This window comes from Pyrgilauda ruficollis, unplaced genomic scaffold (assembly GCF_017590135.1).
Source record: "Pyrgilauda ruficollis isolate IOZ18807 unplaced genomic scaffold, ASM1759013v1 scaffold52, whole genome shotgun sequence".
Taxonomy (NCBI): Eukaryota; Metazoa; Chordata; class Aves; order Passeriformes; family Passeridae; genus Pyrgilauda; species Pyrgilauda ruficollis.
In genome coordinates this window covers 3,064,444-3,133,470 of record NW_024526822.1, presented here as the reverse complement: position 1 = coordinate 3,133,470, position 69,027 = coordinate 3,064,444, and the positions used below count along the sequence as shown (strand labels likewise).

At 56.4% G+C, this 69,027-nt stretch overlaps 1 protein-coding gene across 1 annotated transcript; it reads left to right on the top strand.

The window, feature by feature from the left end:
- Nucleotides 1–8,803: 8,803 nt before the first annotated feature.
- Nucleotides 8,804–48,282, top strand: IGSF9B (immunoglobulin superfamily member 9B). Its single transcript, XM_041480584.1, has 20 exons — nt 8,804–8,867; nt 16,503–16,700; nt 17,959–18,105; nt 19,543–19,694; nt 20,795–20,912; nt 21,699–21,840; nt 21,970–22,115; nt 24,418–24,560; nt 25,343–25,483; nt 26,698–26,814; nt 28,634–28,784; nt 29,327–29,438; nt 32,329–32,504; nt 33,104–33,330; nt 34,147–34,231; nt 35,517–35,678; nt 36,400–36,445; nt 37,768–39,399; nt 47,530–47,651; nt 48,059–48,282. The coding sequence occupies exons 1-20, from the start codon at nt 8,804–8,806 to the stop codon at nt 48,280–48,282; spliced, it is 4,305 nt and encodes a 1,434-aa protein (XP_041336518.1).
- The last annotated feature ends 20,745 nt before the right edge of the window (nt 48,283–69,027 follow it).

Sequence of the window (69,027 nt, the reverse complement as noted above, 5' to 3'; positions counted from 1 at the left end):
GTGTTTTCTAAACGTGCTTTCCTTCTCCGCTGGAGCAGCCCCTCCAGCCCCAGAGAGCAATTTTTCCCAAATTGGGCAGGGGTTGGGTGCTGGGAGGTGCCTGCACGGGAGGGAACCCATTGCACTACCCAGGGAGGGAGTGATGGGGGATCCTGGTGGGAGCTGGGTCTTGCTAGGGTTGGGCAAAAATGGGAGAAATTCCCCTGCAGCCCAAGGGAATGGCACCAGAGCCCTGAGCCGAGCTGCAATGCAAATTTCCCTGCTCTGCCTTGGCCTTCCAGCCTGCAGCTCGCTGGCAAATCCCACCCACACGGCTGGAGCCTGCTGCCTTCTCCAGCCTTGCCTTCGCAGGGGGCTGCGGTGAAACAGAATTTCTCCTCTTCCCCAGCAAGAACGATGAACCATCTGGATTTCAAAGCAGCTGCTTTAATTGGAAGCTGCTCCTTGCAGTGGGAAAGGAGGGGGCTCGTGCCTGACAGACACCCCCAGCTTTGTCCTCCCGTGCTGTCCATGGCCATGCTGGGAACCACATCCCAGCCAGGCCCTGGGGGACGTCTGCACACAGCTGGGCTTGGGAGCATCCTGGGGGTAGTTCCCAGAGTTGGGTGGGTGGAAGGGAAGGGAGAGGAGGATGTAAACTTGGGGAAAGGTCAGGCATGCTATAAATAAGTGGCATCCAGGGAAAGAAATGTCAGTGTGAGGCAGCAGCAACACACCAGTGCCCGAGATGGGAGGGAAATGTTGTTGTCTGGGGGATCAAATCCATGGAAATCAGGGCTGCGGTGACAGGGGAGGGGGCTCTTCCTGAATCTGGTGGGTCAAAGAGTGGCTGTCATGCTGCCCAGATTGTTATTGGGAGTGCTGATGCAGCCAGGTGGGATTGGGGCACACACCAGTCACAATTCTCCCAGGCTCTCAGCACTTGGAAAGTTGTCCTGCTGCTGTCTGACAGGGAAAACAGGCTAGGGCTGTGAGGCTTTCCAGCTGCTCTGCTCCCAGCACCATCTTCAGTGAAGGCAGAGAAATGGGGGAGAGTTTCCATGGTCCTGCTGCCTGAGCTCTGTCAGGAGGATGTTGCAGGAGTGGGCGAGCGCCCTGGAGGCGGGGATTTATGGGATGGGGAGCACCAGCAAAGGAGGGTGCAGTGCTACCCCTGCCCACAGCCTCTTCAGGGCATTCCCTGGAGCTCTGCCGGCCTTCCAGGGGAGCCAGGCGTGTTCCTGGGGACTGATTGCACATTTGTCCCCGAAGTGGTCTGACTCGCTGCCGAGTCATCTTCCCGCAGCCCTGTGAATGCCGGGCTGATTGCTGCCTGGCAGGGAGGGAGCCTGGGGAGGGGGAAGCTGACTGGGAGCCAAGCCCAGCTGCGGGAAGCGCTGCCGACAGCCGCTGCCCCGGGCCGGGCTGGCTCGCCGGGCTGCTTCCAGCGGCAGCTCAGCTCCAGCCAGCTCGTCTCGCTGCTTTGTGCCCCTCCCGGTGGAAGGGATGGTTTGGGGAGCTGTGTGTCACGGTGAGGCAGGACCCCCACGTCCCCAAGAGAGCCCTTGGGGGCTGTCACCTCTCCCTGTGTCCCCTGGGAGTGCCGTGGCAGTAAAGGGTGACCTGAGGGTCCCCGGACCCGCAGGCTGGTGCCACTGTGTGATTTCTGCATGGGGATTCCCTCCCCATGGCTGGCTGCAGTGTCCCCTGCTCATTGCACTTCACTCCTGTCTCTCCTGATCCGGGGAGGGTTTGGGGACGTTGTGGTGATGTCCTGAGCTTGGGGGCACAGGGTGCTGAGCTGGGAGCTCCAAAGTCACCTGTCCTGGGCGCACTGTCTCCTTCAGCCCTTCATTGTGGCACCTGGGCTGTGCCTGGAGGGGACACACGGGAGGGCCAGAGCCCCTTTTCACTGTGCCTGGCCTCCTGAGCAGGGCAGACAGCTTGGAGGGCTGTGGCCTCGGGCAATCCTGTTACAGGTTGTCAGGCTGTTGTTCCAGGGAGTTGGGGATTTGCCCACCTGCTGCGGGGCAGGGAGCAGCAGGAGGGGTCTGGGGCTGGAGGGACACGGGGTGGGGTTCACTGAGAGGTTGGACTCTGCTTCCCCCATGCAGGATGTACCCCGGTTTGGAGTGTACCTGGTGTGGCTATGGGAAAAGCCATCCAGGAAAGGGTGGTCTCTGGCTGTTGGGTCCTCAGGGGCCACCCTGAGCCCCCCACCCAAGATGATCACTTTGAGGGAGGAGAAAAACAGGAACTGGTTCAGCCTGGGCAGGGAGGTGCGAGGCTGCAGACCCTGCAGCCATCATCTTCTCCCTTGAACAAAGGCGGCTCTGAGGCTCCCCTGCCTCCTGGCTCTGCACAAGAGATCCCTTCTCTCCGGCAGCAAAAGCCTTTTCTAAGCCCGCCCCCCCCCCTCCCTGGGAGGCTGCAAGGCTCTTCCCTGCCCTCGGCCAGCCCAGCCTGGCACCTGCCTGCCTGTGCCCTTCCTGGGGTGCTGTGGGGTCCGGCCGTGGAGGGGACCCCGACAGGCTTGTCCCCTCCTGCAGCAGGGCCAGCACCTGGTGGTGGGATTTTGGGGGGCAAGGCTTGGATTGCAGATGCTCCCACATCCTGGGGACCCTGCCTGGCACCAACAAGGCTCCTGGGGGAGCATGGGGTGACGACCACCCCCCCAGTTAGGGTGGGACTGGGCTGGGGCGGGCTCTGGCCGCGGACATCGGGGAGCCCGGCACGGCAGCAGAGATCAGAGAGGAGAAGAGCTCCTGCGCCGGTAATTACGGACGAGGTTGATGCCACATGATCCAGGACGTCAGCAGAGTGTCACAGCTGGTGACACGCTGCATGTGCAGGGGCTGGAAAGGATGCCAGGGCGAGAGGTTGGAGCACCGGGACACGGCGTGTGCCCACAGTGCTGAGCCAGCCTGGCTGCCCGACCTTCCCTGAGTCACCTGTCGTCCCCAGCCTGCCGGGACCCAGCCTTGTCCCCCTCCCTCCGGGAGCTCAGCATGGCCAGCTCCCCGTGCCTCAGTTTCCCCCTGTGCAGGGAGCTGAGCAGCTGCCGTGGCTCTGTGCCTCCCCCCCCCCAACAAGGAGAGCGGCACGCTCCTGGCTTTTTGGGGATGTTCTCGGGGAAGCCAAGGCAAAGTGTGGTTACTCATGGCGATGACAGCGCCGATGACAAGTCCCGCAGCCCCCAGAAGCACGTGCTGTGCCTGTGCTCCCGCGCAGGGAGGTGTGTTCCCGGTGCCAGAGAGCCCCAGTGAGTAATGGGGTGGGCGGCAGTGCCGGGGTACCGTGGGGGGTGTGCTGCAGGGTACGTTCTGTCATCCTTTCAGGATGGAGGGGCGACCCCCACCAGCCCCAAGAGGGGTGTGTCCCCCCACGGGGCAGTAGGATGGGGCTACAACAGCACGCTGCTGTGTGTGAGGGGTGAGATGGGTCCCCGGGGAGGTCAGCAGTGTCCTGCTGCCCCTTGTTGGGGGAGCAAGCACCAGGTCACGGTGGCTGCCGTGGGTCTGGGGACCCCCACCGACCCCCAGGCTGCATCTGCTCCAGCCAGCATTCCACAGAGCAGCACAACAAGGCTTCCCCTGGCTGCTGGTGGGAGAGGGACGCTCCACGCCGTGGAAAGACATATTTAGGCTGGAGAAGCAGGTGATGAGATAAGGATGGGGTATCGCGTTACCACAGTCGGATCTTCCTTTGAGGTTAACAAGACAAGACAGACAATCGCTGCTGCTTGATCCAGGGAGTGCTGTGTGAGTGAGTCTATTAGTGGGCTGATGAGTAATTAGCTCTGTTGGAGACCTGCTAACGGGAGGAGAAAGTTGTTGCCGTGACTCAACTGACCCCTCTTCACACAAGTTTAGTGTGTCTTTTCTGAAATACCACAGGTGGATCATTCCACGACTTGGATGTGCAGCCAGGAAGGCATGGCAGGATATTCCTTGTTTGCCATCTGGAGTCACGCGTCGGTGATGAGCCACCAGCGAGGGGAGAGGGGCCGAGGAGGGAATGAGCCTAACCCCAGCTGGGTGTGAGCCGAGCCCATCTGCCTGCTCGTCCTTTGAGGGGGCTTGTTTTGGTCTTTCCGAAGAGCAGGCTCGCTGTGCACGCAGCGACACCGCAGGCTGGCACAGCCCTCCCAGGCTCAGCTCCCGAGTTTCCAGTGCTCCTGCGGGCCCCTGCCCTGCTGCTCTTCCTCGCTGAGGTGGCAGGGATGGGGTGGGCTCTCCTGGTCCCTGCACAGAGAGGGGAGGAGGTGACAGCTGGGCCATGTGGGATGCTGTGAGACACCAAGTCCCACTTTCGGAATGTGGGCCGTTCCCTCCGAAGTGCAGGAGGCAGCTCTCCCGGGAGATCAGGTGTTGTGAGACTCGTGACTCCACCATGCAAATGCTGGAGGCTGTGAATAATCATGTACTTGTGCAGGGAGACTCAGCCCAGTGTGGGTTGGAGCATCCCTCGGCCAGGTGGGAAGCAGCTGGGTCCAGATTCCTGCTTTCCTGGACTGGTCACCAGCAGTGAGGAGCTAGAAGGAGAGAGGCAGCAATTCATACCCTGGCAAGTCCCATTTTCAGATCAGACCCTCTCCAGTGTTGAATATTTTTCCTGCCCCATATGAAGTCTGATCCAGATCCTTGCTGCTCCAAGTGCTGGAATTCCCTGGGTTTCCAGCCTGAGTTGTAGCTCATTCCCACTTTTCTTGTGCCTCTTCCCAACCCAAAACCTCTCTCCCTGATCCTGACAGCCAAGTCTCAGGGAGATGGAGCAGGGCTCAACCAGGGCTGCATCTCTCCCACATGAATGTGTGTGATGGGGAGAGCTGCATCCCCCAGGTCTCTGGTGCTAATCTAGAACTCCTGCCTCATCTGTCAGAGCTGTTTTCTTTTAAAGAACAACCACATTTTGGCATTTTTATCCCTCTTGTTAGACCGAGCAGTGGAATGATCACTGGACAGTGGTCAGTGACTCAGCTGGGCACGATGGGCTCTGCTGGCCATGGCTGTGTGGAGGGCAAGGGCATCCTTGGCTCAGTAGCACAACACACAGGTACAGCTCAGGTGAGCAAAATGCTGCTGCAAGAGCAGCTCCAGCTGGGAATGTGGGGCAGGAAGGTGCCAGCTCCAGGGTGACCTGCATCCCATGGGAACTGCAGCTCTGTGCCCTGCGGGGATGTGGACACGACATTTGTGTGGGTCTGGGGGCTGTGTGGCTGATTTGGTTCCAGCTCATCCCCTTGGCATGGAGGGCTGCCTGGTGCCTCCCACGTGCTGGGCAGGAGGTGGCCATGGCCAGGGACTGGGGTGCTCCTTGCCTTGCCACTGATTCCTTCACCCGCTCCCGGCTCTGCCACCACAGACTGACGTGCAAGTACAAGGAGTGCCCTGCTCATGTAAATAAACCCAGCTATAAATAGAGAGGGAGAGAAGTGTGAAAACAGTGGGGAATGGATTTCATGAAGCCAGCAAATTAGTCTGGAGAAACAAGGGTGTGAACTGACAGCCATGCTCCAAACCAAGCCCATATTTCCAGTTTCTTGAGGGATGTTGGTGGGGCCCCCATGCTGGGTTCGGCTTGGGGATGCACACACTGGGATCAGGGCTGGGTCCCCCTATCCACCACGGGCTCCTGATGCCTCCCAGGCTGGGCTGTGCTACCATAGGTGCCATCAATGCCCTTCATTATGTTTTTTTTCCTCTTTGAAATTGTGGCAAAAGCCAGGTAAAGACATGGAGATGATCTGACTGGTGACACGGACTCCAGCTAGACCAGAACGCTTTGTCTCTGTCTGGCTGAGCGAGGGCAGATGGAGCTGTGCCAGCTTTGGGCTGGCTGCTCTGCAGGCAGTGAGTGATGGCTGGGAATTTTTGGGTGCTTTGAAGGTGGCAGGACCGGCGTGGGAAGGGTGCTGGACAAGGGGTTTTGCCCTCCTGGGCCACTCCAAACCAGACTTTCAGGAAATAGGAGAGCAGCTTGGAGAGCAGAACTGCCCCAGCACAAGGGTCAGCCCTGGCTGTGCCAACCCCTGTGAAGATCTGCAAGCTTTCACTTCAGGCCTCAGCACTAGGAGCTGAGTCAGGCTTTTATGAGGTCTTGGAATTTGCTGGGGAAGCAAAGTGCCCGGGAGCTCACGTGAGCTGGGCTGGGTTGGGGGATGCTCTTGCCTCCTGCCCAGGGCCGTGCCAACATCTGATCCTCCAGGAATGTAATTCCAGGCAGAAGCTGTGGGATGTTTCTCCAACTCCCACATCCTCTGCAAGAGTTGGGTTTGTTTTTTTTTTTTTTTTTTCCTGCTTCTTTCCTGAACGTGCATGGGAAGAGGTGGGAAGAGCAGCTGCTCAGACCTCTTCCAATGGGCAAGGGGAAGACAGTGAGTGCTGGGGACAAAACGCCGTGTCCCGCTCTCCGTGTGAGCCTGTCCCCTCCCGGGCTGGCTGTCATCTAGGGAAGTTCAGTGGCCTGTTTTCCATGGCTGGCACGCTCCTGGGGGAGCCAGCCCGGCTGTTTGCCCATCTGGCATCGCCAGGTCCTTGCAGGGAGGATGGGTGGGCTGAGATGGGGGAGCACAGGGGTACTTCCTGTTTTCTGCCCGTTTTCCATTGAAATGAACCCAAATTCTCTCTCACAAGTGGGCTGTGTCCAGCAGGTGACAAGGAGCTGTGACAGTGGGCAAATGGTGTGGAGCAGGAGCAGGGATGGTGGCACAGGAGGTGAAATGACAGGAGGAGGTGGCACAGCTGGTGCTAGAGGTGACAGTGGCACCGAGCTGGTGCCAGGTGAATGTGACACCAAGCTGTGGTGGTGGCAATGAGGTGACTGAGCAGTGCAGGGCCCTGGCAGAGGTGACAGCAAGCTGGTGCAGGGGGCAGGTGACATATTTGTCCCAGGCTGGTGGGGCGATGGCCCTGGACCTCTGCCAGGGCACAGATGGTGGCAGCTGCATTGCCGTGGGCTGGTGTGTGGTACAAGGCTGCAGTGGCACCAAGCAGCTGGCAGGGAGGTGACCCTGAGGTGGTGCAGGGTGGCAGGGACAGATGGCACTGCTGATGTGGAGCTGGTGCAGGGGGCAGGTGGCTCAGCCTGTGGTAGGGAGGTGACCCTGACTAGTCACAAGCTGTCACTGGCATGCCAGAGAAGTGGTGTGTGGCAGCAGGGGCAGGTGGCAGCTGGAGCCAGGGAGGTGACACTGCATCGGGGGAGAGGGGCACATCTGGGGATGGGGAAGTGGTGCTGAGGTGATGTAGGGAGGATCTCCAGAGACAGGGAGGTGACACTAAGGGCATGCAGGGGCACAGCTGGCAACAGGAAAGCAATGCTGAGCTGGCACAGAGAATGTATCTGGGGACAGGGAGTGACACTGAGCTGAAAGGGATGCTGAGCTGGTGTAGGGGACACATCTGGAGATAGGAAGGTGATGTTGCACCACGGCAGGGACACTTCTGGAGACAAGCAGGGAACAGTGAGTCGGTGCAGTGACATTTGGGTACAGGGAAATGATAATGAGTTGGTGCAGGGACACATCTGGGGATGGGGACGTGTCACTGAGCTGGTGCAGGGGCACATCTGGACACAGGCAGGTGACATGATACCAGTGTATAGGTCCATCTGGGGATGGGGAGGTGACACTGATCTGGTGTGGTGACACATCTGGGGACAGGGAAGTAGCACTAAGTGGGTACGGTGACACATCTGTGGATAGGAAGGTGACACTCAGTACAGTGACACATTTGGGGGTGAGGAGGTGGCACTGAGTTGGTGCTGGGGCACATCTGTGGACGAGGAGGTGGCACTGATCTGGTGCAGTGATGCATCTGGGGACAGGGAGGTGACATTGAGTAGGTGCGGTGACACATCTGGGGACAGGGAGGTGACAATGTACCGGTGCAGGGGCACACCTAGACACAGGGACGTGACACTGTACCGGTGCAGGGCACATCTGGGGACAGGGAGGTGACACTGTACCGGTGCAGGGGCACATCTAGAGACAAGGAGGTGACACTGATCCTGTTCGGTGACACATCTGGACACGGGGAGGTGGCACTGAGGTGGTGCGGTGGTGCATTTGGACACGTGGAGGTGGCACCGAGCCGGTGCAGGGGCACACCTAGACACAGGGAGGTGACACTGTACCGATGCACGGCACATCTGGGCACAGGGAGGTGACACTGTACCGGTGCAAGGGCACACCTAGACACAGGGAGGTGACACTGTACCGATGCAGGGCACATCTGGACATGGGCAGGTGACACTGATCCGGTTCGGTGGCACATCTGCACACGGGGAGGTGGCACCGAGGCGGCGCGGTGGCACATCTGGACACGGGGAGGTGGCACCGCGGCGGCTCGGGGGCCCAGGCGGGCGCGGGTCGCGGCGGGTGTCCGCGCGGGGAGGTGACCGTCCGGCGGAGGTGACCGCGCCGCTCCCGGCAGTGCGCATGATACTGCGGCGCAGGGGCCCCGTGCGCGCCAACCCACCTTGAACCGGCCCGGGCCGCGGCGGCGGCCAATCACCGCCCACTCCGCCGGGGCGCGGCCAATGGGCGGCGGGCGGGGGCGGTGCCGAGCCGCTAAAGGGCGCAGGCTAGGCTGCACCGCGCGGCGGAGCGCAGGTGCGGCGCGGCGCGGGGATGGGCGCGGGCATGGGCGCAGCGGCGGGCGGCCGGCTCTGAGCCGCCCCTCCGGCCCCGCCAGCCCAAATCCAGCAAAATTTGCAAATTCCGAGCCCTGCCCGGCCACGGCCAGCCCGGCCCGGCCCCGCCCCGCCCCGGCCGGGCCGCCCGGCGGGCGGAAGATGCTGCGCACCGGGGGCCGGTAGTACTATGATTTGGTATGTGGCCGCTTTGGTAGCAAGTGTGCTCGGCGCCCGCGGGCTGCCCGTCCAAGGTGAGTGCGGCCGCGGGGTGTTCTCCGCCGGGATGAGCCCGGGAGGGCCGCGCCGGGGTCTGCGGGGCGGTGGCGGGGCCGCCTTTGCGTGTCCCCCCCCCCTTCTCCCGGTGTACCGGATGCGGCGGGGAGATGCGCATGGACCGGGAGGGATGCGCGCACCGGGGGGGGCATCACGTCCCGGGGAGAGGGTACCGGGAAGGGGCTGGGGATGAGGTAGGAGGGGGAACTGCGGCTACGAAGGGGGTTTGCGGGGTTCGCGTCTTCCCCGCTGCCGGTGCGGGGACCGAGCGCTTCCCGCTGCGGCGGGGCGCTGGCGATTCCTTCATCCCCCGCTGCCGGGGGGAGCCGGGAGCGCCCGGCGCATCCTCCCTCCGCAGGCGCTCGGCGGGGTTGGCCGTGACCTCCCCGAGGGCAGCGGCTGCAGCTGGGGAAGTTCGGGAAGCCGCGCTGCCGGTGCGGCGGAGCCTCTGCCCAGGGGTTGGAAATTCCCTTTGGGAAAAGGCGAGCGGGTGCGGGTCCTGGCGGGGAGGGAGCGCGGCTGGCTGGGTGTCCCCGTTGATCAGGGATGGGCAAGCTTTTCTCCGCATTCGGATTTCTTCTCTCATCCTGAGGAAGCGCCTGCGGCAGCTCCGGGGGGTGCGGGCAGCGTTTGCCCTTCCCTGCAAGGGTAGCCCGGCTGGGCAAGGAGAAATGCAGGAGGGATTCGTCGCCTTCCCCTGCAGCGCCCCGGCTGCGGGTTTGGGGGTGACTTTGCTCCCACCCCTCCGCCCAAGAGAGGCTGCCCTCCTTCTCCCCCCACTGCAGGCTGGCTGCTGTGGTGTGGTAAACTGAGGCACAGGGTTGTCCAAGGTCAGGACGGAGACGGCAGCAAGGAATAACCCTGATTTTCCTGCTCTAGCTTCTTTCCCTTCAGCTGCCAGCCCCCTCCCACCCCTCCGAGCTATCCCTGCAGGTAGAGGGGAGCTGCTTGCCGCTGGTGCAGCACCGTCCCCCATCTCTGCCGCTGGCTCCTCACTGGGCACACGGTTTTCCCTGTGTCCCGGTGGTCCTTACCTGGGATGAGACCTTGGAGCCGTGCCCTCGGTGTCACCCACCCTGCCCATGGGGATGCGGTGGCTGCCGGCAGCAAGCAATGCCTCGCTGGGAGCCACCACCAGTCCCCTCCCCGTGGTGTGGGGGACACTGCCTCGGGGGGCACGGGTGGGCTGGGAGGGGGCACGTTCCGGGGTGCTGCAGCCCCTCCAGTTCACAGCGCTCCTCGAGCCCACTGGGTCACATCTGTGCCGTGCCACAGTCCCTTGTCCTCCTCGCCTGGCAGGCGGCTCCTGGAGGCAGGGGGGAGTGTGTCAGGACGGGGCTGTCCTTTCGGGGGGCTCAGGATGGAGCTGCCCCATTTGGGGGTACGTAGCCCCTCTTACTGAGCCGTGGCCGGCTGCTGCCTGCCTGAACTGCGTGCTGCAGTGTGGTGAGGCAGTGTTTGCAGCAGCTGCTTGTACAGGGATGCTCCGCCGGGGAGAGGAGCAGAACAGCGCGTTCGGCACCTGGGAACTTGGAAATACCCTGGAGCCGCTGGGATGGAGCTCCGGAACTGGTGCCGGGGTGGGTGGGTGCCGGGAAGCCCCGGCACGGGGGTGCTGTGCGTGTGGAGCAGCGTGTACGTGCTGAATGAGCGTGCCGTGAGTAATGAGTGGGTGGGTGCCGGGGGAGGGGGTGCTGCGGGCCGCCGCGGCCCCCGCAGGGGCAGGGAGCTCACGGCATTCGCCCCAGCTGCTGCAGCCCTTTGGTCCCAGCACTGTCCTGTCCTCATGGGGAGCTGTCACCCCACTCTGCTTGGGGACGGGGCTTGGGAGGAGAGCTGGGGCTCACCGTGTGCCGGTGCCCTCTCTGGGGCTTTTCCTCTTGCCCTGGCCTTTCTCCCACACCACTTCCTCCTTGCTGAGCTGAGGAGCAGCGGTGCTGGCCCTGGGCAGCCTTCTTGCCTGGCTCTCCAAGGGCTTTCCAGGCGTTAATCGGCTCAGAGAGGGAAGGAGGGTGCGTTATCCCCTCTTATGGCATGGGGGAGGAGAGCCAGGACGTGACCGCGCCAGGAGTGGGTGTCAGAGGAAGGATCCGGCCTCCTGGCATTCCCAGCAGTGCCGTCACACCGAGGGGCTTTTCCTCCCTCTCCCACGAGCGTGACGCTGTGGCACCACACAGTGAGTGGGGATGCTCGTGGATCCGGCAGGAGGCTTTGCAGAGGGAGGATTCGGCTCCGCTGAAGAGGTTCCCTGGGCACCGCGGCGGGCGATGCTCCTGGCGCTGACCTTGGCCGGTTGGAGTGGCTCGGGGTGGCAGTGCCAGCCCTGCATCCCCTGCCCGCTCGCGGTGCAGAGCTCTTGGGTTTTGCCTCTTTGGCCGTGGAGGAGTCTGGACCGGGAGCCGCTGGATTTGGCACGTGTGGCTTTGGCCCCGCTCTCTTCTGGCAAGGGGATGGTTTGGCACCGGGAACAGCCAAGGGCGTTGGCCGGGCTCCCGTTTCCATCATTCCCTGGAGGTTTTCTGCTCCTCTGGACCTGTTGGATGGGAGCGCACGGGGCAGGGAGGGACGTGAGCGGCACGGTCGATGACTTGGCTTGCCGGAGGGTCTTTGTGACGATGCTTTGCCGGCTCAGTTGCCTTTTGACTTGGAAGATGCAGCTTTGCTGGTGATGGGTGAGCCCTGCAAGTTCCTCTCCAGAGCTGTGGCAGGGTGGCACAGCTCCCGTTCACCTCTGGTCCTCCGTCTTGGAGGTCGTGCCTTCACGCTGGACGAGAAGCCCCGCAGGTGGGCCAGCAGCGGGTCCAACCCCATGCCGTGCCGATGGAGGAGTCCTTCCCTCTCCCTTTCCCTGCGGTAGGAATCTCCCAGGCTGGGAGCCCTGAGCGACCAGCTGGCCTTTGGAAAAACAACTCGCTTCCTCCCGCTCCTCCATGGAGAGGCTGGCGTTGGTGGGAGGGCTGCCTGAGCCAGGAACAGTGTGATTCAGGAGCTGCTGGCGGGCAGCTCGGAGCGCTGCCTGCATCCCAGTTTCCTGCTGGAGGGCTGTGAATGCATCGGGATGGTACCCACTGCCCCATGAGGAAGCTGGTGCCAACCTGCACGTGGGTACAGGTGTGATGTGGGGCTGGACTGGGGGCACAGCACCCTGGCAGCGCTTTCCAGCTGCTTGAAGTCTCTTCTGGGATGGGTTTGGTGCTCCAGCTCCCACCACAGCTGCTTGATTGTCCCTGTGGTGCATGGAGGGAGCTCATGGGGAACGCACAGGTAGCTGCTGGTTGTTGCTGGGAGATGATGCTTCCCACGAGGCAGCTGCCAACACTGGATGCTCAACACTGGGCTGGTGGTGATTAGAGGGAGGGGGCACAAGGGACCTCCAGATAGGAGTAAGGTGATCTCAGGGAAGTAATTTTCTTTCCTGCCTCATCTCTGTGCCTCTCAGAGCACCAACCTCTGCTCCCATGTGCTTGCTGAGCCACTGCCCAGCCAGGCACATTCCCACCTGTGCCATTCCAGGGAGCAAGGACCCACTGTGGAGCAGCATCCCATGCATGCATTCCCCTTGGAATGCCAGGACAGCTGCCTGCCTGCCTGGAGAGGGTAGTGGTGGTCCCACAGGACACCCCTTGTGCCCAGGAATGGGGTTCTGAGTCCCCATCTCACTGGGAATGAGGCACCAAGCCACCCCTCAGAGCTGCTAATCCTTCTCCTCCCTGGCCCCGTGTGACCTTGAGGCATGTCACTTGACCTGCGCATCGCCCTCCATCCATCTGGAAAATCGGGTTTAAAATGCAGGAATCGCACTGAAAGCCCAGATGCTGCTTTCCAGCTGGGGGAGGGGGTGAGGGCTGTGCTCCCAGCCCCAGGGCTTCCCCCACCACGGGACAGGCAGGTGCTTTTGGGGGGCTCTGGATACCCCAAGACAGGCAAAGGGACTGGGTTTGTAATGGGGAGTGCAACCCCCACTGAGATATTTAGGGGGCTACAGAGGTGGGGGACAGGCAAACTCCCAACACCCCACACCCTGCCCTGGCAGCTGGGGTCCCTGCAGCATGTTGTCCCTGTCCCCCACCCTGGGCTGCAGTCTCCTCCTGTGTTCATTTCATGGCGATGGCTGCCTGCTCTCCTTCCCTGCTGGCCTCCATATGCCATGCTGGTGGCCTTGTCCTCAGAGATCCCTGCCATATCCCGCCTCCACCGATGGGAGCGGGATGTGTCAGAGCACATCTTGTCTCGGCTCACCAGGGAGGAGAGGTCCACAGGCTCCGGGCCTTGTGCTGCTCCCTCAGCCATCCCCATGGGGGCACGGGGTGGGAATGAGTGCCAGGGGTGTGGGGCAGCACTGGAAATGGGTAGTGGTGCCTCTGTTAGCAGGCTGCAATGTGATGGTGGGTCAGGACAGGATGCCATCTCTGCCCCAAGGCATGGGTGTCCACTGTGCTAGGAGGGGAAGCTTTCCCAGGCGTTATTTCCTTTGGAAACCTCTCTGCCATGGCCTTGTCCTTCTCACAAAGCACCTGCAGGAATTGTCCTGCTTCTGCGAGCGCAGCAGAGATGCTGGATGCCTTCAGCTTCACCAAATCCTATGGCATCTTCCACCTGTGCCCTTGGGATCTGAGGAAGTGGATGCCCAGATCCAGGTGAGGGTCTCCCCCTCCTTGGCATCGCCGTCCTGGGGAGCCCCGCGGTGGCACCGTCTCGGTGGCGGCAGCCTTCCCTCCTCTCCCTTTGGGATGCTGTTCAACTCCACCTCCGCATCTTGTATTCTTGCCTCCTGGCACGCGGCATGCTTTTATTTTTCCTGGATCTGCTTGGATGACGAAGCCTGTTGATTACTTGTTTTTCTTTACGAGGCATCCCCCAGCTTCACGTGAGCTCCTGCACCGAGGCGGATTTGGGGTTCACCTCAGTGCTGCCGTTCCCTGATGTTGACCCTGTTTCCAAACCGCAGATTCAGCCTTGAAACCTCTCTGAACTTGGCTGGGAAAATCAAGTGGGTTTAAAAATACCCCGTCTATTTGTGCTCTGTTTCTTCTGGCGTCTGCGGGTTGTTTTCAAGCGTTTCCCTACAAATGTGGGGGTGAGAAAACACTTTGAATCGAGAGCTGCAGTCTCCATTGCTCGCTTTCTTCATGGCCTGGACTTGGAAGGAAAACCTGGTCAGAGTTGGGACCCCTCAGGGTTGGTGGGTTGGGAAGTTGAGGAGACCCAAAGAGGGTTTGTGAGACATCTCCCCATTGCCTTCCTGGCGCTCTGGAAGTGGGGACAGGAGGGCACAGGGCCGGTAGCGGGGCGGGTGGCAGCTGGGGAGAGCCGGGGGCCGGTTCCCCGCCGTGGCTGCCAGTCGGCCGTGCGCTGGGGAGGTGATGCTCAGCCGTGCGTGCAATTCCCCACCGGCCTTGCGATCAGACACCGGCGCTGCGAGCTGCCGGGGATGACCTATTTTCCTGCACCCGGGCAGCCCTGGCCAGGCGTGGGTCCGGCGGAGCGGCTGGCTCGTCCCCTCCCCGGGGACGTCACCCACTGCTCTGCCAGGGAGCCAGTCAGGGGATCCTGGTGAAGTGTCACTCCCTGGCGCCCATCCTCAGGGTGTCTGGGTGGCCTCTTGGGCAGGGAGCTTGCTCCAGCTGGGCAAACATTAGCATTCCAGGCTCCAGTTGAAAACCAAGATTCTGTTTTGGTAGCGCAGGAGCTGGAGTGCTGGGGCAGGTGGGGGGCTTGGGAAAGGGGTTTGGGTGCTACCACTTCCATCTTCTGCTGGTGGGTAGAGGGTGTCACTTTGAAGGCGACAAGGTGCTGGGGACCTGCTCGCTCGGGCAAGGCGGCCGGGGAAGCGCGTCCTTGGATGCTCTTGAGCAGCACGTGACAGCTCCGTCCCTGATCAGCGCAGCAGGACCATGGGCAGGGAAGGGGGGCTCCAGCCCTGCGGCGCAGCCCCCCTCACCCTCCCGGATGGAGGGGTCAGGACGGGTTCTCACAGCTCAGTGCCGGGGTGGCAGGGGAGGGCTGATACCGTCCCTGCTGACAGGGTGCGAACGGGAGCTCATCGGCGATGCAGCGCTAACGAGGGATGGAAAGGTGCAAGAGTGTTGTCGAGGCGGTGCAAAGCGTGTGCGGGGGTGTGCGTGCACACCGCACGTGTGTGCTCAGCGATTCCCCCCGCCCCGCTGGGCTCCGGGCGGATCCGTGGCCGTGCAGGACCCCCAGCTCTGCAGGACCCCCGGAGCGGGGCCGGGTGCCTGCAGTGGGTGTGCAATGCAGCATCTGCTCCGTGCAGATGGCTCGCAGCTCTGCACCCCGGCGTCGCCCACCCCGCTGCCACCAGCCAGCCCTCCCAGTTAAAGAGCCACCCGTGCCCAGTTTGCTGGTGGCGTGGGGGCTTGGGTGACCGTCAGGCTGTGACCCTCTGCAGGGACACACCTTGTGCGTGCCGTGTGCGAGCCGCGGCCAGCTCTGCCCGCTGCCCTTCCCGCGGGGACGCTGGGCTGGTGGGCCCGTGGGGTGGCACATCACGGGCCTCTCGCCGGTACGCGCTTGTGCCAGAGCCAAAAATAGCCGGTGATGCTCAGTGATGCTCGGCTCCCGCGGCGGGGAAGCGGTGATGTCACTCGCCGCCAATCACCGGCGGCCCCGAGGAGCAGCGCGGAGGAGTGGGAACGTGCTTCCCCGAGCATCCCTCCCCGAGCATCCCCCCCAGAACAGCCAGCGGCCGCGTGTGCCAGGAAAACGGGGGGCCCTTCCTTGATGGGAAGGGCGATGTGGGTCTAAAGCTAGTTTTGGGGACCCCCCGTTTGGCTTCCTCCCAGCCCTGGGTTTCCCTCTCTCTCCCTCTCTGAACGCCGTGCTGAGGATGCAGCTTTGCTGCTGCTGGCAGAGCGGGATGACGCCAGGCTGCAGCGAGCAGGGCGGCACAGCCGGGGTGGAGCAGCCTCGGAGCTGAGACCAAAGTCCCTGTAATTAGCCAGCTGGGAGGAGCAGGGTGACAGACCCGACACGCAAGTCGCAGACGGGTTTCAGGCTTGGGGCTCTCGGGGATGCCCGAGGACATGCGGGCTTGGCTGGAGCATGGCAGCTCCGGGGGCCCAGCCCACCCTGGCACCGTGGGAGAGCTGGGTCCGAGGGCTGGCACAGCAGAGCTGTGGCCAGGGGTCCCTGCATGCTCAGTCCTGCCTGCTGGAGGATGCAGGAGCATAAGCTAAAAGCAGCCTTTTCCCTGCCACAAGGATACATGGTAGCCCAGATGGTGCTGCTATGTGGGGAGCAGTGCTAGGCATGCTCTGTGCCCCTCTACTGAGAGCAGGGGTCCCCAAAACCCCTGTGGGGGTCACTGGGCATCACCCTTGCCCTGTACAGAGGTTGGGAAGCTGTCCTGGAGCATTGGGGTGCTGATGGCCACTGTCCTGACTCCTGTGGTAGCTCAGGCGTGGCCTTGGAGCTGAGTGTAAGGGCTTGGGACCCCCTGTTGTTTTTGGGGCAAGGCCGACCCACAGGCTGCCCTTGGAGACAGGTGGTTAGGGATGGGCATTACTACTGTTGTTGCTCTCCTGGGCATCCTGGTTTGATGCTGGGCAGCAGCAGTGGGATCAGCCACAGATTCCTCCTTCACCCCCCCGCAGGTGCCCTCGGCTCGAGGGAGGAGCCCGAGTTTGTGACCGCTCGCGCTGGCGAGAGCGTGATCCTGGGATGCGACGTGATCCACCCGCTCACGGGACAGCCCCCTCCCTATGTCGTGGAGTGGTTCAAGTTCGGCGTCCCCATCCCCATCTTCATCAAGTTTGGGTTTTACCCTCCCCATGTGGACCCAGAGTATGCCGGTGAGTCCCGGGGGTGCAGTGGGACGAGGGGAGGGTGCCGGGTCCCGGCTGCGGCACGGCTCGGGACGCGCAGCTCCGCTCCATCCGTTCTCCGTCGGAAACCACGCGGGCTCTGCCTCTCGTTGCTCGCTTTCCACCCAGTTGGTTTTAATTAAGCAGCAGCGTTAGGAAGCCAGCTGGGCTGCGTGGGACGGGAGCAAGCGAGGCAGAGAAACCCAGGGTGACGCGTGGTGGCGGTGGCTGCTGCTGCTGCCGCTGCGCCCCAGAGCAGCTGTGAGCCCAGGGAGGGGTGCTGGGGGGACAGTGGGGATGCAGCCAGGGCCACGTGCTGGGCGGAGGTGACAGGTTGGAGCAGCAGAACTCATGTGGCTGCTTGCCAATGTGCTGCCTGTGACACGTGGCTGGTGTCCTCTGGTGGGAGCTGTGAGCTGGAAACCAGCCCTGAGAAGGTTGGTGTGGCAGGACAGACACATTGTGGTATCTCTTTCCCTGTGGAGTGCTGTCCTGGGAATCTTCCCTGGGTCTTATGGGACTCTGCCCAAATTGCTCTCTAGGAAGTGCTGCAGGAGGGAAAGTGGTCCAGCTGAGCCCTGCCAAACTCAGCTCAGCAATGAGAGATCCCACAGCCCGGTGGCCACTGCACCAGGGTGGAGGTTTAGGCTGCTCTGCTCCTGACCCAGTTTTTGGGGCTGTGCACGGGGTCAGCTCAGGGCTGCCCTGCTTTCTGGGAGTCTCCCAGGCAGGGGAAAGCTTTGGGGCACGCCTGTGTGCCGGCTGTGCCGCCGCCAGCCCCTGGCTGGGAGCAGAAGGCTGGTGTCGCTGCGGGCAGAGATTGCTCGAGGCACCTTGCCTGGCCCTGGCAGCTTGGCTCTGCTGTCCCCAGATGGGCGAATGTGTCACCGGCCTGGCACCACCGGTCTGGCACCACCGGCTGCAACCACACTGTGGGGCTCAGCCAGTCCCAAACCGGGAGAGTGACCACACAGGGATGGGGTGTCCCCCGGGGTGACGTTCTGGGGGGTTGCTCTGGTGTCAGGGTGGTTTGTTCCCCGCAGTGATGCTCTGGGAGCTGCTCCAGTTTGGGATGGTGTGTCCGCTGCAGTGATACTTTGGGGGCTTCTCTGGTGTGGAGATGGAGTGTCCCCTGTGGCCATGCTCTGGGGACTGCTCCAGTTTGGGATGGTGTGTCCCTTGCAGTGGTGCTCTGGGGGCTGCTCTGCTGTTGGGGACATGGTGCCAACGCTGTGCTCTCCCACAGGCCGGGCCAGCCTGCACGACAAAGCCTCCCTGCGCATTGAGCAGGTGCGCTCCGAGGACCAGGGCTGGTACGAGTGCAAAGTGCTCATGCTGGACCAGCAGTACGACACCTTCCACAACGGCAGCTGGGTCCACCTCACGGTCAATGGTGAGCGGGGCGGGGGCTGCGGCATCCCTGTGGTGCCAAAATGGGATTTCTGGTGGATGCTGGATGTCTGGGGAATGCTGGGCCTCAATGGCATCTGTGCCTGGCAGACACGCAAGCCTGAAGCCATCCAGGCTGGCTGATCCGGCCAGGGTGTGACTTCAAAAGGGACAAAGTTTTATTAGGGATTCCTCAGTTTAATTACGCAGAGCTTGTTTAAAGGAGAGACATCAAGAACCGGGGCTGGGAATGAATCTCCTCTCAACAAACACATCAGAAAATCAAATCTTTGTTTTCTTGAAATTCAGATTTACTCAAATTACTTTTTCATTTTATTAAGGCTGTATATTAAACTAATTAACAAATTGTCATTCTCTGCATCAGGAGAGAGATCTTTATTTTTAGCCCAGCAGCAGGGCTGTACTTCTCCTGCTGCAGTGGGGTGGCTGGAGAGATGTGGCCACTGGCAGCTCCTTGCTGGTCTTGCCTTGACCTTGTGCAATTAATTTAACCTTTGGGGGGATGGCTGTGCTGTGGCACAGAGCAGAGCCACCTAATTGAGCCCAATTAGTGAGCAGGAGCTTTGTAAGGGGGCTGTGCAGGCCACCAGCCCCATCCCTGCCTGCTGCCCTGCCTGCTGCTTCCTGCTTTCCCCCAACCTGCTAATGAGCTCCGAGGGCTTGGGAAGGAGGGCAAGAGGAGGAGGAAGGAGGAGGATGGTGGTGCCTGGCTCACCTCTGCCACGTGCACGGATCCTGCAAACTGCCAGCTGGAGGGGCTGGAAAATGGCCCCAGATGCCCTGTCCCTCCCCTTGGCAAAATGGGCCAGTTTTGGGGCTTTATGCAGCACGGGGCGTGCAGGGGCTTAATAACAATATAATAACCATAATCCTCCCAGCCCGAGGAATTGCTTTCAGGGTGAGGGCTGTGGCTTTCCCCCAACGCATTACAACGCTTAATTTTCTTAGGGGGAAAATAAAAATCATTTGGGGAGAAACAAAATATAATTCCTTTTCTTTTTTTTTTTTTCTCCCAAGCAGATTAAATTGCCAACCTGTCTTCCTCTAAAGTGGGCTTTAACAACCGCGGGTAATTAGGGGCGGGCTGTAATCCTGCCAGCCTCTTTCATCAGGAAGGAGCCTTTCGATCTGCACTGCGGTGTTTTCCCATGTTTTGACAATAGCGAGTTAATGTGCAGCGGGGTGGGGGGAGGACGTGGAGCTGGTGGGGAGGAGAGGGGACAGGGCTGGGGTGCAAGGTGGCACCTCTTGGTCGGTGACACACCTGTCCGTGCAGCCCCGTTTGCCTTTGGGGTGGTCGCAGCCCTGCCGTGGGGATGTGCAGTGTCCCCTGTGTGCAGGCAGCAGCTTCCCCTCTGTCCCCGTGTGCCCCCTGACCCAGAGTGGCCACGGGTGACCCGGTGGTCTCCTGTGCCCCCAGCTCCCCCCACGTTCACGGAGACCCCGCCGCAGTACGTAGAGGCGAAGGAGGGCAGCAGCGTCACCCTGACCTGCATGGCGTTCGGGAACCCCAAGCCCATCGTCACCTGGCTCAGAGAGGGAGACCTTTTGGGTGCCAATGGCAAATACCAGGTAGGTGGGGGAGGGCTGCCATGGGGACTCCTGGGCTGGGAGCTGGCAGGGACAGTATTGACGGGACCACGGTGGCGGCGGCTCCGCCGTGCCTGGAGCCAGCCGTGCTTTCTCAGCACTTCTCCTTGGTGAGATGCCCATTTTCCCCCACCCCATCCCTGCTGAGCAGCAGCTTGTAACGCTGCCAGCCCTTGGGTGCAGTTTGGAGACCCTCCAAGTGCTTGGGACAGCCCTGCTCCTGCACCTGACCTGCTCCCTGCAGACTCAGCCCAGGGGCCAAGACCCTGGAGATGGGGTGGGGGCTGCAGCCTGGGGTAATGCCCCCCCTGGCAGGGATGGATGCAGCAGGGCTGGGGCAGGGCAGGGTTGAGCAGGGAGGATTTCCCCTCCTCCCCTCCCCTTCAGGACCCTTTTTGCATCCCAGAGGCTCCCAGGCAGAGATTCCCCCCTGAGCTGTAATTGGTAAATCAGGCATTGGAATCAGCGCAGGCACTAATGAGAGTAATTAGGAATCATTTGTTACTAATTGAAATAGAAGGATGAGGCAGAATGAGGTGGGGGGGAAGCCTGGCTGGGAGGCCTTCCTGTGCATGGGGGTGCTGCTACCCCAAAGGTGACAGTCCCTTGTCCATCCTTCTGCTGTGTCCCCAGGGAGAATCCATCCGCGCCTCTTCCAGCTGAGAGTGGCCCCACAGGGAGGACAGTGGCCAAGCTGGGGTCTCCCCCTCATCCCCCAGCGATGGAGCAGGCCCTTGGGGGGGCAGGGAATGCTCCAGCAAGGCTCCTTGTGAAGCTCCAATGGTGCCGGGGCGCTTGGCAGGAGTGGTTTGGAGCCTGCTGCCTGCCAGTCACTTCAGGGAGATGAATGTGCTGGGATGGTTATTTATTTATTTCATGATTTTTTTTTTCCCTTCCCCTTGGCGTCGAGCAGAAACGCGTGTGTTGGTTTATTAATATCCCACGTCTTGCAGAGCGGGGAAACCCGTCTCTCATCCGGCCCTAAAAGCGCCGGCAGCTCTCTGCCGTGGGAAGCAGGGAGGGTCTTCCCCCGTCCCCCTGGGGCTCCCTGCCCACGCTCCAGGGTCTTCCCTTGTTCCCAGGTGAGCGACGGGAGCCTCACGGTGCTCTCGGTCAGCCGGGAGGACAGAGGTGCCTACACCTGCCGGGCCTACAGCATCCAGGGCGAGGCTGTGCACACCACGCGCCTGCTCGTCCAAGGTGAGACCTTCCAGCTCCTCAGCATCCCCTGGGAAGCCGGGATGGGGGGATTCCACGGGCCACAGGGCTGTGGTGTCACCCTGGGGTGACCCCCCAGGCCTCTGTGCTTGGCATGGTGCTGGCTGCCCTGTGGCTCTGCATCCGGTTTGTAGGATGGAGGATCTTAATTGGGACACGGTGGTGGCCGTGCTGATGAGCAGCCAGGCCCTGATGGCAGCTCGGTTTTGTTTGGGAAGCGGGGAGAAGATTGAGGCTGTCATGAAGCGCCTCGTCAGACAACGGTGATGCATGACAGGCCTCCTGCTCCTTGCTCCCTCTCTTATTAAATAAATCTTTAATTAGGTCAACAGCTACCAGCAGAGAGAGGAGCACGGGGTGTCCTCTGCTCTGCTTTTGTGGCAGTGGTGAGCTGCTGGCTCCTGGCAGTCTGTTCCCCCTGGATTTTTCCTGTGGGTGATACTATCCTCCAGAAGTGCTGGGGATGAAGGGAGGCGTGTCCTTGTGTGCCCTGGGAGAAGCACCATGGGCGTGGATCCCCTCCTCAGAGCTGTAGAGATTAGGGAGAGGGTTGAGAATAACAGGGTCACTGGTTCTCAGTCAGCCCAGAGATTAGGGAAAGGGCTGGGAATAACAGGGTCACTGTGGTTCTCAGAGGATTGGGGCCAGCCCTGCCCCAGAGCCCTCCAGCAGCTCCCAGCCAAAACGCTGTGATGGAGCTGAACCTGAGCAACCTTTGTGGGGACGCCTGTAGTGGTGGGAGTGACACCTTCCTCTTCCCCCCTCCAGGACCTCCCTTTATCGTTTCCCCTCCGGAGAACATCACAGTCAACATCTCCCAGGATGCGCTGTTCACCTGCCAGGCCGAGGCGTATCCCGGGAACCTCACCTACCTGTGGTACTGGGAGGAGGAGAACGTCTACTTCAAGAAGTGAGTTTATAGCTGGTGGGGCAGCATGTTCTCCTCCTCCTGCTGCTCCTGGGCTGTGCTGGGAGCTGGGATTGTGCTGGGCTTTGCCCCTGGCTCTCTTTGTGATCCTCCTCTCCTCTTCTCCTGCAGCGACTTGAAGCTGAGGGTGCGGATCCTGATCGACGGGACGCTGATTATTTTCCGTGTCAAACCAGAGGATGCTGGAAAATACACCTGTATCCCCAGCAACAGCCTGGGCCGCTCGCCATCAGCCTCTGCCTACCTGACAGTGCAGTGTGAGTGCGGGGATGGGGCTGGCATCGATAACACCTGGCTCCCAGGCAGCCCCAGAGGCTCTCTTGTCCTGGTATGACACTGGGAGAATCAGGCTGATGTGACAGCAGCCTTTGGATGAACACGGAATCATCCTCAGCAAAAAAGCTTAAGAGCATCCCACGTGGGTGTGGCAGACAAGAAAGCAAATGGTCTGAGCAGCCTGAGTGACACTGCTCAGCTGGGACCGGCGTCCACCTTGGCTACAAGTGTTTTTTAATTAGGTGAGCATCATCCCATGGCTGCTCCCTCACTGTCCCCACCCTGCTGGGGTGAGGTAAGGGCTCTCAGTGCCAAGGTGTATTTTTTGGTGTTCATTTCGGGGGCTTACTCCTGTGGCGCAGCCGTTCTGCGAGCTCGGTGTGTCACATTTCTCAGGCGGTAAGTGATCTAAACAAGCCGAGGAGAAAGGGCTGTAGCAGGAGTTGTGCTTCCCACGCTCGCTGGTTCTCCAGGAATCCCCGGGCGGTAATGGGTAGTGTGCCACCGGCATCCTGTGGCATTCCACAGTAATGGCCTCAATTGCCGCCGCTCCAATTGCAATATTGCTCTGCTCGGAAAGGCTTCGGCGTTTTTATTTCATAATGAAAGACAGGCCTGAGCAAAGTGGGCTCTCAGCGTGGGTTTTCCAAGGCTGCCTTAGAACTGCTGCTGCCTTTAGACCTGGTTCTGGTTAGTGGGGAGCCCAAGGGAAGGGCTGGCAGGTCCCTGTGGGGATGGATGAAGGGGCAGAGTGGGCAGGGGGATGGTGTGAGTGGTGCTGTGCCCAGGCACAGGCTTGATTTGGGGCTTGGATGTTCCCAGCTGGGTGGCTCTTGGGAAAGCCTGTGGCCTCAGGCCATTAAATCTGCCCTGCTGCTAATCCAGGGCCGCTCGTCAGGGCTGATAGCTGTTAAAAATAGCTCTAATGGCAGGGAGAACAGGCTCGGACAATCTGCTGCTCAGCCAGGCTTCGGCACAAGGAAGGGTGCTCGGCTTTTGGTGCCACAAACCCTTTTCCTCCTGAGCAAACCTCATCCACACCGGGGCTGATGCCTCTGCAGGGAGCTTCCATCCTCCGAAAGCAGATGGGGACACAGCTCTGGGTCATTAGTGGGCTGGGCTGGCCCCTGGCCAGTGACCTAGTAGTGAAAGGCTCGATCCCATTACCCTCTCCCGCACTGCTGGAGTCCTTGATTACATTTCCTAAGAGGTGGAGTTAAGCAGAGGGGGGTAAAGCCTTCTCCATATGTGGCGCTGGGCAATCTGGGTTATGGTGCCAGTGCCGGGGGCATGCGGTTTTGGGGAGTGGTTGGGGTGACGTGCTGGGAGCAGAGCTCCCAAACTCTGCTGGTTTTGCCTCAAGAAAGCAATAATCTTCCACATCTTCCATCCCTTCCTATTAAGCACCTTAATGTTTACCCCCCACTGTGCATCAGCAGTGCACCCCAAAACCCCCACATTTATCCCTTAATGCAGCATAAGCCCCATCAGGATTTTCCCATAACCTCGTGGTGCCGGTGTCTAGACAAGATTGTAGAAATACTCACTCTTCTTATTAAAAATAACATTTTTTTAAAAAAGCTTCTTATTAAAGAAAGTCTAGATTCTCTTCAACCCACTCGCACTTAATTAAAAAGCTCTTAGAAGTGCTGTTAATGACACATTCCAGACTGGAGGATTGTGAGACACCTCTCTGCGTGGGTGGTGCAGTGTGGAGGGGGGGGTTAGATATGTATTTTAAGGTTTTTGCATCTTGGAAAGGGTGAGGTGGCTGCTATTCAACATGACCTAGCCTCAATGAGGCATGAGTACAAGCAGGTATTGAAGGTAAAGGACTCGTGGCAGCCTGGACATGGATCCCTTTTCCCATCTGTGTGTGTTTTAAGGCTTGGCAGTTGGAATAGTTTTGATTGCTTGTATGTAAAACCAGGCTGTGCTGGGTGTTCATCACACCTGACACATGTTGTGCTGTAATGGAGCAGCTCAGACTTCAGCGGGATGCAAGTTGGTGTGGAACTGGGAGCAGGCACATCTTCCATTTCTTCTTAAATTCAATCTTTAATGAGCTCCAGGTAGGAACACCGTAGACATGAGCAAAGCCTCCCAGAAATGCCAGGTATTCCAGAGGATTTGTGTGTAACAAGCCTGGCTTAACAGCCTGTGGGAGCCGGGGTGGTGCTGGGTTTAGAATTCATTACAAAAGTGAGGCAGATCCTCTGAAGCCAGGCTGGGAGGAGTGAAGGGCTCTCTCCCTGTGCTAACATGGTGCTGCTGCCTTCCCAGATCCTGCCCGTGTGGTGAACATGCCCCCCATCATCTACGTTCCCATCGGGATCCATGGGTACATCCGCTGCCCGGTGGAGGCAGAGCCCCCGGTCACGCTGGTCAAGTGGAACAAGGACGGGCGTCCCCTGCGAATCGAGAAGGTAACAAAGCCCCTGGGGAGGGGAGAGGGGGGCACAGAGGGGTTCGGACCCTCATGTCCTCAGCAAACACCAGTGAGCACCACCAGGCACCCTGTGGGTCCCTTTCTGTTGGGAGAGAAGAATCTTGTGGATGGGATGATGCTGCTTTTCCTTATCAGCTTGGGCAGAGTTAATTCCAGTTCTCATATGGAGCCCACAGTGCCTGTGGACATTCTGTGTCTCCCATATCTGATGCCTTCTTCCCCCTAAATTCACCTCCTGATGGCCCTGCTTTATTTTTCCAATGGCAACTGGTGGTTAAAAGACCCTTTTAACAAATCTACGTCTTTCCCTAATCATGGTTTGATAGTCTGAGCAAGGATATTAGCCATTAAATATTTAAAGAAAACGCTCAATATTTTAAATTTTTTCCTTAAATATTAACGATTTGAAGTTTTAATTCCATTTAAAGCTGTTGCTGCTGTGGCCTCCTGGTCCTTGGTGCCCTCAGCTCTCCAGGTGGAGATGTCTTGCTGACTCCAGAACAAGTTTTATTTAGTGTTAGATTCTGATCTTAAACCTTTTGGGCTACATGAAGAAGCCTGGCTGTGCTTGGACAGGCTGATGTTGCCCAAGTTTCCTCTCTCTGCTGTTGAGGAGATGCTTTGGATGTTGGGAGATGGATTGGGCATCTCCCGGAGATGTGACAGCACCCTGGGCGTGGGTGGGGGCTTGGCTGAAGGAGAAATAAGGAGCTGTGGTGGGTGTTGGGTAAGTGATCTTCCTGGTTCTCCCTGCTGCAGTATTCTGGCTGGAACCTGCTGGAAGACGGGTCGATCCGGATCGAGGAGGCCACTGAAGATGCTCTCGGCACTTACACCTGTGTGCCTTATAACGCCCTGGGTACGATGGGCCAGTCTCCCCCTGCCCGACTGGTACTGAAGGTAACTCTTCTGCCAAAATCCCATGGGTTTGCTGGGAGCTCTGTCCTCCTGTGCCAGGAGCAGCTCCTGGGGCTGTGTGGGGAAGAGCAGAGGCTCCAGGGTGAGGGCGTGTCTGTGCTGTGGTTGGAGATGTGCTTCCCACCAGCACAGGCAAGACCCCAGGGCACCCTGTCTGGTGTAGCTGGAAATATCCTGCTGGAGCAGCAGCACGGGTTTTGACACTGGATTGGGATAGTTTGAGGAAACATCTCCCTGGAATGTCCCCTTTGCCAACAAAACACTTAGCCCTGCTGGCCCGGGCTTGGGTTCAGGAGGATTTTAATAAATGGATGATTTGAGCTCCACGTGCTCCGGCTGCGTGCGGCGCCTGGGGCGCGCTGAGCTCCCAGTGCAGTTCCCAGTGCAGCTGGGGTGGGAGCTGCTGCCTCTTCCCTCCCTGAACACGGAGTCCTGTGCCTGGGAGGGAGCCGTGGTGATTCATGGTGTCTCGCTGAGGTTCAGATGATAACGCTTTGTGTACCAGACACACACATCCGCCGGGGCGGCTGCCGGGGCGAGGAAATCAGGTTGATGGCTGATGTGATGTGGGTGGGTTTCTTCCTGTTTCAAGGAGGTAAAAAGCAAGATGCTGCTCAGCCTGGAGAAGAGAAGTTGTGTGGAGTTGTCAAGACAGCCTTCCTGTGTCTGAGGGCACCTGCAAGGAAGCTGGAGAGGGACTCTTTGTCAGGAACTGTAGAGATGGGACATGGAGTAATGGGGTCAAACTGAAAGATGTAAAATTTAGGTTCGATATTAGGAGAAAGCCTTTCTGTGTGAGAGTGATGAGGCCCTGGCATAGGCTGGCCTGAGAAGCTGTGGCTGCCCCATCCCTGGAAGCATCCAAGGCCAGGTTGGAGCAATCTGTGATACTGGAATGTGCCCCTGTCCATGGCAGAGAGTGGAATGGGATGAGTTTTAACATACTTACCAATCCAAACCATTCTGGGATTCCATGAATCTGTGCTCCAGTGCAATGGCTCTTTGGATAGAATTTCCCTCCAGGTGTGTAATTTGATGTGCCATTGAGGCGCTTTAGCACAGGTTCTCCTCACAATTTTCCTTGCAACGCCTCAAGCTTACCCAGAATGGGGATTGGGTTGGTTTGGCAAAGGCTTGGTTTTGGTAATGGGAGTTTGGGCAGGCTGACACTCCTATTTTCCCTTGTTTGGCTGCAGGACCCCCCCTATTTCACGGTGCTACCAGGCTGGGAGTACAGACAGGAGGCAGGGAGGGAGCTGTTGATTCCTTGTGCTGCTGCCGGAGACCCCTTTCCCATCATCGCCTGGAGAAAGGTACCCGGCCTGCCAGACAAATCTGCAGTGCCTTTGGCTTTTGGTGAATATTGCAGACAGAGAAGCCACACTCTGTCCCGGTAAGAACAAACTGCAGGTACAGCTGCTTCGCTTTGGGCTGAGCCACTGCCGTCCTGTCCTGTCCCGCAGGTGGGTGGGGGAAGCCCGGCTTGTGGCCGCCGAGTAATCCCGGGAAACCGACACGGCAGCATCCGCAAAGCTGAAACACTGCCCCCGCCCCGGCCCCTCCTCTGCCTCGCCAGCACTGCCCACAGAACGCCCTCCTCCTTGCCTGGCTCCCAGGTGTCACCAGCAGGACGTGGCAGTCGTGGCAATGCCGTTCTCGCAGCACACACCTCCTGGGGAGGAAGGGGATGTGTCACCGCAGCACATCCAGGGGGCTCTTGGCTCTGCACCAGTCAGCAGCTGCTTCACTGCCCCGTGACTTCAAAGAGCCTGGGAAGAAGCTGTTTTTATGATCCTGAACTGGATATAAAGATTTCAAGGTGTCCCTTTGTCATAGAGTGGGGTGTGGTGGCACAGCCTGGGAGCTGCGAGGGCTTTCCAGTCCTCCTGCAGCCTTCCACTTGCTTCCCACCTTTACGGCTCCCATAGGAAAGCCCCTGTACAGGACACCTCGTGGGCTCTTTATTGTGCTGTCAGGAGCTTCTCTCCAAGCCTTCCATGCCCTTTTTAGGGCTCTTGAGAGTGATCTGGGTCCCTCTGTCACCCCTTGGGAGCATTCCCAATCCTTCTGTCTTGAGCTGCTGGATCTCTGGGTCCCTTTTAGCAGCAGGAGGAGGACCATGACTTGTACACATTGCAAATGACCTGCCTAAAGCTTGTTGGCTGTTTAGTCTTTTTCTCCATCTTATTTTTCTTTCCATGTGCTCACCAGTCACAGCCAGGTTTCTTTCCAATCCCACTTGTGCCTTCTGGTGGTCCTCCTCATTTTGTGGCTCTGGGCTTATTTCCTCCAATTCCAGTCAGGGCTGGCTGGGCTGGGCTCAGTTTGCCAGTGGCAGAAGCCAACTTCCTCCCTCCCCATCAGCCCACCAGTGCTGACCAGCCTCTTGAAGAACTCCTTGCCTTGCACTGGTGACCCACGTGTCTGTGGGCTCCTCTGCTCCTCCTTCTTTGCATCAACCTGTGGGTCCTGGTGTTGATCAGCAGAATCTCCCACATGAAGAACAACTGAAGAGGACTCAGGACAACGTGGGATTTGCACAACTTTGGCTGTTGGGCATAGATGAGTTGTTGCAAGATCCATCTTTCTGCTCGGCTTGAGAGATTCCAGGCACCTCCACGCACGCCATCCTCCCACATCCCCATGGGGCCTTTGCTGCCCAGACCTCTGATGTGAAGGGTCCTGCCTCTCATCTGCTGCTAACTGAGGCTGAGGGGCTGTTTGGGCATCTCCTGGGGCCTCCTATGCCTTCCCCATCCCGGGAGGGGGTTTGCTGGGACAGCCAGTGCCCCTTCTTGCAGCAGTTTCAGCTTTGGATGCCGGAGGTTGAGCCCTGGCGCGGGGCTCGGTGTCCGTGCGAGTGCCGTGGGGTTTCCCGCTTGTGTGTGAGTGCTGAGCAGCAGCCTCCTGACGCATGCCTCTCGCGTTGCCCCCCAGGTCCTCTCGGAAACGGGGGAACCGTCTGCCTTGCCACGAACGGAGAGACCAGATCCCCTGCCGGTGGCCGGCGGTGTCCCCTGGGCCGCGCAGGTAGCTTAGTGACCCCGCCGCCGCCTCGCCCTGCCCCACAACCCGCTGCTGAGTCGTTTTTTTTCTCTCTTTGCCTGGCCCCCACCCCGCTCCTTGCCCAAGGTAGGGAAGCCCAGCAGGAGCAAGCACAACACGCTGCCCGGCGGGACCCTGCAGATCCGCTCCCTCGGCAAGGACGACCACGGCGAGTGGGAGTGCGTCGCCACCAACATCGTCGCAAGCATTACTGCCAGCACCCACCTGACCGTCGTAGGTACGGGCAGGGGGGAAGGGGCCTGGGGAGAGCCCCTCAGGAAAGGCAGGAGATGGGGATGCTCCCCACAAAGAGAACTGTGGTGACGGGACAAGGGGGAGTGGCTTTAAACTGAGAGACAGGAGGTTTAGATAGGATATTGGGAAGAAATTCCTCCCTTTGAGGGTGGTGAGACCCTGGCACAGAAGCTGTGGCTGCCTCATCTCTGGAAGTGTTCAAGGTCATGTTGGACAGGGCTTGGAACAACCTAGTCTACGGGAAGGTGTCCCTGCCCATGTCAGGAGGGTTTGAGTAGCTGTCCCTTCAAGTTCCTTCCAACCCAAACCCCCAAACCACTCTATGATTCTAAGAGCAGTGTCTCCTTTAAATGTTATTTCCTGGTGGAGTTGCCTTTCTCTGTGCTGTTATTTTGGCCACCTGTCCAGCAGAAACGGCCTTGCCATTGGCTTGGTGCAAGAGGAGTCCCCTTGGACCGTGGCCTGGGAGAAGACCCCTTCCAGCCGTGGTGCTGCTCCCCTCTAAGCTGTCCCCTCTCTCTGCAGGGACAAGCCCTCACGCCCCGACCAGCGTGCACGTTGTGGCCGCCATGACCTCAGCCAACGTCTCCTGGGAGCCCGGCTATGACGGTGGATACGAGCAGACTTTCTCAGTTTGGTACGGCCCTCTGTGAGTCATCCTGGCATGCTTTGCTCTCTGCTTCTTTTCCTTCCTAGCTGACCCGAGCTTCGAGCAGCCGGGGGGAGGAGGGTGGGGAGGGTGGTGTGCCCACCTCTGTGCCCCTGGGCCTTACAGGGCTGAGCTCCCTCGGGGCTCCTCGAGAGATGGGTGGTGGTGGTGGTGGGATCATGTAGTTCCCATATTTCCTCTCCCTTCTGTGCTGGCCACTGCCTCCGTCTGCCCCAGCAGGTTTTACTCTGCTTGTGGTACACAGGAGATGCTTTGCATTTGTGTAGCTGTGCCTCTGGCATCTAATTTCAAGATAAACTGTTTATGAGGCTTAACAGCCAGGGAGAGGATGGAAAATGCAACCTTTAGAGAGTGTGTCCTGGAAGAGCTGTGACTAAGCAGAAATGTTCTCTCCTTGCTCTGTGGCTCCCTGGAGGTGGTTAAATCCCAGCTGAGATCATGACCAGCCACTGTGAGATCCTGGCACTGGGGCTTTGCTCTCACAGCTCCTGTGCTCCCCAGCACCCAGGTGCATCCCACCTTCCTGCAGCAGGGCCAGGCTCAGCCCTGTGCCTTTCCCCTGGGGCAGGGGAGGGAGAAATGTAGCTGCAGCAAGGCTGGGGTTTACTTTGGGTTCTGCTGTTGTCATCTTCTTCTAAAGAATCATCCTTGGAAACGTGGAGGGGGTGATGGGTTGTTCCCTTTCCAGGCTTAGGCTGGCATTCTTCAGCCTTTCCTCTTGCTCTCTCATCCTTTCCTTGCCTTAATTTGCCCTGATGGAGGCTGCTGATAGAGAGGAGAGAGGGAGACGCTGCCTGTAATGATTTCTGCTCTGCTCCAGCCCGGGGCTGGGCTGTCTGTCTGGAGATGGAATGAAGGAATGGATTGAACAGAGAGGGGGAAAATGAGGGAGCAAGCTGAGCAGTGCAGACCTTGCTTTGATGAAAATGTCCTTGGGAAGGAGTGGTTAAACCTCTCTGCTCTGGCTGCATCAGCAGCTGCTGCTGCTCTTGCTCTGCAGCCTACTCTCGGATTCCTGCCTCCTCGTGGCTCTTCCAGACTCCACAGGGAGAAAGCAGCCAGCAGGGAAGGATGTTTGCACCAGGCTTGCATTAAGGAGCTCACAGGGAGCTGCGGGGACTTAGGGTAGGGAGGCAGTGACCTGTCTTGCCCTGACCCTAGGGTGTGATCCCTGGGGGATGTGCTGTTCCCTGGGCCCAGGGATCTGGGACACAGCTGGCTCATGTAGTGCCATGCAGAGTGCCATCCATGTGCTTTCCTCCCTGCTGTGGCTGTGGGATGCTCAAGCAAAACATGGCTCCATTTTCTCTGGATTCGTGCTCTCCTCCTGCCTCTGCTGTTGTTGAGGCTGGAAATGCAAACTCCACTCCCCAGGGGTGGCCAGGGTCAGCACAGCATTCCAGCTGCACCACATCCTCCCCTCAGCAAGGGAGTTCTCCCAGTTCTGTGCTGCATTTACCCCCTGCTTTCCCCACCCTCAGCCCCTCTCTCATGTGTCCCTGCCTGCAGCAGTGCCAGGAAGGAGGGATGTGAGGGCAGTGAGATTAAACACTGCAGGGAAACCTGCCCAGGAGAGGGGCAGCCCTGCTGCCCTCCTGCCTCTGCCACGGTGCGGGGGGATCCTGGGATCTGCAGTCCCAGCTGGAGCTGCAGTCATCCAGAGGCTTTCCCTGGGTTTGGCAGAGGCACACAGCACATGCATGGCTCTCCACCGACCTGCTTGTTTCCATGGCTTGCTGCTGTTTCTCTGCCTCACTTTCTGCTCCCTGGACAGCAGCAGTATTTCACTTTCCTCCATCTTTTCCTGCTGGGTGGATTCACTTGGCTGTGTGCTGGTAACTGCAGATGTGCTCCCTTACCTGTGCAGGACAGACCATCTGCACCAAGCCTTCCCAAATCCTCCATGGACACCACCAAATCCTGCAGCTGAGGGCTCCGACTCCCTAAAACATCTTTCTAACATGAGCACCTGTACTTGCAGTATGGTAGTTGTGCAGTGGTGCTGCTTTGGGATGTGGGATCCTGGTGGGATTAATGGCTTGTGGAGGTGGCTTCATGCTCCTAGGTGGCACTGGGATGGCTGTGGGAGCGTTGTTCACCCTGTCTAACATGAGCACCTGTACTTGCAGTATGGTAGTTGTGCAGTGGTGCTGCTTTGGGATGTGGGATCCTGGTGGGATTAATGGCTTGTGGAGGTGGCTTCATGCTCCTAGGTGGCACTGGGATGGCTGTGGGAGCGTTTTTCACGTTGGGTTGTGGTTAGACCCCAGCAGAAAGGTTCTGTCCTGCGCTCCCTGCCAGTGCCTCTGCTGCTCTGCCAAACCCTGAGTGGTGCCCCAGGCTGTGCTGGCAGCCCCCGACTTGTGCAAATGTGGCAGAGATGGGGATTTAGTTAAATGTCTCTCGTGGGATGACATGTACAGGGCTACAGCTGAGGGAGAACTTGGCTCTGGCTCAGGAGATGTCGAGGTATAAATGGGAACAGGGCCTGTCTCCTGCGTCAGCTGTTCCCTTTGCAGCGCTCACCAAAATGCTCCAGCTCCCACTTTTGCCCATGGGAATGTGGTGGAGATCACGTCAGAGTGGGGCTGTTGGCACTGCTGTTATCCCTGACCCAGCTCAGGGCAGAGGGGAGAGCTTGTGGCAGTGCCCCTGAGAGCTGGTGGGACACCAGGGGATGGTGTCCTCTGCCAGCTCGTGGGTGGCGAGTGGCTGCCCCATGTCCATCCACATCACTGCTGTCAACCCAAACCATCGCTCAGGAAAGCTCCATTTTTGCATAAGAAGTTAATGCTGCCTCTTTGTCCTCCCTGTCAAAGACACCTTCCCCTGAGGATGCTCCCTTTTCTCTTGGCAGGATGAAGAGAGCCCAGTTTGGACCCCATGACTGGCTGTCTCTCCCTGTGCCAGCTGGTTCCAGTTGGCTACTGGTGGATACCTTGGAACCAGAGACTGCCTACCAGTTCAGTGTCTTGGCTCAAAACAAGCTGGGCACCAGCTCCTTCAGTGAGGTGGTCACTGTGAACACTCTAGGTAGGTCCTCCTTGGGAACAGGAGAGGGCTGGGAGGGGATCTGGGAGCTCTGTGGGGAGAAAGGGCTTTGCCTTGCTCCATGTGTCCTGTGGGCTGGGGATGGAGATGGAGATGGAGATGAACATCATCAGCAATAGTTTCCAGCCATGTAGGGGATAGTTTGCAGAGGGTCCTGGATGAAGCTTGCAGGCTTTGCTGGATGCATGAGGCTCTGGAAGGCTTGTCCTGAGACAGCATGGGAGAGCTGTACTGTGCCAGTCACCTTTCAGATCTTCCTTAAGTTCAGCTGAGATCAGGAGGTATTAGTAGAGCATGAGATCACTCATTACAGCTCAGAACCTTTGGGCTCTCAGGTGGAGGTGGGAGGAAGCAGGAAGGCCTGGAGTCATGGCCTCATTATTCCAGTGCCTTTTGAAAATCCACTTTTCTATTTCTGTGATAAGAGACCAGACTCCCAAGACGTGCCCTAAACTCCTGGAATGTGGGAACAGCCACAGTGGTCCTTCTTGCTGCTGCTGGGGGCATGTGTGGTAGAGGATCTCCTGTGCTTGCCCTGCCCCAACTCAGAGGTGTCCCTGTCCCTTCTGCTCTGTCCCCAGCATTCCCTGTAACAACTCCAGAGCCTCTGGTGTTGGTTACCCCACCGAGGTGCCTAACAGCCAACCGGACACAGCAAGGCGTCCTCCTGTCGTGGCTCCCTCCCGCCAACCACAGCTTCCCCATCGACCGCTACATCATGGAATTCCGCGTGGCGGAGAAGTGGGAGATCCTGGATGATGGCATCCCGGGCTCCGAGAGCGAGTTCTTTGCCAAGGACTTGTCCCAGGTGAGCAGGGGCTGGCTGTCCACACCGAGCCCAACTCAATGATCTTTTCCAGCCTTTGTGGTTCTGTGATAATATTGCATCATCTGCTGTAGCTTCGGGGAAGTTTTGGAGCGGCTCGATCAAGGAGCTGGGCAAGTGTTGGAGAAGATAGAACATTTTAATAATTTTAGTTAATAGTGTTAAGTAATCACAATCAATATACATATAAATGATAAATAATGTGTTACTCTTCAATTACTCTTAGCCAGCATTTTTATAAAGTTGTTATAAGCTACTTTTGTAGGAACACAGAAAATGACTGGGACTTAATACAGTCACTCTGATATGCTTCAATGAACAAAGGGAGAGAAGGATGTATTGTTGAGGTTGGAATGTAGGATTTATGGACTACAAGGACATTTTGCAGAAACCAGAAGCTAAAGAGACTAGCAAAGTCTCAGTATATATTAGAAAGTCCCTACAGGAGGAAAAAGATACTAAAAATATGCACTAATTAGCATAAGAAGCGAGAAATCAATAACCAATAGAGGATAGAATACGAATTAATGAAAGAAAATTGTGTAATTTAGAACCAACAAACAATAATTTTTGCTTGATGAAAACGTATACATAGATGAACAAGTTTTGTATCTGTGTCTGGGTGGAGGCCAGAATTTTGGTTGGCCACACACCCCCTGGGCAAGGATAAAAGCCTGACTCGCTAACATTAAAAAGGTGTTGTTAGAGGGTTTTATTTATCCTGGGGATGTTGGAGGTTCTGCTAAGACGAGGCTGGAGGCTGTGTGGGGGCCCTGACAGGTGTGTTTGCTGTTGCAGGACACCTGGTACGAGTTCCGCGTGCTCGCGGTCATGCAGGATCTCATCAGCGAACCCAGCAACGTCGCTGGCGTGTCCAGCACAGGTGAGGGCTGCCTCTTCTTCTCCCCCTGGATGTGGGGCTGTGAGCTGGGCTGAGGGGGGTGCAGGGCTGTCACGGGTCTGCTGAGCACGGCGCTGACCCCAGGCTGCCCCGATGGGAGCAGGCGAGGACAAATCCCCGGAGCACCGCAGAGCCCAGCACGCCCCGGCGCTGCGGTGAGCCTGGAGAACAAAGCTCCGAGCGGGCAGTGGCGCAGCCTGGGAGCGGGAATGAAAGGTGGAGAGAGGGAAACGTAGCACTGCAGTGCAGAGTCCACAGGGAAAAGAGCTTTGCAAGCAGGGAGACTGCAACGTGCTGCAGTCCGTGCGTGTTGCCTCTGCACATGCAGCTCGGAGGATGCTCCTCGAGCCAGGGGCAGGTGGAGGAGGGTTGTGATGGCGCTGGGGAAGGCGAGGGCAGCAGGAAGGAAGGGATGGGGATGCGGCGAGCCCGGATTTTCTGGCTCTCGTGGAAAAGCCGGCTCGGCTGTGCTGCGATGCTGCGGTCTCTCTCTGCCCCCAAGTGGTGCTGGTGTGGTGAGGAGAGCTTGCTGCAGCCTCCCTGCTCGCTGCCCTTGCTTCTCACGCCCAGGTTTTCTGATGGGGTTTGGCAGGTGCCCGGCCCCAGGCAGCTGCTCTGCCAGGCTGAGAGCCCGGGCTCCATGGGGAAATGCACTGATGCTGGATATGGCACATGGCAGGAGCACCGAGGTGTGCAGGGTGCACATCTGCACGTGCCCACAGCTGAGGTCTGCTGGGGCTTCACATGTGCTCCTGTTTAGCAAAGGGTTTGGAGCCCAGTTTTCATTGGAACGCTGAAATGAAGCACTGACAAAGAGGTTGAAATGCCTTGTGCTATTACAGCGGGTTATTCAGCCAGGAGGTGACTGCAGGTATGCTGCAGTTGTGTGTGTTTAGACATAAATATGTATTTGTTTGGTGTGGAGGCTTCTTCCCTGGGTGTCCACCAGCTAACACAGAAAAGTTTATCAGGTTGGTTTGGGCAGTCTGATCTAGTTGAAGATGTGCCTGCTTATTGTAGGAGAGTTGGACTAGACGGCCTTAAACAGCCCTTTCCAACCCAAACTATCTTATGATTCTGTGATCTGGTGTCAGATCACCAAATCCCTTGGCCCTGAAGCAGTGCTGATTGCTCTTCCTGGGTGGGCTGGCTTGGAAGCAGGTCTCTACAGAGATTATAATTCCTGGAGACTATCACTGCCTCCACACTGTGGCAGCTCCCTGGGGAAGGCAGCAGGTGTAACACTGAACCGTGTTTTTTTCCCCAGATGTTTTTCCTCAGCCTGACCTGACGGACGAGGGCCTAGCCCGCCCGGTGCTGGCTGGCATCGTTGCCACCATCTGCTTCCTGGCTGCTGCCATCCTCTTCAGCACACTCGCCGCCTGCTTCGTCAACAAGCAACGCAAACGCAAGCTCAAGCGCAAGAAAGGTGAGTCCATTCCCGGTGTGCTTCCTCCCTCCTTCCTGTCTCCCCCTCGTTTCTGCCCCCTGGTTGTGTTGTGGTCGTAACCTTCTTCCCTGTCTGTCTCTTCTTCGTCCGTGCGCGTCCTCAGGTGAAGCCCTGACTTCCTCCCTCGGCTGTGCCTGACAGCGCCCGTGGTCGGGAGCGGGAGAGGCAGGGTGGGTGAAGAGGCGCCAGAGAAACTAGCCTGGGAATTCCGAGGGAGCTCTCCCACGTGGTGATAACTCCTAGAGCCGGGGGTTTAGGCTGGGCTGTCCTCTGGGATGCAGACGGGGGCACTGCTCACCTGCTCCAGGTTCCCCCTGGAGATGGGCTCTCCAGCTGCTCCCAGCCTGGAGTGGGCAGTGCTGGGCTAGAGAAGACCCCAAAGGAGACCCTGCTGCTCTGCCTCCCAAAAGCTGGGACTGCAGCCTCCATGCAGGAGTGGCTGGTAGGGAAAAGGGTGGCTGGGGAGCTGGAGAGGGCAGGGAAGTGGCTCCGTCTCCTCCAGCCTGCGGGGCTGTGGCAGCAGGACGGGCAGGACCCTGTGACGGGAGCTGTTTGTTGTCAGCAACCATTAAAGCACTGGAGCAATGAAACCTTGGCCTCTTGTTGAGTGTCTTTTGTCATGATGTTGAGTCTGTCTTGTCTCTGTCGTGTTGCGCCTCCTCAGCGTTCTCTCTTCTTTCCCCTTTTTATTCTCTTCCAGACCCTCCTCTCTCGATAACCCACTGCAGGAAGAGTTTGGAGTCCCCGTAAGTATCTGTCTTAGCTGCAGCACCAGGCTGTGGGCTCTTCAAGGTGCCTCCCTCCTACAGTCATTGCAAAGCTCAAATGGAAATATCGCATCCTTATTTGGTGGCTCCTGATGAGTTGTTTTTGAGTGTTCCCTGAACTTTTGGGAATACAGCAGTTCACAAGAAACAAATGGGCTTTGGAGCAGGAAGCAGCAGGGACAAATGCAGCAAACTGAGCTAAGAGATGACCCCGCTGGATCTGTGAACGTTTTCCGAAGCTGAGTTGGCTGATGGAACTCAATTCCACACAGTTGGAAGGGGCTCCTTAGGACAAGAACTAGCCTGCTGCATATGGAGTCCTTCCTGCCAGCTCACTGTAGTTTTTGAGTCATTCTCTGTTGGCTCTTTTTTTCCTGGGGAATTCATCTTTTCTCCTGAAGAGTGCCCTGCTGAAGCCTCTTTCCATGTGAACCCAAAGGTGGTGGATTGTGGTGCTGCAGAAGCCACAGCTCCTTGCAGAGCCCATCAAAAGCATGTGTAGCTGCAAATCAGCAGGAGCATCTTTCCGGTGGGAGTGCAAGAGTCTGGGATGTGGACACCTCATTCTTTGACTCCTCGAAAAATGTTGGAAAATGTCCTGGTGCCGGTGGATCTGAATCTTACTTGTTTTCAGTTTATCCACTGATCTGAAATAGCCTGCACTGTCTGTTGGATCTGCTGTCTTTTTCCTCTCAATCCTCTTCATCCAAGGCTCTCTGGATAGGGGTGAAGGAACTGTCCTGGTACTCTGCCTTTCTGAGGCACTTAGCCTAAAGTCTGAGTGTTGATAATGGGAGAAAGGCTTGGTCTGAAATGATCCATCATCATCTCCAAGTGAGATGCTGAGTTCTGTGGGAGGGAACATTTGCCTGATGTCCCTCTTCTCAGGGCCTTTCCTGGGCATGTATAGCTCAGGTGGACATAAAAAAATGTAGATGGAGTTGGAAGAGAGCTCTGGTTGTGTCTTTTTTCCCTGTGGGGCTGTGGAGCTTGTTGCAAGGTCTTGGTGGAGCTTGTTGTGAGGTGTTGGGGTATTGGTGGAGTTTATTGCAAGGTGCTGGTGTAAGCTTTCAGCCCCGAGTGTTCCGAGCTGCCCTCCCAAGGAGCAGGGATGTTGTGCACTGCCGCTGGCAAGACTCTGCCATCCTGGTTAGCCCCTGCCAATTTCTCCCAGAGGTTCCTCTTCTGAGAGCTGGTAGCACTTTGTTTCCCGGATCCAGAGTTGTTGTTCTGGGCGAGAAGGGCTCCTTTCCGCTCCAGGTGACCGTCCCCTCTCTCGGTTTTTCTCCCCTGTGGTCCAGGTTGTCTTCCGGCAAGGTGAGTCCCGAGAGCATCCGCACGCTCCGTCCCCCCTCGGAGTCCTCTGACGACCAGGGCCCTCAGGCCAAGCGGATGCTGAGCCCCACCAAGGAGAAGGAGCTCTCCCTTTACAAGAAGACCAAACGAGCCATCAGCAGCAAGAAGTACAGCGTCTCCAAGGCGGAGGCCGAAGCTGAGGCCACCACTCCGATCGAGCTCATCAGCCGCGGGCCGGACGGACGCTTCGTCATGGACCCGGCGGAGATGGAGCCCTCCCTGAAGACACGGCGGATCGAGGGCTTCCCCTTCGTGGAGGAGACGGACATGTACCCCGAGTTCAGGCAGTCGGACGAGGAGAACGACGACCCCGTCGTCCCCGCCTCCGTGACCGCCCTGAAAGCCCAGCTCACCCCTCTCTCCTCCAGCCAGGAGTCCTACCTTCAGCCACCAGCATACAGCCCCCGGTTCCACCGGGCACTGGAGGGTCCCGGCACCCTGCAGGCCACCGGCCAGGCCCGCCCGCCGGCCCCCCGGGCTTTCCACCACCAGTTTTACGGTTACCTCAGCAGCAGCAGCCCCGGGGAGGTGGACCCACCACCCTTCTACATGCCAGAAGTCAGCCCACTGAGCTCAGTCATGTCCTCCCCACCGCTGCCCCCCGAGGGGCCCTTCGGACACCCCACCATCCCTGAGGAGAATGGGGAGAATGCCTCCAACAGCACGCTGCCCCTCGCCCAGACCCCCACGGGGGGCCGGTCCCCCGAGCCCTGGGGCAGGGCCGAGTTCCCCTTCGGCAGCCTGGAGCTGGCCCCCGCGCCATTCCCCCACCAGCTCCAGCCCTGCGAGGCGGCCGAGGGCTCCCAGCCCACGGGCTGCCTTCCTCGGGGGCCACCACCCTCCTCCCTCCAGGTGGTCCCTGCATCCTACTCGGGCATCCTGCCCCTGGAGGCACCAAAGAGCTGGACCGGCAAGTCACCGGGCAGGGGTCAATCCTCTGTGCCCACTACCACCAAGTGGCAGGACAAACCTATGCAACCCATGGGATGTCAAGGGCAGCTAAGACATACCAGCCAAGGTATGGGCATACCCGTGTTGCCTTACCACGAACCGTCCGAGCCCGTCGGCCCCAGCGGCACAAGCACATTCAGCCTGGACACCAGGTGGTACGAGCCCCAACCCCGACCTCGGCCCAGCCCTCGGCAGGTCAGGAGGGCTGAGCCCAGTTTACATCAGGTGGTGCTACAACCTTCAAGGCTTTCTCCTCTGACCCAAAGTCCCCTGAGCTCCCGCAACAGCTCCCCGGAGCTGACTGCCCGCGCCCGGCCCCGCCCGGGGCTCATCCAGCAGGCGGAGGTGTCGGAGATCACACTGCAGCCGCCCGCAGCCGTCAGCTTCTCCCGCAAATCCACGCCGTCCTCCACGGGATCTCCGGCGCCGAGCAGCCGCGGGGACAGCCCCAGCTTCCGACCGACCACCGCCTTCACCCCCGTGGGCACCGGCTTCTCCAACTCCCAGGGCTCCTCCCTGCCCGTGGACACCATGGATGTTTTCGGAGACATCCCTTCTCCAAGGAGGGCTGGCGAGGAGATTCTCCAACCAGAGCCGACATCCACCACCACGGTAGCCGCCACAGGGTAAGTGTGTGAGCCCCGTGGTGACCCGCCCCCGGCCCCTTCCTGGCTTCCCCCACCCTGCCTTACCCACTCCCTCTGACTCCCTCCCTGCCATCACCATCCCAACTGGTAGGGTCTCTCTGGGCACGCTGCAGCATCCCTTTTGGAGACGGCGTCCCGCGGGCTTTGCTAGGCAGAGGCTGGTGCCACGGGCACGGGTTGCATGGCCGCCGCCCGAGAGCGCTGGGTTTTAGGCAGGCGACCTTCCCGGTCCCTTGGGAATCTGGGAGCGCCGTGACTCGGGCTACGGGCCGTCTACCAGGTGTACAAAAACCTGGCTCGCTTAGGTAAGTGTCCTGGTGTCACTGGAGGTTGTTTCCTCTTCTAGCTGCTGGCTCTTGGCTTTCTTCGAACGTTAGGGCCGCCGCCGCCGCGCCTCTGTCTTCCTCCTCTTCCTTCCCGCGGAGTCTAGAGAGCTTTAATGCATGACAGAAACAGCTATCACGGTCACCGCCCCACCTGCAAAAGGGATGCTGCAGCCCCAGGACGCGGGCAGGGAGAGATCAAGGACTTAGCCACACCAGCAGCATGTCAGGAGAGGAGCAAAAATAAAAATAAACTAAGCCCAGCGAAGATCGGGAGGCTGCCGGCACGCTCAGATCCTGCCCTAAAGAGGGATGTGGCTGCACTAGACAGTAGCGGCTGGTTTTCCAGGTACCAGGGTTGCTCCAGGCAAAAGCGTCTCTCTCTCTCTCTTTCTCTCTATTTCTCCTCTTTCCTTCCGTCTTTCACAGCACCTTAGACCCCGTAGCCGTGCTTTCGTCCCATCCTTTCGTCTTGCTTCATTCTGGCTTCTTGTCTGGTGGGGTCGAGCCCCCTCCTCCGGCTTGTGGCAGAGAGGAGTCGGGGGCCGGGGCTCCCAGCCCCACGGAGCCGGCGCGGTCGGAGGCGTTCGGAGAAGAGGCTGTGTTCTGGGGAGGGGGGAGGCAGCGTTTCACCCCGCAGTGCCCTCCGCATTTCACTCCCGCCCTCTGGTACCTGGAAGCGTTATGGCCTTAGCAAATCCCTCCGGCACTGAACGGAAGGAAGGAGGGCTCAGGGGAGAGAGGATGGGGAGGGAGAGCAGCTGGATGAGCCTGAAATGACTTCTGTGTGCCTCTGGAAAACCCAGCTACGGAGCGATGCAGTCAGGGATGCAGTCACAGGTCCATGTGTCTAGCAGGGCATGCCAAGGAGAGCCAGCTCCAGGACAGAGCCGTGTTAGAGCAGCACTGTTGTCCGTGCTTTTATGCAGTGTATCCATTCGCTTTGTTGATTATCGTTTTTGTTTCTTCTTTTCCTTTCTCTTCTGTTTCTTTCCCCCTTTCTTCTCCAGCCTCGTTTCGTTTGTGTTTCAGTTTGGTTTCTTTCCCTCCTTTTTCCTTTGGAGTTGTTGACGTGCTGATGTGTTGCGGAGCTCGGCTCCTTGCGGGTGTTGATAACTGCTTTGTTTTTGATTAATCTCAGCTATCTGGGCAGTGTTGTCGAGACAAGCTTCTCCTCAGCTCAATAGGTAAGGGTGATCCATGTCCGAAAGGATGGTGTGGGCGCTGTGGAGGGTGGCCGGGAGCGGGGCATGACAGGGGACACGGAAGGGGCTTTTCCAATACCATCTCTTCCTTTAAAGGGGAATAAGGAATGCGAAAACACTAGGAAACACCTCTGGACGCACAGTCTCTGTGGCTTTTGGGTTTCCCCTCCCAGCAGCACACGCTGCTCCCCTGCCTCCGGGGCTGGGGTTTGGGATGAGCCGAGCTGCTGTCTCCCTGGGCCACCCTTCCTTTCTTGGGAGGTGGTGACACACGTGGCACTTTTGGCCCTGGCAGGGTTCACGAGGGTTGTGTGGTGTTAGAGAGGTGTGTGTTGAGGTGGGGTTGTCCCAGATGATCCAAATCAGGAGGAGCCCATAGCCACCCCCTGAAGGCAGGAAAAACAGCCATCTCTGGAGCCACCAGCTGCAGACAGCGTGCTCAGAGTGTGCTCCAAAATTCAGTCTCTAGCTGCAGTCCAGCACATGGAGAATTTTGTTTCCAGCAGTATCTGGATTTGTTTTCTTTTTCCCAAGTCTCCTCAATCACAGAAAATGGGAGAAGTCTTTCTCCCAAGATGGATTGTATGCTTGGCAGCAGCAGAACTATGGTCTCAGGCTGCCAGAAAGGTGTTTTTTCCTTCCCATCACAGGGGCAGTCATGGTAAAATCCTTCCATCTCTGAAATTCTCCTTGGAGAAATCTTTGACTTCTTCTGGCCCAGCTGTAATTAAACTGCCCTAAGTACATCTTGAAAGACTGTTCCAAGAAAATTCCTCCTGGGCTGCCTTCATGTGGCTGGTCTCCTAGATAGCCATGGGCATTTCTGGAACTTGGGATGGAGTAATCTGGAGATGGTTTTCAGACCTTAGAAGCAGAAGAATATCACTAAAACTGCCAAATCCAGATGGGATAATATAATTTGTGACCCAGAGGATTGGCAGCACTGACCTGTTTGGCCATCAGCCAACAGGTTGTGAAAGCAGATCTGGGATTGTAGATGGACCTGTTTCTAAGACCGTGGCCATACCCAAACTTCCTTAGGACAGGTCTTACAAAAGGTTAAGCTTTGCTGCCTTGGTTGGGAAGAGTCAAGGTCTTGGCTGATTCTCTCCAACAGCCTGAGGAGCGTTGTTGGGCTGGGAAAGAACCTCGTGAGAGAGAGGTGGGATGCCTAGAGAAATCAGGGAGATGTTTCCAGGACAGGAGAATTCCTCCAGCTGACCTGGAGTGTTGTCCTGGGGTGGGGAGAGCAAGATTGGCAAGGAGGGGGTGTTGGATGTGTGTGCTCCATGGAGGAGCCATCCTCTTGGCATGACAAAACCCATCCTGTTTGAGCCTCCAAATCTCTTGAGCACTTGGCTGTCTTCTCCTTCTGTTTTTCCTTGCTGATCCCAGGGCACGGCATCCCATGAGAAGCAAAGTTGGCACAAAGCCTTGGTGAGATCTGGGCTGTGCCAGGCTTTTTGGGAAATGGGGAAGCCCTCAGAGAGGATGTGGCTGTTTGTTCTTGCTCTGTGGCACTTCCCTGCTCTGGCAGCATTAGGGACACGAGCAGTCACGGTTTTACCACAGCAGAGGTGAGTCCAGGCTTGTGTCTGAGTCTGGTGTGGCTCTTACCCAGATCCTGGCTGGCTGCAGTGCTGGCTGCCGTGGGCTGATGGATTTTGAGGAGCAGGGTGACACTGCCCAGAAGGGTGGGAGCAGCCGTGTGTCCTACTCCAGGATGCTGCTGGGAGCTGCAGTCACAGGGGTAACTCCAGAGTCATTATCCCCCAAAAAGGGAAACCAGAAGAATAAATCTCACTTCAATAAGCTAGGAATCCCGTAGAGAGCCCAGCCGAGTAATTTCTTGATGATTTGGGGTCATAAAATTGTCAGTGCATGCAGAGCACAGGGATTTTGTACCAGACCAGCCAGATTTCTCTATTGCAGCATTAGAAGCTGAGAGGAGAAGGGGAGGCAGCATGTGAGCTCCCTGCTCCAGCATGGTGGCTTTTGCTAGGTGAAGCTCAGGTAGTTTTTATGGATGAGCAGGGGTAAATGATGCAGTTACCGAGCCAGCACGAGGAGTTCTCCCATCTTCTTCTCTTAGGATGCAGCACGCATCTTGGAACAGGGAAAAGGGGGCTGTCGTCTCCCTGCAGAGGGAAACCCAAAAACCACAGACAAGGCACCAAGCTCCCCTGCTTCTCGGCACGGCAGCCTGCTCTGGGTGGCCTCCCCAGGCCCCCCTTGCCAGGGCAGCACTGCCAGTGCTGGGAGCTGGGGGGCTTGGCAGTGGCGTAGCGTTGAGTGACCAAGGGACGTCGGCGCCAGGCGTGCGGGAGGAGCAGCAGCCCTCGCTCCCCGCTTGAAAGAAAACAGGTTCCCCTTTAAAGACTGTCCATGTGCTGATCCTCTGCATGTGTTCCATGCCTCCTTCCGCTTGGAGAAGTTGTGAGTCCGCTTGTCTGAGTGCGTTTTTCTTTTCTTTCTTAATTATTATTATTATTATTATTATTATTGTTACTTTATTTTTCTTTTCAGTCTCTTTAATTTCCTTATATATTTTCTCACTCCTGTTTTTCATTTATCTTCCTCTCTCCCCTCCCCTTCCCCATGACTGTATCTCCCTCTTCCTGTCCAGCCCAGCCCCGTTTCCCTCGCCTTCTCTCCTCCCCGTCAGCATGGTGGTGAAGTCCGTTGTGTAGATGAGTTGTGGTGTCTGCAGACCTGTAGAAGGGCACCCCTTCTCTGGTGTGCTCCCTGCTGTGACCAGCCCCTTCCTCCCTCCCTCCTGTTGGTGCCTTGGCAGCAGCAGCAGCCCTGGCCTGGGGCGGTGTCACCGTGGTGTTTCTCTGGCACCTCTTGTGCCGAAGGATCCCAAGTGTTCCAGGATGGAGGCAGCAGCCTCGGAGCAGAGTGGGAATTCTGACTTGCAGGAGCCTCGTGTAGGAGAACTGAGCTCTTCATGTGAGGAGGATGAAGGGTTGGAGGACACAGTGGGCTCCTTTCAAGTGGATACTCTACTTTATCCAAGTGGATGCTCTAACAAGCCCAAACTATTTCTGGATGTCAATGTCTTGGCTCAAGGAGAGGAGGAGACAGGGAGGGTGTGTTGAGACCTCCGTGAGGTTAAATATATATAAATATATGTATAGTATCCTTGAATCTCCTGGACCCTTCCTTTATATGGGTTCCCCTTCTGAGTGAAAGAGGTCACTGATGATTTCAGGGGTCTTCTCCCTTATATCTCTGCTTTGTACATGGAAGGACATTTGAAGAAGAGCAGCTGTGATGTGTGTTGGGCTGGATGCTTCTCCTCTACTTCTTTTTCCTGTCCTGGGACTCTTGGAGGTCCTTCAGTACCTTTGTGGCCTATCCAGTACCTCCCAGTCCATGCACTCCAGACACGTGCTCATGCAGAAGGGTTTTCCTTTGAAGACTCGAGGAAAACTGCTGCTTCAGGTGTTGGTGGTGCCTCACAGAAGGTTGGTGCCAGGAGTTCACGTGGGCTTCTCAAAGCTCCTTTGCTTGGCTCTATGCTGAAGTTTCCAGAAGAAGTTCGCCCACCCCCCTGAACATCTCATCTGTTGGTATTCAAGAGCTCCTTTGTGCGTGGGCAGCTGCCCAATATGTGAACTCTGGGGGCAGGAAGAGGCTTTTGGCTGAGCTTAAAATGAAAATTAATTTGGAAGAATCAGCGCCCTTTGAAGAGATAAAGGGTGGGTAGAGCAGATAAAATTTGGCTGCTGAGTAGCATCGTTTTGTCCTCTGTATCTCTTCCTTGCCAGAGGTCAGACAGTATTTATGGTGACACATGGGTTCAGTGCACTCACTGTTTATGTTTGTGTGTATAAATACGAGTTCAATTACGGAGAACTAGTGGAAATGAGCTTCAGGCAATTTCCTCATAATCCCTCATGTAAATCTGTTTAATTTTGTCAGCATGCCACAACAGCTTCTTAGAAAGAAAAAAGAGTGGAAAGAGCGAGAGACTTTTACAGGCTGAGCTTTAATAATAGTGGCAAAAGCTGTCTGGGTGGTGGGAAGAGGTGGTAGAAGGCAGGTGCTGGTGGGCAGGATGGTGACGCTCGGTGCTGTCCAGGGCTTGGCAGACCTGAACTCTGTGGGCGATGGAGCTGGAGCAGCTGAAGTCAGCATTAGCCAAGTACCTGCAGGAATGCAACTCATGTGCACCCCACAGAACGTTGGCTATAAGTGGGAAAAGCCTGTCATTGGCCATTCAAGCAGGAATTGCTGCAGGGAATGCCATGCTGTGACCTGTGGGTCACTGTGGTCCTACCTTCAGCCAGCATGGTTGAAGCTCAGTTGGTTCAGCTCAGAGGATAGAGCTGCTGCTGGCAGCATCTCTCACAAGAGGCTGATTGCACTTGGGAAGGCGTTTGAGCTCTGCAAATGTAAACGTTGTCTTCTGGATGAGGAGAAGCTTGGATCCAGCCAGCGGGACTCCCAGCATGTCTAATGAGCTGCTTCATCTTTGGCTGATGTGATGCTCTGCTGGGAGCTGGAACAGAGGCTCTCCAGGAACTCTCCGCACCCTGACGTCTCTGTTGCGTTGGAAAACATGAAAAGGAGCTTTTCTGTGCCCAGTGTTTGGGTTTCTGTTGCGTCTGCTGCGCCTCAGCTGCTTCTTCACCTCACGTTGCACTTCCCTGGGTGCTCTCCAGTGCTGCCAGCAGAACTGAGAAGCTTTGCAATCACACTCTTTTTCAAAAAAACCCAAAAACTCATCTGCTCCCCAAGGGGAAAAATCTCCTGGGAGCTCCTTGCTTGTGTGCTCCAGCTGAAATTTCAACGCTCTGGAGACCCTTGGGATGTTGGATGGGAAGCACTTCTGTCACACTGTGCTCTGCACATGTGAGGACCCATGGGGGAAAGCCTGCAGGGTGTCTTCAGTGGCAGCCAGGCTCTCCCTGGACCCCAGGGGAGATGAGGAGCTCCAGACTCCCCGTGGGTGGGTGTACTCTGGTACCACAGCCCGGGAGTGCAGGGTCTGTGCTCCAGCCCATGTTCCCACCCCATCCCTGCTGCTCCTGCCTGCAGCCACGGTGTTTTTGCAATGCTGGATGGGGCACACCTTGCTGACAGACAGGGGGACATCATCCTCAGTGGTTCTGTGCCCAAGCAGGAGTCTGAAGGCACTGATGTTGCCTTTTGCAGCCAGCTGAGGTGGCTCCTGCTGCCCGTGGCTTGTGGGGTTTGCTGACCCCTGCCCTGGTCACAGATGGATGCAGGAGCTGCCATCAGCACTGTCCTCTGTGTGGCTCCTGTGACAAGGTTTGGTTGCTGACCTCTGGTGACCAAGTTGTCAGAGCAGAAGAGAGTCATCTCCTCCTCTGAAGGGTGCCGGCAGGCCAGTTTAAATCTCCTCTCCTCACTGGAGCCTGGCTTAAAGTGTTTGCTTTATCACAGTGAAAGGTGCTTTGTGGAGGCTTCCTGTCTTCTCTGGACACCTTGTCTGCAAGTGGCTTGGGTTTATCCCAGATGGCCTCAGACTTCTTCTGTGGCATTAGGAGTTGGTGACTCTTGGAGGGTTGTGGAAGTAAAATGGAGAGGGGGAAGGAGATGGGAAGGCAGCAAGAAGGGGGAATGCTCTGGTGTATTATAGATAAGAGCTGGACTGCCTGCTCTCTTAAGGAAAAGGTTTTCCTCTAATGCTCTGCTCTCTACAGCAGTCGTGCTTTCCAGGCCTTGGATGGGAGAAACAGGTACAGTGAAGGAAATAAAACAAAAAATCTCTTTGCAAAGGGGAGGATACTGCACCTTGAGCTGGTTCCTGTAGAAGAGTTCCTCAGGGGTTACAGCTGATAAACTATTCCTGGCACCTGCTGGCTCTCCTGCAGGAAGCACCCCTTTGCAAATGTCCTCCCTGTCCTTGCAATAAAACCTTGTCAGTGTTTCCATTTCCAGCTCCCAGCCTCTCGCTGTTCCAGGAGCAGATGCTCCTGTGCTGTCACGTTTCTGTTGTCGCTTCTCACAGGGACCTGGGAATGAGGTACCTCTCCCGGCTCTGTCGGTGTGTGCCCTTGGTGTCCCTGTCTGTTGTGTGGCCCCTGGTTTTTCTGGCTGTGGGAGCAGGGCCAGCAGGATCCTGTCTCCCTGCTGTTTGTGGCGCAGGTGTTGTCCACCCCGGGTGGCTCGTGGTGCCCGTCTCAATGCTGCCGTGCCGCTTCTGCCTATCTCTTTCTCTTCTCTTCTCTCTCCATCCCAAGGGGTTTCCTATCACTTCCCAGAAATGCCTTATCGGACATAGGATCTGCCCCGTCCTGTTTTGTCTAGCAGTGTTGGCATGGCAGGCAGGTGAGCTGGGGGATGCCCACGTTGGACGTGGCACCGGCCGGGTCGCGGTGCTGCTCAAAAACCTGGAGGAGACGTAGGGGCACAGCGGGGACGCCTCACTTCCTCCATCCCGCGCTCTGGCACACCTGGCTGGCCCTGCTCCCTCGGCCCCGGGTTTCTCACCTCTTCCTTTTCCACGGCAGAGCCAGCTGGGATCGGCCGATCCCCCACCGGGGACGTCCAGAGGCCCGAGCGTGGCCGGGAGCCGCTGATGGCGCGTGTCTGCTTTTCCTTCCTAGAAAACGTCCATCTCCGCCCGGGGACGCTGCTGCACCTGAGAGGCTCGAAGCTCTGAAATACCAGCGGATAAAGAAGCCCAAAAAGTCATCCAAGGGCTCCTCGAAATCCAGAAAACAACCCAGTGAGTGCGAGGACCCCACGGTCCCCAACGGCATTCCCTGTGTCCTGCTGTGAGCAGAGCTTGGGCAGATCCCTGCCGGCTCCAGCGCTGGGGTTCTCCAAGCCCGTTCCTGGATGCTGCCCTTGTTCCCTGCCTCCCAAAGGGATGTCTCCCCGGGCTGCTTGCCTGCAGGTTGTCCCTCCTTTGCTTCTCCAAACCAAGTCCTTTCCATGCATCTCCCATATTTAGTCATTTGTTTGGATTTTCAGTGTTAATTTCATTTTCCCTGATGCCCAGTGTTTTCCCTTCCTGCCGCTCTGCGGGTTCAGGGCCAGGCTTGCTGTCACCTCCCTTTTTCAGCAAGCAAAGCGCTCTGCTCTGCCTGCTGCTGGCTCCAGTCCCATCTGCCTTCTCTCCCCCCTTCCCAGATGGCTCTGCCTCCCAGGTTCAGCACCCTCCCAGCTCTCAGGTACTGTCACCTGACGAAGCTGTCTGCCTCCGCAAGAAGAAGAGACACCCTCGTCAGGACCCCTTCGCCCGGCTCTCAGCGCTGAAGGACGACCTCTGCCACCGGCAGCTCCCTGAAGACCAGACAGCCATTCTCAACAGCGTGGACCACGATGACACCAGTGGACATGCCACCCTGCTCTAGCCTAGCGCCGGTCCCAGGAGGTTGAACAGGAGCGGTGGAGGGAGCTGGTGTCACACCACGGGGGGACGGAGGTGATGGGAAAGAGGGGGGGACACCCCTAAGCTGTCACCTCTCTGAGGGGTTCGGTGGCTCACGGCGGGGACGAGCTGGGGGGACCCGGGGGATGCTTTGGGGAGAATGCTTTGGGCTGGGTATTCCTGAAATCCACTTCTCCCCCACCCCAAACAGTTTGGGTGGGGTGGGAAGGGGGGGTGTTGCACCTCGGTTTAGGAAAAGATCTCTAGGCTTCAAAGGCATGGATGGAGCTTTTGACATCTGCGTCGGCAGCGCGCGTTTAGGGGGAAAGTGTGGGATTGAGCAGCTGGCCCTCAATCGCCAGAAGAAGTTGAATGACACAGGGTGTAATTAAGTGACAAGAACCTAACAACCCAGGCGGGAACTGGTAATCCCATGAATCTGATTATGATAAAAACATGACCAAATAATCCCAGGAAAGCTGTAATCGTGAAAATCTCCCTGCCTCCCCCTTCCCAGCCTCCTTTGACGTGAAGGTAACAGCAGCAAAACCATCTGTGACACCTTTCCTTACCTATCTCTGAAAGGGAAAAGCCAGAAAGACCCTGAGCCTTCGAATCAATGTGAGAAATCACCATTTGTCTGTGTGCAAATGCACTTGAGCCTCGGTAACGTGTGCTTGATGCCGTGTGAGTGCGCAGGCACGGGGCTGATGTGATCTGAGGGTGTTTCCCCCTCCAGGTGTGGCATGTGCCAGCTTTGATGAGGGTGGGTTTGATTAATTCTGCCCGACGCTCTGTGTATCTCAGGCAAATGTTCTTCAGCGCCGCGTGGTGATGTGATTTCTTACTGTGTGATGTTTAATCTCTGCCGATAACTGCAAAGCGGGGAGACGCGGGCGTGCGAGCGAGCAGGGTTTGGCTGCCTGGTCCCCAAAGCCTCCGTCGGCAGGTGCTGAGCCCCAGGGAGAGCATCTGGAAGTGCCCAGCTCTGTGGATGGACGTGGATGGCTCCGTGCAAAGCTAAGCCCAGCGTTTCGCGCCAGCTTAAAATATGTTGCTGCTGGTTTCACTGTTTTTTCCCTTTTTCCTTCCTGCTCCAGCCTGGATGTGTCGGCTGTGGCACCTGCCAGGGTTGTGTCCCTCCCTTTGCCCCATTTTCCCCTCAGTAATGCTGTTCTAACTCTTCACCAGAATGTATTTCCTCTTCAGAATAGGGTAGGTTTGGTGGCTGGTGGTTTTCTGGATTGCATAGGCCTTTTTTTGGTTTGTTTTTAGCAGACAAGGTGTAACCCGAGAACAGCCGGGCTCACTTTCCTGCTCTGCCTCCACTCTCTGACTGTGTGGCCTTGGGCAAGTCACTTGACCTCTCTGTGCCTCAGTTCTCCCATCTGTAAAATGGGGATAAGTCATATTTGAGCACTTTGGACAAGCACTTGGTGGCCTACAGACTGCAAGTGCTATGTAAATGCTTAGTGCTACTACCAAGTAATCCCTACCTTTAAAATATTTAGAGTTGGTTCTTTTTTTTGTTTGAAGTGGTAAAATCAACCACTGCATCCAGGTTTGCACAGTTCTTCCTCTGCGGTAAAGTGCTAAACCCTCCAGCCTGCCTAGGAATAAAACACCAAGTGTTTCATGTAGATATTCTTGCTTTGAGTGGATTCAGTCTGTAGAAAAAGTGTCAGGAGAGCTGGAGAGCCTGCAGGCATGTTTTTAGCCCCAGGCTCTCCATTTGCATATGAAACTTTTGTTTATTCCCAGGTAGAATTGCCAAGAGATTTTCTGCAATCTCGCCTTTTATTCTGCTTTGCCTTGGTTTTTGCTCTTGCTGCTGGTTGAACCTCCAAGGGCTGAGATGTTTGGAGGAAGACGTGAGCTCTCTGTTGTGATCTGGCTCTCCGACCACGCCACGCTTTTAGGTCAGAGCCTGTTGATTGCTCTGCCTCCATATACCTGGTTTTAGAGGTTGTGCTTCCTTTCCCAGCAGGATGCTCGGGAACCCGTGGCCACCAAAAGCAGAGCACCGTGTCTTTTCCAATCTCCAGGCCCTAAGTAAGGTTTGAACCACTGGACAATGAATCCTCTAAATCGATAACCAGATATTTCTGAGCTTTAACAACTTTCTCAAACCATCACCAGGTTTGTCTTGGGAAGGAGGGAGGGTCTGGCAGAAATGCCCTTCTCTTTCCAGCCTGCACCAGGGCTTTTTATTGACGTGACGAGTGACCTGATGTAAGAACCTCAACTCTCAGAGTGAGAACTCAACCTTGCTAACAGTATGACTGCGAATTTCTTTTCTTTGGGTGTGTTTTTAGGGTTTTTCCCTAGAACCTGCTCAGATCTGAATTGATTTAATGCCATTCTCCCGCTCGGCAGCGGGGAAAACTCTGCCTGGCTTGGCCAACTTCAGCTCGCCGGTCACTCCAGCCGGGCTGCTCCTGATGGACAGGTGACCCTTGGGGCTGGGGGAGGCATGGAGGCTCTGTGCTGCCCGTGCTGTGGCCAACTTGCTCTTCCTTTTGCTCTCATTGCCTCAGCCTCTGGAACAGAGGGTTGCTTTTCCATTTGAGTGCTTTCCAAACGATTTACGACACCCGTTCGGATGGGCTAGGCGCTGTCTTCAGGCTCTTGAGGTTTCTACCTCAGGACTATGCCCCATCCCATCTTAAGGAGCTCTAGAGGACTTGGAGTGCAGGGCAGGTTGACGGAGCATGCTGGCTTGCTGGGTCAGTCTTTTGAGATTTGTTTTCCTTTTGCAGGTGTTTTGAGCCACTGGGCTTTTCATGGTCTTCGACCTTTAGAGGCTGGAGCTGCAGCCCTCTCTCTTTCAGCCGTGTACCTGCCACGCTGCTGGAGTGGGAAATCCCGCCCGGGCGCCTCGTGGAAGCAGCTCCTCCCTAAAACCATCCTTAACTCCTTTCCCTGCTAGACCGAGTTACCTTCCGATAGACTCGGGCCGTGCTTTGGCTGACTGGCTCGCCTCTTGCTTTGGCAACCTCCTCGCTTCTCCCAGCCCTCTGGTTTCCATGCCCTTCAGGGTTGCTCCTCTCTCCTTCCGCGGACCTGGAAACATCGAAGCCGTGTCAGACGATGCCAAACACTTCCCCCATTTCACCCCCGTTTGAACTCCGTGTCGCTTTGGTGGTTTGCAAACACAGCTGCTGTCGCTGCTGCTGCTGCTTCTTCATTTCTTTTTTTTTTTTTTTCCTTTCATGCTGCAAAATATATCTTGATTTTTATCTTCCTGGGCCAAACTCTCTTATTTTCTAAGCTGGTCTGAGGTAGATGGCTCTTTCTGTACCAGTAACTGTACAGATTCCTCCTTGCACATTGTGAACATGATGTTCCATTAGGTCCCTTGGCAAATCCTGGCCCACGGTGAAAAAATTCCTCTGAATCACAAGGATATTGTCCCTGGGCTCTGCTGAGGTGTCAGTGCAGGGTGCCAGCCCAGTTTTGGGGGGTCCTTGCTGATGCTTCTCCCTGCGAGGTGGCCATGGTGGGGATGCTCCAGCCCTGGTTTCATGCTGCCTTGGGGGTTGCAGGATTGGGGCACCCTGAGCTGGGGGAGGTGACATGGAGAGGTGGGTACAGGATGCCACTGGGATCCTGTGGAAAAGGGATGCTCCTGGGGTGCCGTCCCTCGCAGTCCGACAAAGAGTCCTGGACCAGGCAGGGAAAAAGGGCAGGGAAAGTGCTTTGCCTGCTTTTCCAGCAGGACTTGCTGAGCTCTCATCCACGTGTTCTAAGGTGACTTTGCCGTGCGGTGTTGTGGTGAAGGAAAATGCAAGTTAGTGTAAGGAGGGGAGAGGGAGCATTCAGGGCTCGTTTGTGGGGCCCCGTTTCTGTGCCTGCCACTAACAGCATCCACAGGCACAGGGAGCAATGAGTTTGTGGGATGGGGGGAGCTGCAAGGTCCCAGGGTCCCTTCCCAGTCTGAACCTTGGCATGGTTTGCAGTCTGCCCCCTGAGCTGGGAGGTCTCTGTGAGCCCCCAGGGTGTCTGTGTGAGCAGGGAATGCTTTTCCTGGGAGGATTCTCATTCCTGCTCCCCTGTGCTGGTCTCACCTGTGACTTGGAGGCTGCTTTGAGGCACTGGGGGACTCCAGGCTGTTCATCTGGTGTTTGTCACCTTGTCAGCTGGCTCAGTGCCACCCACTTTGGAGGGAGGCTGGAGGTGATGCTGTTTGGAGATATAAATGTAAAGGGAATATAAAGGGAATAACAGCTTGCTGTACCTGCCTCTGGGAGTGTTGAGAACGCTGGATTTGGGCTCAGCAGCCCAGTCACGGTCCTGGCAGGGCTTAGTCATGTCTGGTGGCATCCGGACATGACACACATTCCAGACTCATTGCTGCTCCCACCTTGCTGTCTGTATTAGGACAAAATCCGCCTGGCATTTTGGTTTCTCTTCCTGCTTTAGGCAGTGACGTAGATTTGGGAGTTCTGGGAGTTTTGGGTTGGTTTCAGCTGTAGCTCTTGTCTGGAGGTATTTTTCCATGAGGCTGGATCTTCAGGGATTTCCACACGTCCCACATGGGCTCGCTGCAGCCCCAGACTGAAGTCAGGGCTTTTTTGGAAGGAAATCTTCACAAGGAAATGGAGTAAAACCCACTGTACATATGAGATATAAATAGGTAGAGAAGCATAGGACAAAGGTAGATAGGTTTGCAGAATTCAGTAGATTTGCATGTCGGGGTATGTGTGTGTCTAGGGGAGAGTTTAGAGCCGTGCTGGAGCGGGGGATCAGGATGGGCAAAGCGGGGAAGGGGCTGGGAGCAGCTGCAGCCTGAGGGGAATTTGGGGATGGAGAGGCGTGAGCTGCGCTGTGGCCCTGCTGCACGCAACAGATCACTCTGTTTCATTATTTCATCCCCAGTTTTTAGCTTTGCTTTGTTCATTGCCTGTGACTCACCCCTGGGCCGTGAGATGGAGGAGCAGGAGGGACAGGTCCTGTGCTCTGCGTGTCCGAGGCACGTGGGGCGTGACACGGGACACGACATGGGAGGGGGATGTCACGTTGCCTCATCTCTGGTGCCATCGCTTAAAGAAAAAGCTGCACCACTCAAAAACCCTTCCCTAAAGTCCCTCTAGATGCTGCTCTCTGGTTACTTGTGTGAAAGCATTTTGCTTTGCGTCTGTTCTTCCCAGAGAAGCGTGAGTCAGAAGGGATAAAAGAGGGATACAGCTAAATTTGTCCCCTGAGCTGAGGAATGCAGCACTGGCTGTGCCAGCCAGCCCCAGCAATGCCTCCTGGGAGGGACAAGATGTTCTTGACAGTGTCTTTTTATGTTAAACCTCATTAGCAGGACTTTGAGGATCTGAGGCAGAGAGGGGATTTGGTCACCAGTGATGCCAGAGCTGGTACTGACCTCGGGCACGGGGGCAGCTGGATTCAGGCTGGATTCTCACTCCTCTCCCAGAGCCATCCCTGGGCTGTCTGGGCACTGAGTAGCCCTTACAGAAAGCAGGGTATTTACTCCCATTTCACCCCTTCAACTTAATTTTGTTGGGTTTTTCTTTCTGTTTCTGAGTATCTTGACTCCTTTCTGCCTGTGTTTGTGGGAAGGAGAGGTGGGAAGTGCAGTTGTTCCTGTTAGAGATCTGTCAGGGAATGCTTGATCCAGGAACTGAGGGCTGCGAAGCAGCGACCAGATTTGGCAACACTGGTGCCAGCAAAAGAAGAAACTTAATATTGCACTCAATTTCCATCAGCTGGCACATCCCCAAGCAGGGAGGACCAGTGTGGTTGTGGGAGGGGACTGGAGATGGGAGCCTGTTCCCCTGCCTGGGTGACTGGGATGAGAGGGAGCCGTGTTTGCCTGTTTTCCCCAATTTTAGGTGTTTTTGGCACAGCTGGCTGAGCTCTTTTCCTCGGCATTGCGTGGCAGCAGGACGAGCATCCCCAGTCCTGGGGCTCTGGCTGACTTTTGATACGTGCATGGATGGAGGAAGGACCTGGGGAGGGGGTGGGCAGAGGGGCTGGTCCAGGCTCGGGGGCGTTGGCTGAGGGAAGCATGCGCTGTAGAGGTAGCTAAGGATTTTTGTACTGGTTGCAGTGGGGTGGGAAATGCAGGATGGAGGGGCTGGCATCCCCCATGGAGGACAGTTTGCCCAGATTTTATAGTTACCATCAAAATGACACTTTCTCTCCCAGGAGAGTTTTTATTGTTCTCCTGAGGTTGCAGGGCTGCAAAAGAGGGTGCCCATCTTCCCGGGTCTGAAAGCTCCTCAGATTTCCACCCACTCCCCCCCATCCAGCACTTAGATTAAAATAAAACACACACAAAAAAAAATAGATTTGAGCAATGAGCCCCAGTATCTCTATCTAAAGAAATGATATTGGTGTATCGAAACCACATTGTATATAAAATTAAACAAATATATATTTACTCTCTATTTTAGAAGGGGGGGAGAATAAATATTTAAAATAATTCGTTAGTAATAGGTGTCAGAAACTTCTGTGCAGCATGAGAGAGGCTGTCAGAGGTGGGGAGAGTCTCAACAGCAGGAGCAGAGCGAGTATTTTTACATTATATTGCGCTTCAGCTTCTCTGCTTCTCCATCCACCTATAAATAGACAAAAAATATATATACAAATATATATATATATATATATATAAAATTATATATATCTAAGTCACATAGCTGTTTTATTTTTGTATCCATGCCTAGTGCTGTTTGAGCAATACGGTGGCGAGGGAGAGGAGGGCTGGGCCAGGCTGGGGGGCTTGCAGTGCCCCGGGGGATCTGCCCGCTCCGGGCCCAGCATCACCACTGTTTGCTGTTTCAATAGGGAAAAACACTAAAAAGGGAAAAAATCCCGGGATGGGGAAGCCTGGGCTTGCTGCCAGCTTGCTCAGGGCCTTGGCGAGGTGGTGTTTCCACTGAGGGCTATCTTGGGCTTTTTTTTTTCTCAGAGAAAAAAGACAAATTTCAGCTCTGAGGGTGCTCGGGGAGCATTAGGCAGCTGCAGCCTGAAGGTGGCACAGGATGGGGACACGCTCTGGGGACAGGGTCCCCACGCTGCTGCCTCCCTGGTCACCTGTCCTTGCTGCCCTCATAAACCTCGAGGGTTTCTGAAACCCTCCTGCAGCTGGTGGAGCCCCTCAGAGCCACCCAGGTGGCCACGGTGGCATTCTCCAGGTCCCTGCACCCGGCTGGAGCGGGGAACCTTCTCCATAGGGAATGTCAGTACCTCTCCAGGAGAGTCCCAGGGCTTACTGGTGCTGTGGGGCTGCTGGGGTCCACTGGGGCAGGATGTGGGGCTCTGCCTGCCTGGATGGGTGGGATTTGAAGCTCTCTCTGCCTGGATGGATGGGATGTGGGGCTCTCCCTGCCTGGATGGATGGGATGTGGGGCTCTCCCTGTCCCTCTGGATGGGATGAGGGTTTCTCCCTGTCGCTATGGATGGGATCTGGGGCTCTCCCTGTCCCTCTGGATGGGATGAGGGGCTCTCCCTGTCCCTATGGATGGGATCTGGGCTCTCTCTGCCCCAATGGGAGAGGTGGCATCAAGCCCTGGCACAGTGAGGGATGTGCTGGGGATATTTTGGGCTTTTCCTGCAGGGCAGCACGGACCCGCCGGATCCCTGCCCCCTTCCCCCTGGGCTGTGAGGGGACGAGCCAATTTGGGACTGAGCAATGCCAGGGAGCTGCAAACCACCCCTCTGCCTTCGCTGGGGCACGATTTGGGGATTGTCTTTGGGCAGTGGTGAAGGGGGCTTCGCTCCCCTCAGTCTATGTCCCACAGTCCTGGGCTCTGGGGGGGTCCAGGTGCTGTTGTTTGGGCTCAGATGTCCCCGAGGGGACGGTGGCACAGCCCTGGAGTGCTTACACCCCTCCAGAGGCAGGCAGAGGTCCCTCAGCGTGGTCATGCCATGTCCCCATGGCTGAGGCATTCCCGGAGCTGGCCCCTCGCAGCGGCCCCGTGTCCTCTGTAGGTGTCACCTGTATTTTCCATGATATTTCTCTCTCTTCTTCGTCGGGTCGGGGGGGCTGGGGTGGGGGATGTTTCTAATATCCAGCCGAGAATTTGTTCAGCACCAATTCTTGATATCGAAGCAAAGCATGTTTGGTGGGACTAACTTGCATTTATTAGCGGTAAATACATAAGTGAGTATTTTATATGTTAAAAAAAAAAAAAAAAAAGGAAAAAAAAAAAAAAAGAAAAAAAAAAAAAAAAAAAGGATGTCAGGAGAAAGAGAAGGGATGAGATTTCTCACCACTCAGTGTCCGGGCTGGGGGGCTGCCTTTCCCCCCACCCGTGGGGCTTTGGGTATTGCTGGGGGTGGGCAGGGGGGCGGGCAGCTTTCTCCTTTCCCCATCTCCCCTGGAATCACTTACAGAAAAAAAACAGGCAAAGGAAAGCTAGAAATGTTTACAAAGCACACTTCCCACAGTACCGTTAACCCTCTGGATGCCAAACAGACACATCAGGAGCTGCCCCTCCCTGCGCTCAGGGGCGGTGGCTCCCACAGCATCGTCCTGCTTCCCGTGGTTTCTTTGGTTTGGTTTTTTTGGACACCATCCCCGCTGCCTCCATCCGCGTGCACCTGCCCGGAGCTTGCTGTCCAGGGGGGGTTTGCTTCTGCCCCCTCCCAGGCTCTTCCTGCTCGGCTGGGAGCTGTGGGAAGTGCCTGTCTCTGCTCGGGAGGTTCTGGCTCTGAGATGCTGGCACTCACTCCTTGCCCTCCCAGGTGCACTTTAAGGCCAAACTTCCCTTTTTTTCCTTCTCCGGGGCTGACACAGAGCAGGCAGGGGATGCTCCCATGGCCCCAGGGGGTGCAGGACCTTCCACACTCGGCATTCCCCATGTGGGGAAGCCCTTTGGAAATCCTGGGAGTGCCCACGTTGCCATAAGGTTCATCCTTTGGGCGTTAGGGGATCACATCTGTACTCCAGCTCCTCGGGGAGCAGCCCTGGATCCCTCCGGGAGCATCTCCAGCTCTCCCATGGGAGCATCCCTGGCTCTCCGGGGGAGCCCAGACTTTTTAATCCCCTTTTAATAGGTTTGTAGACTCTCTGAACCCTGGTAGACCTCCATAGGTAGCTCTTGATTTAACCCCCTCCTAACCCCATAGTGTTTTCCCCTAAGGCAGGATTTTCTTCCGGACCCAACGCGTCTCTGGTTGCGTGGGACAACTTTTTCCTCTTTTTAAGAAGAATTTCTTGCCTCTGGATATAAAGACTAGACCGTCCAACCTCGTTTCCATCTCTTGAATGTCGAGTATTACGATGTATAACACACGTTAGGGTGCTCTTTGGTGCTGTTTCAATGGTAACCAGTGGAACTGACTTTTTTAAATAACAATAACAATAAAAGAAACTTTAGTGCCGCTGGTTCCATAACGTTTGTTGTCGTGACTTTTTTTTTTTTTTTTCTCTTTCTTTGGAAGTTCTGTTAGGGTTTTGGTTTTTGGTTTGTTTTATTTTTTTTTTTTTAATTCTTTTTTAGTTTTTACTAAACAGTGAGTAGCGATCAGCTGCCGGGTTTCTGTGGTGTTGATTTTAGTGACTGGTGGCTGCTGTGAGCTGGGCGGGCTGCGTCACAATTTAGTGGGATTTGGGATCAAGTCTCTTCATTTTGGAACTGCACACAGCAAAACGAGCATTTGATGGGAGCCCAGACGGCAACTAGAGGGTTAATTTTTGAACTTTCAGGTATGTTCCTCAGAAGAAAATAATAATAATAAAATAATAAAAAAAAAAGATAAGAGAAACAAAACACTATTTTTTCAGTAAGCTTTTTTTTTCTGTAAACGATTTACAAATAAATCTGACATGATGGTGCTGTACCAAAGCCTTATACGAAACTTATTCCGCTCTCTCTATAATCTCTCTGTATCTGTATTGTTGCTCTCGGCCTCCGCCAAGGCCAGGAAATGCCAGCAGGAGGGACCGATGGCCACGCTCGGCATCGGCATCCCTGGAATTCCCCGGGATGGGAATCGTCATTCCCCGGAATTCCCGGCCGGCGGGGAGGGAAAGCCAAATTTCAGCATCACTCCCCAGGCGTGCGATGAGGGGCACAAGTGGGGGTCCCTCACCCCAAACTCTCCTTCCGACTGGGTGCTATCCTGCCCTGGGCAGGGATCCGAGACCTCGCCGGGAGCGCTGCCCGCTCCTCCGGCATCCCCACGGCGGCTCCGAGGGGATTTTACCCCCCCGAGCCCTCTCCTCCGGGGGATTTTACATCTTCCAGCTCAGCCCGAGCTCCGCAGCGCTCAGCCAAGGCAGACCCCTGGCTCTGCCCTGCGAGCCCTCTCCCAGCCCTTCCCCGGGAGCTGGGGCTGCTTTGGTAGCTCGAAGCAATAATCCCACTCTGCCAAGAAAGCTGGGTCCTTTTGGCTCTTGGACTGTTGTCAGTTAATGAGTAAATGCTCATAAGCCAACAAAAAGTGGAAGAAATGAGAGTTTGAAGCCCTGCCTTACTGGGAGTAGCTGGCCCCTCGGTCTCTGCCTGTTGGAATTTTAAGGCCTGCTGAGTACTTAATTTATCGCCAGTAACATTGCATGTTCATAGATTGACTTCTTGAGTTGATTTTTCTTATTTTAATGTACCCACTATAAGAAATTCTGGCAGTGTTGCAATGTTACGTACAACTAGCCATGCTGTAGGAGAATGATGGGTTTTGGAATCGATTAACTTGCTCCTCATGTAACATTACCCTGCTTCAGAAATGTTTTGTATTTTGATATAAATAAACATTTGCTAAAAAAAAAAATATATCTATAAAAAGGCTCGGTTGTTGCCATTGATTTGGTCAGAGGGGCTGTGGGGAGGGGGTGGGCTGCCCCAGAGGTGTTTGTGGGGGATGCTGGGCTGTTCTTTGCCCTAAGCATCCCAAGTTGTGTCCCCCTGGGATCTGCAGCATGTCCCAGCTGGTGCTCCAGGCTGAGGTGGATTCTGGGATGGACACTGATGCTCAGGTCCTGATTTTGGGCAAGGAGTAGGAGGGGGGACAGTCCCAACCCCATCTGGCAGGGTGATGATGGACAGCGAGCTCTGTCCCTTACTGTCCCTTCCCACAGTTCCCTTTTTCATCCCCTCACCTTTACCTGCCACCTTTGGAGTTTTTTGCCCTCTTTTTGTACTGATTCATCCCACAGCAGCCCCAAGACAATGAAATCTCTGTGCAGCCATGGAGCGTGCCTGGGGCTGTGCGGTGCCATGCTGTCCCCAGGCTGGCTGGTGGCAGTGCCACGAGAGGGACTGTGCAGTGTCACACTGTCCCCAGGCTGGCTGGTGGCCGTGCCACGAGAGGGACTGTGCAGTGTCACACTGTCCCCAGGCTGGCTTGTGGCCGTGCCACGAGAGGGACTGTGCGGTGCCAAGCTGTCCCCAGGCTGGCTGGTGGCAGTGCCACGAGGTGAAATGTGCAGTGTTACCCTGTCCCCAGGCTGGCTGGTGGCAGTGCCACGAGGTGAAATGTGCAGTGTTACCCTGTCCCCAGGCTGGCTGGTGGCAGTGCCACGAGGTGAAATGTGCAGTGTTACCCTGTCCCCAGGCTGGCTGGTGGCAGTGCCACGAGGTGAAATGTGCAGTGTTACCCTGTCCCCAGGCTGGCTGGTGGCAGTGCCACGAGGTGAAATGTGCAGTGTTACCCTGTCCCCAGGCTGGCTGGTGGCAGTGCCACGAGGTGAAATGTGCAGTGTTACCCTGTCCCCAGGCTGGCTGGTGGCAGTGCCACGAGGTGGCAGTGCCGGCTCGGCAGCTCCCGGCGCTGGAGATGCGCTCGGAGGGAGAAGAGGCTGCCTGGACCACCTCCAGCATCCGTGTGCTCCGTGTGTCCCCCGCAGGGCTGGGATGGAGGGGATGCTTCTGTCTGTCTGTTTGTCCATTCTCCTGCTTGCCCTTGAGCCATCCCCCAGCGCTGGGGTCTGCACGAATTCCCCCCAGCCTCCCTGCAAGGATTTTAGGGGCTGGAACATGTGCTGCTCACAGCCCTCAGCACGCTGGGGACAGGGCTCAGCCTGTGCAGCATCCTTAGGATCGGTTCCAGGGTTAAACCCCGGTCCCAGCTGAACCCCCCCGGTGAGCAGGGATGCAGCTCAGGGCACTGCAGCATCTTTGGGGTGCCAGCCCTGGGGCTTCCCAGGTAAACCCCACTCCAGGGGGGAGCAGGGATGCAGAGAAAGGCTGTTCCCACATCCCTCACCAGCTGCTCCCCAAAACTGGGGGCTGAGGCAGCCCTGGACCCTGCACACCTCTGCTCTGTTGGTGCAGAGATCAGGGACTGTCCTGTCGTGGTCCCAGCACAGGTGGGAAGATGCTGGGGAGCTGTTCAGGTGCTGCCCTCCAGCTCTGTTCCGGGCTTGGTGAAACCCTGCGGGAAGGAGGAGGAATCCTCCCAGCTGGATCTACAGGAGAACTGATCCATGCTGCTTCAGAGGGAGTGAGGGAGCAAACTCAGGGTGGTTGGGCTGACTGAGGATTGTGCAGTTGAACTGATGCCTTTTGGGCTACCTAAAAACAGAGACCAAACAAAATTAAGAGAATAAAAAGCAGTTCTATTTATTGAAGGGCCTTCAGGTACATTTAGGGCAGACAAATCTTCCCCCAGGGCCTACACCCAAAAATGGACTCATGGGTTTCACACTTTTATAAGTTTGGTCCATTTGCATTTTGGGGGTGAATCTTCCCATTCCAGCTTCAGCCAATGAAGTCATTGACCCCAAGTTTGCTGCCCCCAACTCCCTTTAGTTTCCATCTCTCAGGCCTGAGGCAGTGAGGTGTCCTTGATTGCCAGGCCTGCAGAGGAATTGTTGTGTCTGCCCCAAATGGGGAAGCAGCAGCTCCCACTGTGTGTGGAGTTTGGAGTTCTGCACTAAAGAACTGCAGGATTACAAATAGATGGAAAATATAAAAGCTGAAATCCTAATGATGCTGCTGGAGCCCATCCAGGCTGTGTGGGTCACAGGGATGCTCCTGGGCTGGGGGAGGATGGCACTGCTGTGCATGGCAGCTGTGGGCTCCCAGTGTCCCCAGTGTCCCCAGTCTCCCCAGTGCAGGTGGGCAGCCCAGCCATGCTGATGGCCTGGGGCATGCTCCCTGGCAGTGCTTTTAAGCCTCTCAAGGACAGTTCACATTTCCTGAGAGCAGTTTGAACTCTCTCCAAGGGTGCAGGGGCTGAGAAAAAAACTTGAGCTGCAATCAGAGCCGAGGTGTTCCCAGCACTTTGAAGACCTGCCCCCAGGTAACAAATTTATTTCACCTCCCGGAGGCAGGCAGCATTCTCCTCCTATGGAACCCTAAATCTGGCTCCTGGGCTCTCTCCCAGCCCCACTGGGGACCAAACCTCTGCTGCCAGGACAGGTGGCACTGGCAGGAGGTGGCAGGGATGCAGGGGATGCTCCAGGGGGAGGCTCTGTGCCCTCCACAGGTAGGTCTGGCTGGAGGCACAGTTTCTGCTATCAGTGAATTATTGATTGGATTTACTGCCACGGCTCTGACAACACCATTACTGCCTTTGACTTCATGTTTAAATCATCACTCCAATAGCTCTGAAAGATGCGATCTTTTATTTAAAACACACTCAGTGGCTCTTTTTGATGCCCTGGCTCGATGTGCTGCTGGCAGGGGTGGGGAATGCTGGGTGCTCAGCACAGTCCCACACCAGGGGCTTTGGGGACACTCAAGGTCACTCTGCCGAGGCTGGAAGGAAGGAAACTCTCACCTCGTGCTCCAGATGAAGGCTGCAGGTAACAGGGAGCTGCAGGGAGCTCTACCATACCCTCTGCCCCCCTCCAGTCCCATCCCTGCTGCATCCACACCAGTCCTGGGGCTGGTGGAGCAAGCAGCGAGCTCCTCCAGGGCTCTGTGCCCCCAGCTCAGGGAGCTGTGCCGTGCCTTCTGCCCTCCTCCAGTCCCATCCCTGCTGCATCCACACCAGTCCTGGGGCTGGTGGAGCAAGCAGAGAGCTCCTCCAGGGCCCTGTGCCCCCAGCTCATCCCGCTGTACTGTCCCACTGCTGTGTCCCTGCTCCCCATCCCCAGTGCTCCCCCAGCTCCCAGGCTGAATCCCAGATGCTGTGCCTGTGTCTCCACAGCTTCTTCCCACCCTGACCGGGCTCTGGGGTGTGCAGGGCAGCTGTGCTGCTCTGGGGCTGCACATTTTGGGTCACAGGAATGGATGTAGAGGCCCATGAGGCCAAAATTCCCCCATGCCCAGCTGTGTGGCTGTAGGGATGCTCGGTGCCATCCCACTGGGAAGCTGCACTGCTCATTCCAGCAGGACGACAGGGCTGCCTGCATCCCTGCTTGTCTTTTTATCAGTTTTACCATCCAATATTCCCAGGCTGCTTTGTCTTTGCTTTACATTTATCAATATTACCAGCTGATCCCGCAGTCCCCCTCCGTGGGTTTATTAATATTGCCCTCTGATCTGCGGGAAGCGGCCGTGCTTTATATTCCTGCCCCATCCCCAGCTCCTCCAAGCCCCCACGCCATGTTTAATTAGATTTTCTCCTTGGCTCAGGCAAACACAAATTGAGCTCCTGGTATCTCTGTGCTGTGCTGGAGCTGGTGCCTGGCTGAGGTGGACAGCATCCTCCACCACATTAATATTCTAGTGCTGGTGCATGTCTTGGGATGGTGCAGTCTGGGGGGTTTGCCTGCAAAAGGGATTATTTCTATCCCCCCACCCTGTTTTCAGTGCATGGCAATTGGCAGGGAAATATCTTTTCAGGGTGGCCAGGTTGAGGGTTCATGATTAGGAAGCAGCACAGGATCCCTGGATCAGAAATCAGAGCTGCTGCTTCCCCCTCTCCCATTGCATTCCCCCATCCTGCTGCTCTGGGCCATTAATGTCATTTTTCAAGGAATCCTTCTGGTCTTGGCTTTTCCCAAGTCAGTGGGGACCAGCATCAGCCTCTCCCACTGCTCCATGGCAGCTTTTCCACATCAGAGGGAAAGAAAATTGTTTATGCAAAGTTTGTCAGTCCCTCCAGGCACGAAGGGAAGCGCTGATTGTTCTCCAGCTATCTCAAATCTTTTGCCAGTTTCCAAAATTAAAATTTTTCCCTGTGTCTTGCAGACACATTTGGTGTTCGTGATTGGATTTCCAGACTTGCTGTCCAGCAATATTATTATTATTATTATCATTATTATTATTACTATTACGATTATTATTAAAATTAATACTAACATTAATATTAACATTAACATTAACATTAACATTAACATTAATAATATTATTACTTTTATTATTTTATTTTATTTTATTTTATTTCCCCCCTCCCAAAAAATAATAAAATTATTTATTTATTTATTTATTGGATTTCTCCTCCTACCACGGTTTCACCCTTTGTGTTTTCCTCTCCTCCCAGGGAATGCAGGATGGAATTTGCTCCAGGGATGCTCACACGGATGCTCATGCAGGGACCAGAAACCCCTCCTGGGGCTGGATCTGCCTTTCTCAGCTGTGATTCCATGGGGTAAAGAGCTTTCCATCCTGGCAGCCTGCGGTGCTGCTGGGATGCAGGATCTGCTCCCCTGCCTCTCCTTTCCCAGCCCTGCCAGAGGAATGTGCTCCTTGAGTCAATAGGAAGATAATTAAGCCATTTATCTGGGAAAAGCAGCCACTCCTGGTGAGCTGAGCTGGCGGGATGGAGCAGGAAGGAGCACAGAGCTGGGGAAAGCAGGAGAAGGCTGTGGGCAGCCCCTGGAAAGGGAGAAGCTCAGCTGGGAGCTGAGCAAGGTGGGTTCCATCCCCAGCATTCCCTGCCAGGACACTGCCCATCCCTAGGGCAGATCCTGGTCTTGCAGGTGCTGCCTGAAACAAGTCTCTGAGGCTGTTGCAGTGCTAAAACCACCAATAAACTGCTTTTCTAGCTGAGAAGTTGGTGCTGAGTTCTATAACACCCATCATTCTCACCCATACTGACGAACAGTGTTTATTCCCAGCTGCCCCTCAGCTCTGTGCTATCCATGCAGGGGACCAAAAATCCCATTTTTTCCCCCTAAACTCCCCTCTCCAGGCTTGCTGTTTGCAGAGCACGGCTCTGCACTGAAGCAGGCTGCACTCTAACTTTAAATTGACTTTTTTAGTGGAGCCCTGGGAGGTTTTTCTGAGGAGTGCAGCCTATTCTTCAGGGCTTTTATAAGCCTTTAGTAGCTTAAGACACAACTAAGTTTGCCCTAATCCCTCATAAAAGCACGCAGGTTTTCTTGCCCTTCTGCTGTATCAAGGTCTTAGCTGGGTGCTTTCCTTCACTGTTGTGTTTGTCTGAGGGATGGGAAGGAAATGCCTGTGAAATTTTCCTTTTTAAAGACCTGGATCCTCAGATCAAACCCATCCAGGGGGGCTGTGGGCAGGAGATGGGTTCTATGGGACAGAGGGAATGTCTCATCCCTGGTGCGGTGGTACAAATCCTTTTGGTTCCATGAACATGCAGCACCTGGGGAAATCTTTAACTGGATCATCCCCCCCGTGATCCAGAGTGAGGGGGGCATAAAAATATGGGAAAAAAAAGGATTTCTCCAGCAAAACAACAGTAACCTGCAGTGAGAGGGGCTGTGCAGCTCTGCCCCCACAAGGAATGCCCAGCCATGGGTGAGCTGGCTGATGCAGCATTAAACACATGCAGGGGGTTTTATCCTTCACTGTGGAGAGGTTTTTTGGGTTCTGGCTGGGATTCATTCTCAGAGACATAGCTTTTGTGAGGAGAGATGAAGTGCTGCCTTGAAAGTTTGGAAATGGGTGGATGCAGAGCTGGAGGAGTCTGTGCTTGGCCAGGGCTGGGCAGGAATTTATTGCCCAAGAGAATTCTCCTGGGCACTTGCAGCTGAGCTGTGCTCCATTCTCCAGCCTTTTCCAGACCTGGGGCTGCCCCAGGATCGCTCTGTGCTGGGGTGTGTGAGCGTTCCAGACCCCAAAAGGAGGATTTCTGCAGCCAGGGCAGCCTGTGGGGGAATGAACCCTGTGCTGGATGTTATCCCTGCACTGTGCCAGGGAGTGAAGCACCTTTGAAAGCCCCAAACCCCCAAGGAACGCCATGGGGTGACACCAGGGATCACAGCAGGGACAGGCTGAATGCAAACAGGAGGAAGGGAATCTTTTCTCACCCCACAGCCCAGAATGATGTGAGCTGCAGGAAGGGAGGGATCACACCGGTGCTGAACATGAACACACAACTCTGCACCCCAAAACCACACACAACAGGGGCTTGTCTGCCAGTGGGGGAAAATTCGTGTCCCTCTGGGCCAGCCTGGCAGGAGCTGCCCCATTTGCATATTAGGGGTGAGTTTATGAATTATGCAGGCACGTCCAGAGGAATCGGCTGCAACACGGAAAGCATATTTATCTTGGTGTCTTATTGATTTATTTTTCCTCTCCTGTTTTTTCAAGCTCGAGCAGCTGCAGCGAGGAAGGGAGAACAGCCCAGGCAGCCAGGGGCTGCAGTGGGACAGTGTCCCCTCCCCAGCCATCGGTCCCATGGGGCTTCTCCTCAAAGCTGGGAGCTGTTCCATAGAGACCAACATGTTCTGAGCACTCTGGGGCTTGTTTTGGTGGAGCAGGAGCCTGGGAATATTTCAGAGTGAGTGGAATCATTTTTGGTGGCAACAAAGGTGCTCCTGAAGAGTGACACAGACCATGGGGTGGTGAGAGGGACAGTGACCAAGAGCTGTCCTCTGTGGGCACCATCACAGGTCCTAGCCAGGAGCCAGGCTGTGAGGACACATCAGAACATTTGTCCTCATCTGGGTAGAAATGCAACCATCCATTATCACATTGTCTCCATTGTCTCTTTGTCCATCCATCTACCCTTTCCACTCATTAACTCCACCATCTGCTCCTTCATTTATCTCCCATCCTGGCCAGTAAATCATCCCTGTCTTCCCTCTCCATCCATGCATGAGAGAAGAACCTCTTGGTCCCCTCTTCATCCCTGACCCCCAGGGCCATGACCCTGCTTTGAGCTTGGAATTCAAGGCTCCATCCAGGAGGGAAGCTCCCAAATCCCTTGGGGCTTTATTTTACCTCTTAGATGGCTCCAAAGCACTCAGGGACTGCAGAAAGGAACCAGACCTGCTCCATCCCCAGGTGCTGGACTGCGGGTACCATTCACATCCACACTCCACCTGCTTTCTCCTGCATCCATGGAAGCATCCCCAGGTGCTGGACTGCGGGTACCACTCACATCCACACTCCACCTGCTTTCTCCTGCATCCATGGAAGCATCCCCAGGTGCTGGACTGCGGGTACCACTCACATCCACACTCCACCTGCCTTCTCCTGCCTCCACGGAAGCTCTCAGCCCTCCCAGCTGTGCCCTCTTCCCCCCAGCAGCAAAGGTTAGCCGAGATCACAGAGCCAGCCGGCTGCCCAGATTCCCGCTCCCTGGGGCTAATTATGGAACAACATTAGATAAAAGTCAACATATGTTGTAAAAGGCACTATGTATCAGCGCCTGACAGCTCCTAACAATGTGCTCATGTAACAGCTGTCAGGCTGCAATGCCTGGAAATGAGGAATATGTTGATTTATGGATATCAGATCTGCCCTCACGTTGGCCGACGGCAGCGCGGAGCGGCGGCAGCACCCTCAGGACGGGCTGTTCCCCACGCCTTGGCCAGGCCTCCTGCTTTTCCCAGGGATGGTTCGTTTCCAGATGTGCCCACGTTTGTGTCGCTGCCCCTACGGAGAAGGAAAATCCCCAGATCCTGTTGTTTCTGAGGCAGGAAGAACTGGCCCATCTCCATGGGCTCGGAGAGCAGAGAGGTTCATCCAGCTCAGGAGGGACGTGGAGCTGCTGGAGAGAGGCACCAGGATCAGCAGAGATGGAGCAGCTCTGCTGGGAGGAAAAGCTGAGAGGATTTGGACTGTTCAGCCTGGAGAAGGGGAGCTGAGGGGTAACTGAATTTCAGCCCCCCAGTACCTGAAGGAGCCAATGAGAAAGATAGGGAGAGATTTACAAGAGCATGGAGCTACAGGAAAAGGGGAATGGCTTCAGCCTGACAGAGACTAGGATTAGATCAGATATTGGGAGGGAATTGTTCCCTGTGAGGGTGGTGAGGCCCTGGCACAGGGTGCCCAGAGAAGCTGTGGCTGCCCCTGGATCCCTGGAAGTGTCCAGCTTTTTTGGATGGGGCTTGAAGCAACCTGGGATGGTGGAAGGTGTCCCTGCCCATGGCAGGGGGTGGAACAAAATGATCTTTAAATTGCCTTCCAATCCAGGCCATTCTCTGATTCTATGATTCATTTGTATACAGAACTGAAGTTCATTTCTATGTTAATTGTAATATTTTATTTAAAATGCAATCAATACATATTTACTGGCCCAACAAAACCTTCTTCCCCCCTCATCCCTCCCTGTTTCAGGGTTCTGGCTGCTCAGACCTCTTTGCTTGGGTTGAACCAATTACTTTCAAAGTCTTGGGGTCACAGGGCAGCTTTAGACATCAGCTCACGGCCCCAGATCCCCTCTGGGAGATGTGGTGCTGTCCCTGCAGCTGGGGTGGCCTGGCAGGAGGCACCCAGGCTCCAGCCGTGCTCCCCAGATCCTTGGAGAGCAGAGGCTGCGCTGGGATCACTCACAGCTGCTGACACTTGTGCTCTTCACCTCCTGCTTCTCTGCCCCTTCGTGAAACCCCTGCACTGCAGCAACACCCCAGACCACGCTCCTTCACTTTCTGTGGCCTCCAGGGCTCTGTATTTTGGGGTCAACCAAATTGGGACTGGGGCTTGGGCAGATTTTGGAAAGTGGGAGATGTGGTGAGCCAACAGCGGGGGGCAAATCCCCACATTCTGCACTCTGCTCTCCTCCAGCTTTTGGGGTGAAATTCGGCTTTTTTACTGTCCTATCCCCAGCTAGGATCGGTGGGGGCCTGAATCATGAACATTCCCACTGCAGCAAAAAGCAGAGGTGCCATCCAGCTGCTGGCAGAGTTCGTTAGTGGCTCCCACTAATCAGCTTTGATGGGAACAGGGAAGGAAATTCCTCCTCGGCTTTATTAGGCACGCAAGGCTGGATGCTCCCAGGTACAGCTGGGCCTGAGGGGACCCTGATCTTGTTGCTGCCGTGATTCTGCTCAGATCTGTGGGGCCTGGGCTCACATTTGGCGAGGAAAGAGCTTTTGGGACGTGTTTTTTTGGCTCAGGTGGGGTTGTTGGGGAGGCAGGAGGGGATAAACCAGCCCCAAACGCATGTAATTTAAAATACGGGAGTGCATTCCCTGTCCCTCCTTGTTTTCAGCAACCCTCGAGGCTCGAGGAGTTGTGTAATGGAGATATTTCTTCCTGGGAATGGGGTGGGACTGGATGGTTTTGGTGCAAGCTGGGTTTGCTCCCCCGTGGGAGGTGGCAGCCTGGCCAGGGATCCAGCAGGACTCTGAGATTCCTCTTGGGAAGGCAGTGGATCCAAAATTAATTTGAAGTGGGGATGTTTTTTCAGCTCTTAATGTCAAGAGACATCATTTTTAGTTTCCTTTTCCCAAATGCTGATCCCTAGCAGGATTTGCATTGCTCTTTAATTTATTCCAGCCATGCTTTCCTGTATGTGCACTCTGGTTTTCCAACATTTTGTGGGGCTGTTTTCCTGATTTTTCTGACAAATATGAATAAAGATGTGATTTGTAATTGCTCTAACTCTTTTATTTTTGGGTTCTGGGGTCTCATCCCCTGTAACAACCCTGCCAAGCTCCCCCTGCTGCAGGGGGAATGTGTAAATCCCAGTAAAAGTGCTCATTCCATTGAAATTTGAAAATATAATAAAGCCGGTTATATCA

Excerpts from the sequence above, each read along its gene's own strand:
- IGSF9B (XM_041480584.1), top strand. The coding sequence starts at position 8,804 with ATGATTTGGTATGTGGCCGCTTTGGTAGCAAGTGTGCTCGGCGCCCGC. Across the intron at positions 16,701-17,958 it reads TGTGGACCCAGAGTATGCCG|GCCGGGCCAGCCTGCACGAC; the intron begins GTGAGTCCCGGG and ends GCTCTCCCACAG. Across the intron at positions 19,695-20,794 it reads GTGCCAATGGCAAATACCAG|GTGAGCGACGGGAGCCTCAC; the intron begins GTAGGTGGGGGA and ends CCTTGTTCCCAG.